The sequence below is a fragment of the Cupressus sempervirens genome, chromosome 6 (assembly GCF_028749045.1).
Source record: "Cupressus sempervirens isolate cs-2001-9-10 chromosome 6, ASM2874904v1, whole genome shotgun sequence".
Lineage (NCBI taxonomy): Eukaryota > Viridiplantae > Streptophyta > Pinopsida > Cupressales > Cupressaceae > Cupressus > Cupressus sempervirens.
The window spans coordinates 7341480-7413568 of NC_143123.1; the positions used below are offsets into that span (position 1 = coordinate 7341480).

The following is a 72089-nucleotide window of genomic DNA, read 5'->3' on the forward strand; positions in this document are numbered from 1 at the left end:
TTATTCCTGCAATTGGGGGTCTACTCAAGAAATCTACTACCTTATTAGCGCTTCCCTTCTTATGGAAAATGTTGAGATGAAATTGCTAAAGATACACTGACCACCTTTGATGTCTATCATTCTACAAATTTACTTGTGTTTGCAAAAAATGAAGGGGTTTGTGATCTATATGGATGCCACTTTCTTTGCCTAGAATATAATGCTTCCATTGTTTGCAAGTTAGAACAATGAAATATAATTCCTTATCATAGGTAGGATATCTATAGACAGTATCAAAGAATGTTTCACTATGGTAGGCAATTAGATGTACCTCTATTTGACATTTCCAACACCTCTATTTTATGAGTTTTCAGCTAAGCCAAATATAGGTTTCAATATTACATTTTAAGGCAACTCCAACTCATAATTATTTCAGCATTCAAATTTAAGACTCTTATTTGCTGTTAGAGTGTTATATCAATTGAACTATTGATCCTTCTTGATTATATGTATTAGGGGAAGGTTCTAACAACCCACAGATCTGAATGGTCTATTTAAAAAATTGCCAATAATTAACAAAGATTTCATTTATAGTTCTAAAATTGTCAATACTCATACACAAAGGCTGAATACTTATTATCAAAAATACCAACTAAAAATAAAATTTCAATTATCATTTTTCTCTTTCTTTAATACCCATAATAAAAAATGTACCCTAAAATAACTCATTCTCTTCCTCACGCCATAAAAGAAAGAATCATAGAAAATTAAATTAAATCTTCACTAATTGTTGGGTTGATTTTTTTGTATAGGGAGCATGATATAGAGAAATACATATTAATAGACTTTTAGTTATTATTTTTTAGCTTGACTAATTGTTGGATGGATTGTTTTGAATAGGAATCATAATCATACCCAAGAGAGGATTAGAGGATTTTTTATGTGTGATTGGGCATTTAGAGTAGTGCAAAGATTTGTATAACAATGTAAGCTCTTAAGATTTTTTAGTCATGGAGGCTGGTTATAGATTATTTACAGATATCTTAGCCATGGCTTCAACCTTAGCTTAGGAAAACAAGTTGGTTATCAAGAATAGAGTCAATCAGCATTGGAAGGTATTTTATTTTATGTTACTTCTTTTAGTATCAGACCAACACATTGTTGAAATATCTCATGTGTTTTGGTTGCCTCTTGAGCCAAACACCCACCTACCACCCTCATAACTAGTAGAATGGTCAAAAAATTTAATGCTCGGTAGGTGAGTTGTTTCAAATTTGGAAAAGAGGGAGAAACATTTTTGGAAAGAAGACAAAAGGAATGCTTATTGATTCATTCAGTTGAGTTGAAGAGTTTAGCAGATCAGAAGTTGTAGAGAAAAGAAGAGAAGGAAGAAGAAAAGGAAGTAGATCAACATATCAAGTTTAAGTGTAGAGACAAAAGGAAGTTTGTTTCGTGCCTGCAGTTTCATGTTTTTCTTCTCTTGTCATTCTATAAGTTTTTTTTTTTATTGGATTTGTCCTGTGAAGTAGTGATTGCTCGAGGCATTGTTGTATGTAGCCATTATAGCTATAAGTTTAAAGTTTGAAGTTTGATGTTTTACCTATTTGGAGTTTTTAGGGTTATTTTAGGGTTTTTTGGTTGAAGATGAATGCTCCTAGATTTTGTAATAGTTTACCATATTTGAATAGCAAGTAGGCATACTTGAATCCATTGTTCTTCCTCTATTTATTGCATTTAAGAAGTTTATTGTTAAAAGCTTCATACTTCAGCTCTCTGGTTTTAATGGTGGAAAAATTCACATTGTAAGTTTGGTCACTTGGTCTAGTCTTTTCCCAGGTTATAACATTGTAGTTTAAACTGAGCTCACTTAGCATCCACTTCTATTGAGCACCACTTTGTAGTGGCTACTGGTAGCTCACTCGATATTGCTTGCTATCGAGCTCACTCAACATTTATTTGTGCCGAGTTCACTTGGCTTCCTCTTGTGCCAAGCTCACTTGGCACCCTCCTATCACTCGACATCCATTGGTGCCGAGCAAAGCTGTTACTTGACACCTTCATGTGTAGAGAAAAACTAGCACTCGACACCTTCATGTGCCGAGAAAAATTCTTAGGTTTGTGACTTTAATTTTTCACATGGTATCAAAGCTTTGAGGCCCCACATTCATAGTGAGTTAGGGAATTTATTTTTTTGGGATATTTGACATGGTAGGACATGCAGGAAAGATATGGAAGCAACTAGCATCATTTAATGGACAAAATTATGATACATGGGCAAAGAGGATGAAAACCATACTGGTTGCAAATGATTTGTGGGAGTTTGTGATTATTGGGTTCAATGATATGATAGAACCAACTTAGTATTCTGCCCTCTCAAATCCACAAAAGACTTAGTTGAAAGAGTCAAGGAGAAAGGATGCTAAGGCATTAAGTCTGATTGAAGCAATAATGACAGAGACAATTTTTTCAAATAATACAACAGAAAATTACACAGAGGAAGCATTGGATATCCTTGAGAAAGAATTCAAAGAGATTGATAAGGTTACAGTATTGAAACTCCAAATGATTAGAAGAGAGTTTAAAAACCTTCAGATTAGGGACAATGAACCTATTTCAGAGTTCAACTCATGAATCTCCACTTTGATAAACTAGCTCAAATCAAATGGAGAAGAGTAAGATGAGTAGAGAATTGTAGAGAAGATACTGAGGTGTTTACCTTAGAAATATGAAAATCTTGTCATGACCATAGAGGAAGCAAAGGACCTCACCACATCGACCATGGATGAGTTGATGGGAACTCTTCAAACTCATGAGCATCGGATAAACAAGCTAGCAACTACTTCCCAAGAGTAGTCTTTTAAGGCTCAAGAGAATTCAAGAGGTGGGGGGAGAGGTAGAAATGGCTTCAATTGAGGCTCAAGAAGTAGAGGTCATGGAAGTTATGGTCAAAGGAATGTTGGTGCAGAAAGCTCAAGAAGAGAAACCAACCAAGAGGGAGCAACCACCTCTCAAAATAGCTCTCGAGGAGGTAAGAAAAATAACAACTCCAATAAAAAGTAATATTGAATGCTATTATTGTCATAAGTATGGACATTATGCAAGTGAATGCTAGAAGAAATAGGGTGATCAATCAAAAAATGCTAATGCGGCTGATGTGAACATGGGAAATGCAAACAATCCCATTGCCTTCATCATGTGTAACATTGCTGAAGAAGGAAGCCCTGAGGTATGGTACCTGGAAAGCAAATGTAGCGACCACATGAGTGGTAATGAAAGTTTATTTTCTTTCATTGATAAGAATTTTAAGTTTGAAATTAAAATGGGAAATAATGGAACCATTCCCATAGTGGGAAAATGATCTATCATGGTCCGCACCAAGCAAGGTGAGAAGAAGGAGATAAAAAATGTGTATTTTGCCCCCAGTATGAAGCACAACTTGATGATTGTTGGACAACTCATTTAAAATGGATACAAGGTGCTAATGGAAAATGACAAGTATGTCAGGCATGAGATGGATGGGAGTAATAGATTACTTGCAATAGTCCAAATGACAAAGAACTAGATGTTCCTGTTGAGAATAGAGACATGTTTCTCTTCTCAAGTCAATGCTGCACCTCCCAAGCATGCATGTACATCAATACACCAAAAATTAGCTCTTAGGAGCATGATTTAAGATCCCTCCAAGCTTTGGCATCTTAGGTATCAACATCTTGGCTTTGCCGGTTTAAATTTTTTGTCTAAGAAAAGAATGGTAGATGGTTTGCCAAGCATTGTAAATTCATATGACAAGTGTGAGGCTTGCATATTGGGTAAGCAACATAGGGTTCCCTTTAATTATAGAAATTCTAGAAGGGCTAGAGCACCATTAGAATTGGTGCATTCTGATTTGGTAGGCCCTATGCAAATTACTTCTATTGGGGGGAGTACTTATTTTATGACATTCATAGATGATTTCAGTCAGAGGACATAGGTGTATTTCTTAAAGAATAAATTTGAAGCGTTTGACAAATTTGTAGAATTTAAAACCCTGAATAAAAAAGAATGTGGACACTATGTTAAGGTCCTTATATCAGATAGAGGAGGGGAGTATACCTCTAATGTGTTTGTAAATTTTTCTAAGAAAAATGGCATAAGAAAAGAGCTTGCAACCAGTTATACTCCGCAGCAAAATGAAGTGGCTAAGAGAAAGAATAGGACCATTTTTGAAATGGCAAGAAGTATGATGAAAAAAAAAGGACTCCCAACTAAATATTGGGGAGAAGCTATAGCAACAACAATATACTTGATCAATAGGTGTCCTACAAAATTAGTTTGTGATAAGATTCCTCTTGAGGCTTGGTCAAGGGGCAGATGGATAGTTGAGCACTTGAGAGTGTTCAAATTGTAGCATATGCATATGTGCCTAAAGAAAAAAGGAAAAAGCTGCATGAAAAAGGTGTGCAGTGTATCTTCACATGGTACAACTCAGAATCAAAGGCCTATAGGCTATACAATCCAATTTCTAAGAAGATCACCATTTCAAGAGATGTGGAGTTTCTTGAAAATTAGTCATGGGATGGCTCAGCAGATGAATCCTCAACCACTTCAAGTAAAGTGCCTACTATTGAAGAGGAAGAAGATGACATTGTAATCAGCAAGAAGATGGAGCAGCAAACATAGATTGCAAAAAAAGTAAAAAAGGGAAGCAACCCTTAACATGCCAAACAATAGCTCCAAGCACTTCAAGACAACCCTGAGCTAGTATGCAAAATAGTAGCAGCAACAATACTAAAAATTTAGATCCCACTCTTACCTCCCTATTTCCAAGAAAGACCAAGAGTCTAAAGGAGATATACCAAGAAGAAAGGTATGAGGAAGATTATGATGAGAGTGTAAATTTCACACTATTTTCTCATAGTGACCCAATTTATTTTGAGAAAGCTATGAATGAGAAGAAATGGTGTAATGCCATGGATGAAGAAATAGATGCTATTGAAAGAAATGAGACATGGGAGTTCACTACTTTGCCTCCTAAGAAGCATGTAATTAGAGTGAAATGGGTTTATAAGACCAAGTGCAATGTTGAAGGAAAAATAGATAGGCATAAGGCATGTTTAGTGGTCAAGGGGTATAACCAATACTATGGTAGAGATTATGATGAGACATATGCCCCAGTTGCAAGAATGGAAATCGTGTGTGCTGTCATAGCAATTGCAACCTAGTACAAATGGAAGGTATATCAAATTGATGTGAAGTCTGCCTTCCTAAATGGTGTATTGAAGGAAGAAGTTTATGTGGATCTGCCACCTGGTTATGAAGTTGCAGGTGAAGAACACAAAGTGTATAGACTAAAAAGAGCTCTTTATGGGCTCAAGCAAGCTCCAAGGGCATGGTACAATAGAATTGAATCATATTTGATGATCAATGGCTTTAGTAAAAGTGATGGTGAGCCTACACTGTAAATCAAGGCAACAAATGGTAATGTGTTGATTGTTGTTTTGTATGGAGATGATTTAATTTTTATTGGAAATGATAATTTCCTAATTGGTGAGTTCAAAGAGGCCATTTGAAATGATAGACCTAGGTCTCTTGAAGTATTTTCTAGGCATAGAAGTAAAAAAAATGCATGATGGCATCTTTATCTCTCAAGAAAAATATGCAAGGCAGATTTTGGAGAGATTAAAAATGTAGAACAGTAAGGCAGCCTCAACAACAACAGTAGTAGGTTTGAAGTTGAGCAAAGAATATTGTAGCAAAAGTGTGAATCCAACACTATATGTAAGAGTATGGTTGGAAGTTTGATGTATTTGACTGCAACTCGGCCATACAAAATGCATGTAGTAAGTTTGATTTCTAGATTTATGGGAACACCAAAGGATTCCCATTGGCAAGTGGGAAAGAGGATCCTAAGGTATGTGAATGGTACCAAGGGATTTGAAATTTTGTATACTGCAAAAAATGATTTCAAGTTGGTTGGTTACACAGATAGTGATGGGGCTGGAAGTTTAGATGATAGGAAGAGCACTTCCAGATACATGTCCCATATGGGATAGGGTGCAATTTCATGGGCATTCAAGAAGAAACCTATTATTGATAAATCTATAACAGAGGTTAAATACATAGTGGAAAATGCAGTAGCATGCCAAGCTATTTGGTTAAAGAGGATCTTGATAGATTTGAATGAAAGGCAAGAGGATGGAACCACAATTTATTGTGACAAGATCTCATCAATTGCATTGTCCAAGAATCTAGACTTCCATGGGAGAAGTAAGCATATAGATATTAGAGATCACTTCATTAGAGAGTTGGTGGAGAATGCGGATATCAGAATGGAATTTTGCAAGTTGAGTAGTAGCTAGTAGACATATTTACTAAACCTTTAGGTATTGGAACTTTTGTACACCTAAGAGAGTGTCTTGGTGTAGTTGATTTGGATCAGTAGTGATCCTTGTTTTTTTGGCTCAGGACAAAGGGGGACTGTTGAAATATTTCATGCATTTTGGTTGCCCCTTGAGCCAAATACCCACCTACCACCCTGACGACCAGAAGAATGGTCAAAAAATTTAATGCTTGGTAGATGAGTTGTTTTAAATTTGGAAAAGAGCGAGAAACATTTTTGGAAAGAAGACAAAAGGAATGTTTATTGATTCATTCATTCGAGTGAAGAGTTCACCAAATCAAAAGTTACCGAATAGATCAGAGAAAGAAGAAGAAAAGGAAGTCGATCAGTAGATCAAGTTTAAGTGTAGAGATAGAAGGAAGTTTTTTTCATGCCTGTAGTTGCACGTGTTTCTTCTCTTGTCATTTTGTAAGTTTTTTATTTATTGGATTTATCCTATGAAGTAGTGATTGCTCCAAGCATTTTTTTATGCAACCATTAGAGCTGTAAGTTTAAAGTTTTTAGGGTTATTTTAGGGTTTTCTGGTTGAAGCTGAATGCTTCCAAATTTTATAATAGCTTACCATATTTGAATAGCAAGAAGGCATACTTGAATCCATTATTCTTCCTCTATTGATTAAATTTGAGAAGTTTATTGTTAAAAGCTTCATACTTTGGCTGTCTGGTTTTAATGGTTGAAAAATTCACGTTGTAATTTTGGTCACTCGGTCTGGTCTTTGTCTAGGTTATAACTTTGTAGTTTAAACTAAGCTCACTTGGCATCCACTTCTATCAAGCACCACTCTATAGTGGCTACTGAGCTTACTCAACATTGCTTGCTGCCAAGCTCACTTGACATTTATTTGTGCCAAGTTGCCCATTGAGGGAAAAACTGCCACTCAACACCTTCATGTGTAGAGAAAAACTGGCACTCGACACCTTCATGTGCAAAGTGAAATTCTTAGGTTTGTGAACTTAAATTTTCACACACATGACTAAAATTATTTAAAATTTTCTTATTGAACCAAAAAAAACCCAATCTTGTAGATGCATTTTATGGAGTTCTTTGACTTCTGGGATGGTATGAAATCTATGGAACTTGTACTTACACATTTTCAATCTTGATTGATAAGATAAATTGATATAAATTTAAGACCTTATAAAATTTATATGTTTTATTTTTCAATATTATTGAATAAAATTTTAGGGTATTCTTAAATATAGTTAGATTCAATCTTGAAATAATAAATTCGTTCTTATATAGATGAAAGAAAAATGATAATTGGATCATTTAACAAAATGATGTTTCAAAAATAGAACAAATCTATGGCCAATTCAAAATAAATCTTGTCTATATGCACATTATTTATAGAAGATATTAAATTTATAGTCTTTTTCATACATGTTTGAATGTTCATTTAGCTTAGTATGTTTTCTCAATGTCTTTGTTGTTATTTTTTTATTAACATGGGAAAATAACTTGTGTCAATCTTTCATGTCTTTAGTATAGGTAATAGATTTATATTCATTCTAGAATGGGAATACAAATATGTTGATATGGGTAATATACAGATCACTTGCAAAAGAAATTAACACAAGCATTTGTACTATGTGACAAAGAAATCGATGCCAAATTAATAGTGGTGGCTTTTAGAGGAACATAACCATTTGAGGCAGGTGATTACATAACAGATTTGGGTTTCTCTTGATATGAGTATATCCCGAAATAGGAAAGCTTCATTTAGGATTTTTAGAGGCTTTGGGACTAGAAACCTGTTCAATTGATAAGAAATGCTCACAACAAATTGGAACACAAGACATCAAAAAACCTCTAGCTTATCTTGTGCTATGTCAAAAGTTGAAAAACATTTTACACATCCATAAAAATGCAAAGTTCATTGTTATGGGGCATAGTCTAGGAGGGGCTTTAGCTGTACTATTTTTTTGATGAATAGTCCCTTCCTTATATTAAAAAAAGTACAATAAATTTATATATTCACAAAAAAGGGGTGGGGGGATACATGATCACCCCATGAGTTCATACGACCATTGGCCGAAAATTAACTATTCATCAAAAAACTTTAGAAAACAAAGAAATTCTCATGCTACTAGCGCAACGCTAGCCAAGGAAGGAGGATCCTTATCATTAGAGCCCCACCTAAAAGTGGGGAGATTAGATGGCTCAAGGGGAGTCAAACCATCATTTGCAATAGCAGCATTATGTTTGTCTTTCTCTCCCTTAGGTTTGGGAGGAGAAATGGCTAAATCTAGCTGGGGGAACACCTACTTGGGGTCCGAGTGAGTAGAGGACCAACTAGTAGTAGGAGCAATAGGAGGAGCCATTGGGGACCACCCCAAACCAGACCTTCGGGGAGGTGAGGCCAAGCAGTGCCGATGTGATGCTAACCAAAAGCATCACTGCTAGGAGAGCGATGTTGTTGAGAGAGAGGTGTGTGTGAGTGGTGAGTAGAACTTCTACATCCTCAATGATGACTGTGATGAGGGGTACAGTTGTTGGAGGCCAAATCTGATAGAACATGAGCAACCATATAGAGGGCATTTCCCCAATGAGCCAAAAGCTTTTGTAAGTGTGCCACCACCAAAGCCACTTTATCCATTTGTACTTGAATCTACAACATGACATTGTTATAAATACAATCTTTAGAGTATATAGCCACATTATTGTCAAGTGTGCTTTGAGCATAAATGACTGCATTGTGATCTTTTCAAATGGTAAATAAGATCTCCAATTTGAAAGCATGCCATATTTGGGTGTATTTGAAGGGAATAAGGGTATTATCACCTAGAAGAACCATATGCCAAGAAAGAGGTTCTGGGCAGAAGGGGCGAAAGAGATCATGGATCCATCGCCAGTAATATTGAGCCCATCTATAGAACCAAAAAATGTGCAAGAAGGACTGTGGTTGACCACAAATAGGACACGCCATTACTAAACCAAAAATTGCACATTTAGCTTTACTATTTTCAGCAATGCTATTTTTGAACAAGGAGGATGAGTTGTTAGATAAGCTACTAGCTATCTATTGGACAACCTAGAGTTGGTGATAAAGCATTTGGAGATTTCATGAATAGTAAAGTAAATCAACCCAAACCTACATATTTTTGAGTTGTTTATTCTAATGACCTTATTCAGAGTTTTCCTTTCAATGATGACATATTTATGCATAAGCACTTTGGAGTATGTGTTTACTACAACTGCTTTTACTATCAAAAGGTATTGATTACTATTTAGTTTTATGATATTCATTTTAATTTTTACAATTAGTGATATGCACTAAATTTTAGTAAGTCTTTCTTTATGGATTTAATATATCTTGTGGTTCAAAATTGTTATGGTAGAATCTAGTGGAAGCCCCCAATAGAGATCTTCAACTGATTTTTTTCATATCCATACGAATAACTGCCATATGGAAGGTGTTACAATCCTTAATATTACACTACATAAAGGGAGAGAGCTTCAAGGAAACCAAAGTTTTTGTTATCTCCAAAATATTGGGAATTTTGGTTCTAGGGATTTCAGCACATAGTCCAGTAAATTACATTAATGCAATAGGATTGGATCCTCCTAGGTTGAATCCAACTTTGAGTATTAAAAAATGATAATATATCTCCTTCAAGAGACACATTCTTACTAATATAAATGGTTGAATACAAATATTTCTTTTCATATTAAAACAAACACATTCACTTTGATCCTTTTATTTCAATGTGGTTCTAATTATTTAGAAAATATTATAATATAATTAATATAAATTCAATTACATTCCATAATGAAAATAATTTGAATAAAAACTGACAAAATTTTAAAACTTGTCAATTGTTTTGTTTTTATATATGTTATTTTATAAATGATTATGTAAATGGATGTTTATCAATTGTTGGCTATAAATAATTAAAATAAATAAAAGGTATATTATTGCTAATGTATCTAATAAAAGGTAGAAGAAGTTGGAGCTAAAACTTGACATGGTAGAGAAACATACCAGTAAAGTTTAAAAAAAGAAAGATTATATTTGAATAATCATTAATAATATTAAAAGGAGCAATAACTTCATGTTAAGTATGGCTCAAATAAGAATTCATGTTTGCAAATATAAGATATTCTTGAATTTCGAAATTCTATTAGATCTCATTTAGTAAAGGTAATGACAATAGCATAATTGGCAAAAAAAAGTTTAGTTAAATGTTGTTGCTTTCATATTTTGACTAGAGGGCATCGTATGAAAAATTTCCTAGAACATAATACTTTATTATGCTTTCTAGGAATTCCTAGCTTTCTTAATAATCGTTGGTCAATAAATCTTGGATGTGAATGAGAAAGTTGTCTCATTAAGGTTGAATAACAAGATTAAAGGAAAAGCTGAGAGTCAAACTTTATTGCATTTTCCTTAAAAAAAAGTTACAAAAAAAGATAATATGTCTTAGAGATATGTATGCATGTCTATATATTGCACAAAAATGTTCTCCAACCTCTACAATATTTTTCTAAAATAAAGGAGAGTGTAATATTGACAACTATGTTTCATCTACTTAAAAAATATTTAAGTGAATATAGAAGTATGGATAAGTTGAAAATTACAAAAAAGTTAGTATATGTAGGAGTGAGTGGAGCTTCAATAATGTAAGGTCATGGGAAAATCCTATGCAAACTTAGTATAATAAATTGAACCAATAAAATAGAATCGAACATCGATCTCAAAATGAATAGGTTTATTCACATTTATCATTATGAAAACTTATAGAATTAAATATTACAAGATAGATCATGGAAATAATTGTTTCCCCTCTAATTATGATTGCCACTATTAGCCTCCTCCTTCTTTTGATTATAGTTTCAGCTTCCATAAGACCATTTACCAGATCTTCCACCACAACTTCTTGCACTATTTTTGTTATCAAACTTTTTGTTCATCATTTCCTCAAGTCTTAGGGAAAATTGGTATGTCTTCTCAGCAATGTTCATGTACACCAGACTCAGCTCCTCCTGAATGCTTGGCCTCAACCCATTAAGATAACACCTGACTTTATCCTTATCTGCTTCATCATGGCGAGTTCTATTGAGAACTTGATAGAACTCTTTGGTATACTTTTGAACCTAGATCTTCTCTCTTCTTAAAACCTTACATTTTCTCCAGCAGATCAAGCTCATAATCAATGGAAATAAAATTTTTTCTTCAACTTTTCTATCGTTCGATCGCATATTGTGATTTTTTCTTTATGTCTCCTATTTTTCTCCAATTGAATCTTTTGCCACCAGATCTTTGTGTGACCATCAGTTTGTCCTTCTCAAATTTGACTCGATTTGGATCTTCAATACCCTCATACTATAAGTATTATTTTAATTCATTGATCTAATCAATCAATTCCTCTAGGCTAAGATTTTCCAAAAAATGTACGAACCTCAAAATTAGGTCTTTTTTTATGCTTTTAAATTTCCCTAAAAAGCTTTTCTTCTTCTAGATTTAAAACTTCTTCTTCTCCTTGATCAATATGTTCTTCTCCTATTCTTTCATCCTCACCCTCATCTCTTATGATGAGATTCATCCCTTTGGGCATATGTACTAGCAATTGTTGTGATTTCCATTAGAGGGATCCATCCTTAGGTCTAACACCTCTAACACCATGCTCTCATTGTGGAGATATTTTCACACTTGCACTAAAACCCCAATACAAAATGCCTCATAATTGGTGATCTCTCCACATGCTTAGCCCAAATAATGACCTAGGTGGAAGCTACCCCCTAGTCAATGATATGTTTAGACACTTAAAAACTCCTGCACTAATACCATTTGATGAAGGATGCTCCCCTTAATACCATAATATACAATAGAAATAGAGAAAAAAAACAAATAGAGAGAATAAACTATGGGCTTCTTATTATCACTGCAAATGTGGAATTATAGAATTACAACATACAAACCCACAAGGGCACCTTCCTTACAACAGTCAGCAAGATAGAGTTGTAACTATCACCCATAACTACTATAGATAACCCAAGAGTCTTCCTTATATAGGAATTTCTCATTACCTGAGAAGGTTCTAGACACTAAGCCCTAACCCTTGAGACTGATCAGCCTCATATTACACTATTTTATTACACTTTAGTACATAAGATCACTCACAAAAAATTACAAACTACATTTCAAATGGGTCCGCTTTTGGAGACCATAACTAGCAAACCATTGACTTCATGGGCTATTATACCTCATTTCAAAATCCTTGACTAAAGATCTATAGTGAAGAATAATGCAAGCATTGATTACTTGAGGTTTTGCCTCATTTTGGAGCCATTTAGGCCTTCAACACTAGACCTAAAGTTTGTATAGCCAAAATTTCATACCAAAATCCACAACAAAAACTCATTTGGTAGGCTGATATGTCGAAGATGAATGCCCACATATGAGATTAGAAAAATCTAAGAACATAATACCAACTTACTAAAATTAGCAATCTCCCACAAATAACAACTTTGTAGAGGAATAACCCTTATTGGAAAAATAAAATTGGAAGACTAGAAGTATAAATATTTTTGGGTGATGCAAGATTTCCCTTACACCGATGATGCTTTTGTGTCATAATTCAAAATTTTATAAATAGTACAATGAAGAGAATATTTAACTAATTTTGAGAAAAAGATCAAAAGAATTTTTTAGTTCTATTGACAATCATATTTGTATGGTTTTAAACCCATGAATCTATGGGATAGATATTGTTATCTTTTGTCACCCGCCAAAAATTCAAAATTCAAACATTCAACTCATTAAATGGCTAACTCCCAAGGTTAATATTATTTTAATACCAAGCTTCGAACCTTATAAACATATGTTTTGCGGCCCGCAAGTTCCGTGGCCGTAGGATCAACTCAGATCAACAGATGACACCATCGCACTGTGGAAAAATTGTGCGAGATTTATGTTCGTGACATGGTGCCCTTTTGACGCATTTTTGATGGGTCTAACGGCAGGCAGGTCACGGTATCGAGAAAACTGGCAACAGGCGGTTATTTCGTAACAGGCCAAAAAGTTAAAAAAAGCGGCAAGGTTCCATGTCGCCATCGAAAAACTCACGATTTTTTCGATAGCGACATAGCGCTCGGCCGGCTAGAAGTTATTATACGGCAAGTCCCAGTGTCAACAACAAGGTTCGCGGCAACAAAAGAAATCAATGGCGAAGAACTTCAAGCAAATAGGTTGGGTCCCATTCCATACTTCGATTGCCCAATTGGAAGGGTCCTTGATCCACGCTAGCAAATCAGAACATGCCATGTTTATGAGGAGGGGCCACTCAATGAGTCAAGGTAGTACCAATTGCCAAGATGATGCTATGCAAACTAGTGTGGGGACGCCACATGTATTATGGGGCCAGGGTTTCTAATGTGACCATCGGATCAGGGCGAGTCTTCCGTGGCCATAGGATTAGCTCAGATCAAGGGTAGGCGCCATCGCGCTATGAGAAACTGCTTGAAAGATAACATTGGCGACATAGCACCCGAATGCCATGTGTCCCAGTGGAACCATATTTTCATGAGGCCAGCACAGTAAAGAGGGGCAAGTCTTCACGATCGTCGGATTAAGTTACATTGATGGCAGGCACCATCTCGCTATGGTGAAATTGCATGACGGATACCATGGCGACATAGCATCTTGCCGACATGTGTCTCACTAGCAGACCAGAGTAAACAGTTGGCGGCTGGCAGTTATGGTGAATAATAACAGTCTGAAGGATGGTACAGTTAGTCTAGTAAAGGTGGTCAACCGCGGAAGGACTCCCCAGGTGGCAGAATAAAGAGAGATGATTGGCCCAGCTAGTTTACATAGCCTGGTTGACTTTTTGATTTGGATGGATTCATGAACTAGGAAGCGAAGATGATTGATGTTATCTTGCGATCTAATCTTCATGATCAATTCCAACCTACCAAAAATGAATGCGAAACACAGGGAAACACTCCACCATCTCAGTCAATCTATCTATTGTGTTAGGATCATTCATTGGCGCCGCTTTTGTCTACTCGAGGCATTTCTTAGAGGAATATCAAATTTTTACTCAAAACCACCAGATCTTTGATCAGATTTTTTCAGGGCGAGAAGTTATTACCAGTAGTTGAGGAGTTAATGCAGAGCCAATGTCCTTAGTTATGCCTGAACTATAAAGGCAATTTTGTAATCTTTTCCAAGGGTTGACTCCTTCTGATTTCTTTGATATTGCTTTGCAACTCTCAGTGTAACATTCCCTGTGCCTCTGAACTGAATGATTCTCTGTTTTATCTCCTTTAGCCATTAATGTGTATGTGCATCCCTTTTGTCTCTCATTGGTGTATTGTCAAGATCTATAGCCTGCATACTATATCTATTTTTGCCCACTGGATAATATATAAGTGAGATTCTTCTTTCCTTGTGTTATTCAGTTTGGTTTCCTGATCTGTATGAGGTTATTAGATCAAAACAAGTCTGTATGTGTATATCCTTAGTTTCATTCTGGTTTAGTAGTGCATATATGGGCAGAAATGGGTCTGAACACTCTATTTTGGTGCATCACCTTTGTAGTTTAGGTAGGGTAGAGTTATTTTCTGCATCTCCTTCTTCCCCTCTTCCTTCTGAGAGTAGTTAGGTGCACCTTGATAGTAAGAGGAAGCCGGCCTTCTCCGGAGACTCAACCTCATAGTTCAAGTCCCACAGCTTGGAGGTTGTTTCCATGTTTCACTAGGTTGTCCTTGCACATAGGCCTCAGACAAGGGTGTAAACCTAAGTGACAACAGTTTTTGGCATGCCTGGTGGGACTACAACAACAAGATCAAACAAAATTTAAGTCTACTGGTGTCAAAGAAGAAAGAGTTTCAGAGATTAATGCTGGAGAGGTAGTGCTGGCTTTAGTATTCAAGCCTTCAATAGGCTAATTCTTAAAGTACTTGGCGACTCTGAACATCAACAAATCTAGTTCCAAGCCAAAGTTGCAAAAATTCATGCCCAGAGCTGAAAGAAGGGCATCTTCTAGAGGTAAATTTCAATATCAAGAGCTTTGTTTTTCAAATCCCAGAGGAAGGAGGACTAGAACTTCATTATCACCAGTTAGGGGTGTAATAATAGTTAATATACCTGTAAGGTCTGTCTCTACTCCTCCTACTGCTCAAACTCAGCCTAGATTGCCATCAACACTCACCAATAGGACACTTGTCTACATGGCATAGCCAAGGGTTCATGCCTTTGCCACCTTTAATGGTGGGAGTCCTCTATTGTTAGCCCAAAGGCATGATATACCAGTATCTACACTAAAAAGTATACCTGATTTTATTGGTGAAACTTCCATCTCCCCTTTAGAGCATATCCAAGAAGTAGCAAATGTCTATAATATTCATGGTATTATAGAGGATGATGTTGCTGTCAGACTTCTAGCCTCATCTTTAAAAGGAAAAGAATTACAATGGTATAGAGACTTAGTTCATGTTTCTATAACTAATTGGGATGAACTAGGAGCAGGATTATACAAACATTTTGAGGATAGAAGTGACCATCTGTCACTATTAGAACAGTTGACTATAATAAAAAGAGCCCCCCATGAATGTATGACTGATTTTAACTATAGATTCCAAAAGACATGGGATAGAATACCTACTGCAGTGAAACCTACCCTTGGTAATGCCTTCTTGCATTACCTTAGAGCTTTTAACAGTGATATTGCCACTACAATCCAAACTATGGGAGGAGATACATTGCCTAATGCTTATGAGATAGCCATAAAAGCCAAGAACATCCTGATACAAGGAGGAAAGTTGGCTCTAAGGCCCCCTATGCCTTTCTTTCCTGATGTTCCCAACCACCAACTAGAAATAGCCCCTCTTCCTACAACTTCTACATCACAAGCCCTTACTCCAATTCCCCAAGCTTCCACATCCTCAAATGGGATAAATGAACTCAAAGAAATGCTCCAAGGTCTAGTGTTGAATATAGATAAAAGAGAGAAGACCTTGGATAAAAAATTGCAAGAGCAGGGGAGGGAGTTAAAGGACCAAGGGAAGAGATTAGAGGATAGTTTTTCTCTAATATAGAAAATGAGTAACAAGGTGGTGGCCTTAGAAAGGTAGCAAGCTCAAAGTGGCAAGCCTCCCCAACTGCAATATCAAGCTCCAAGTGGTGGCAGGCTTCCTAATCAGTGGAGTAGCTCTTTTGATCAGGGTAGACAAAATAGTCATGCATTTGCTTCAAGCTCAAATCAGAACAGAGCTATAGTCCCTCAGAATAACTTGGCCCAAGATTAAGATTTCTGTCCTTCCTGCAACTATTCTTATACCTATTGCATGTGCCAGAAGGCAGAATATTATATGGCCCTAACTGAGCCTGTAGCAAAGCAATCATACAAGGGGGATCATCCCAAGGAGGTCTCATATATTCAAGGACGTGATGATTGCTCTTTCATGAATCATCAGGTTGGGGAGCATTGTAATGTAAACCAAGATTCCGTTGCTCATAACACAAGAAGCAAGAAGAGAGCTATCGAACATGCTGCTCCTCCTTCTCCTAAGCAAGCCTCAACTTCAAGTGCTACACCTCATGCACATGCAAAAAGTGAACAAATAAGTGCTTCAGAGTAGCAAAAGCAAGATTCTAGAAGGAAAGATGAAAGTGATCCTTTTGTCACTCCATCTCAACCTCTTATAAATGCAGCTCCCAAAGTTTCTACCAAAGTTCCTAATACACCATTCAGTGTGGTAGAGAAAATGAAGAAGACCAATATGAATATTTCTATGTGGGATGTTGTTGCTACCATACCAATATAGAAGAAGATGTTGCAGCAAGAATTAGAGAAGATTGAACCCAAGGATCAGCCATCTACCATGGAGAGTGCCACAAGTCTAGTACAACCAACAGGAGATGTGGAGACAAATAAAAAGGTTAGACCTCCTCCATTCTATGTTTCTCTGATTATCAGAGGCAAATTAGTCCACAATTGCATGATAGATTCAGGGGCTAGTAGCTCAGTAATGCCTAGGTGGGTTGCTAATTCTTTAGGAATGAAATATGAGCCCATTGTTAGGGATGTGTTACAATTAGATGGTAGTACTATCAAAACTATAGGTATCCTTAGGAATGTGGAGATGGCCCTACATGCATGCCCTGGCTGCACTGTGATTCAAGACATATCTGTTGCTGAAGTCAAACCCTATTTTGCTATCTGTCTTTCCAAGGATTTCATTGCTCAAATTGGTGGATTCATATCTTCTGATTGGTCATATATGTCATTTAAGACCAGATATGGAGCCAATGCCTCAATTAGAGCAGAACCTCAAGCCCTTCATCACACTAAATCTTACACCCCCAATTCCATCAACATGAATTGCCCTATTCTAGAGATGGATGAAAATGACATAGTAAATGAGCCTGTCACTTCCATAGCAGAGATTCTTGATTTCTTCTTGGATGAGTGGGAAAATGCATATCAGTTTGAGCCTATGTCAGAGACTCTTGAGATAGGCCTTAGTACATATTGCATAATAGAGAAAGATTCCCAAGTTCCTGATCTTGTTGGGACTAATGATGATATAAATGGAATATGGAGTATGTATTTTGATGGCTCAAGGAATAGAAATGGAGCAGGGGCTGGTGTTATGTTGGTCTCTCCTACACAAATAAGATACTACTTCTCTTTTAGGCTCCAATTCAGTTGCACCAATAATGTGGCCGAGTATGAATCCTTGATTCAAGGTCTCTTACTTGTCCAAAAGAGAAGAATTCAAGCCTTGAAAGTATATGGAGATAGTGAGTTGGTAGTCAACCAAGTGAGAAACCAGAATATCACCAAAAATGGCCCGCTCAAGTCTTACAAACACAGAGTCTGGGATTTGCTTGAGGGCTTCAATGCATTAAATATTTAGAGTATTCCTAGGAAAGGGAACAAACATGTTGATAGACTTGTAGTAGTGGGTGCATCTTATGATGTACCAGGGAATCTTGAGGAGGAAAGGAAGCAAAAAATTAGGGTGCTAGTGAGGCCTGCCATCCCTGAAAATAACACTCATTGGCAAGTGTTTGATTCTGATGAGCAAATTGTGAGTTTCTTGCAGAATGAGGCAGAATTCTTAGGTAGAAATCAATCAAGGCTACAAGATCAGTATGGTGATTAGATCATTCATCTCAGTTCTAACAAGTTTCCCAAGCATCTCATTACCTTGGAGAGTGTCTTTAATCCTAATGATCAAACAAGAGGTAAAGGAATGAATCTAGCTATAGAAAAGGATGATTATGCCCCAGTTACAATCGCTGATGGAAAATATCTAAATATGGGGAAGGTATGTTTTGAAACTGAGCAAGAAAACTTCATTCATTTATGTCAAGAATTTAATGATGTATTTGCTTGGACATATGATGACTTAAAAGGTTTTGACCCTAGTTTGTTTCATCATACCATAGATTTAATTGATAAGGCCAAACTAGTAAGGCAAAAACAGAGACCAGTGGATCCTAAGATTGAGCCCCTAATGAGAAAAGAATTATCCAAGTTGATAGAGGCCAATATAATATTTCCTATCAAAAACTCATCATGGGTAGCTAACCTTGACCATGTAAGGAAGAAGAATGGAGAAATCAGATTGTGTGTGGACTTTAGGGATCTTAATCAGGCTTCTCTTAAAGATCACCATCCTCTCCCTTCCATGGAGAAAATTTTATCCAAGGTCAGTGGGTCAAGGAAATTCTCTTTTCTTGATAGATTCTCTGGTTACAACCAAGTGCTGGTTAAAGAATCTGATAGACATAAAACAACATTTACTACTAAATGGGGCACCTATGCTTATTGCAAGATGCCATTTGGACTAACAAATGTAGGTGCCACATTTCAGAAGGCAATGGAGATGGCCTTCAAAAAATTAATTGATAAGTTTGTCTTAGTATACCTTGATGATATAACTGTATACTCAAAAAATGTAGAAGACCATTTTGATCACTTAAGGCAGGTACTTCTAAGATGTAGAGAGTTTGGGGTTTCCCTCAACCCATCCAAGTGTGTCTTTGCTACAAGCCAAGGAAAGTTATTAGGAAACATTGTATCCGAGGATGGGCTGACCATTGATCTAGAAAGAAGAAATGCAATATTTTCCCTTCCTCTTCCTAAACACAAGAAGGGGCTGCAAACTTTCCTTGGTAGAATAAACTTTGTGAGAAGGTTTATCCCTAATCTTGCTACCATGGTGAAACCTCTTACAACTATGCTTAAGAAAGGTATGGTCTTCTCATGGACCAAGGAAGGGAAGGAGAGTTTTGAAGAGATCAAGGCAACCATAGCCTTAGCCCCTACTCTCATGAACCCAAATTTTGAGAAAGATTTCATCCTCTACACTTTAGGTGGTGAGTCAAATATCTTTGCTATCTTGACTCAAAAAAATGGCAAGGATTAGGAGCAGCCCATAGCCTTCTTCAGTGAAGGGCTTAAGGAATATGAAGATAAGTATAGCTTTGTTGAGAAGAAAGCTCTTGCAGTCATCAGAGCCTTGAAGAAATTCAGACACCTCTTATCCCACAATAGGATCCATTTGTTGGTGCCCCATGCCAGTGTAAAAGATTTTCTGTTAAGAAAGGATATCAGTGAAAAGAGAGCTGGATGGATCACTAGGGTAATGGAATATGATGTTGATATTTAGATTACCAAGCTGGTAAGAGGGAGAGGATTGTCCAAAGAAATGTTATCAGGTCAGGATTTTGATGAAGAGGCTGCTATGGTATTAACAGAGCAATAGGAAGTAAGAAATATTGATGGTCCAAAGAGTTGGATAAATGATATGAAGAGCTTCTTATTAGGGGATGGATACCCTCAGGGATTGGACAGAGCTAAAAGAAGACAATATAGACCGTAGTCAATTCCCTATGTTGTAATTGATGGTATCCTATTTAGGAGGGATTTTAATGGGACCCTATTGAGATGCATTGAAGAGGATCAGGTTGAAAGGATGATTAAAGAACTTCATGATGGCCATGATGGCGGCCATTTCTCTACAAGAACAACTGCCATGAAGATCATGAGGGCTGGTTATTATTGGCCATATTTTTTCCATGATTGTTATAGGTATGTGAGAAAATGTGAGAAATGTGTTTTCTTTTCAGGCAAACAAAGGCTTGCAGCTCTCCCCCGTCATCCTATTTAGGTGGATCAACCCTTTACCCAATGGGGGTTGGATTTTATAGGCCCCATTAATCCTCCATCTAGTGCAAGTCATAAATGGATTGTGGCTATTACTGATTATTTCACTAGATGGACAGAGGCAGTTGCCTTGAAGGATGCCACAGAACCATCAGTGGTTGAGTTCCTTGATGGGATCGTATCTAGGTTTGGTGCTCCTTCTACTATTATCTCAGACAATGCTAGATCTTTTGTTGGAACCCAGATTTGTGCATGGGCAATGAATCACAATATCTACTTGAGCAGATCATCAAATTATTATCCCCAGGGTAATGGTTTGGCTGAGTATTCCAACAAGAATCTGATCAGAATCATGAAGAGGACAATAGAAGACAATCAGAGGGTCTGGCATAAGAAACTAAGCACTGCTTTGTGGGCTAATAGGATAACACCCAAGAGATCTTTTGGGAATTCACCTTTTGTGCTGGTATATGGTAGGGAGGATAGACTCCCAATTTCATTGGAATTCCCATCCTTGGAGTTGGCTCATCAGCTAAAATTAATTGAAGATAATGCCATGTCAATAAGAATGGCAGAGTTGATTGAACTGGAAGAAAAGAGAAAGAAGGCCATGCAAACCCTGGAAATGCATCAGTAGTAGGTGAAAAGGAGTTTTGATAAGAAGGCAAGGGTCAGAACTTTCAGAGAGGGAGATTTAGTCCTCAAGTGGGATTCAGACAGAGCAAAACCAGGAAGACATTCTAAGTTTGACCCACTATGGAGTGGCCCCTATCTGATTTCCAGTTGCAAAAAGGCCAATGCATTCCAGCTGAGCAGACCCAATGGAGAGATTTTTCCCATTCCAGTCAATGGGGTCTATCTTAAGGCTTGTTTCTAAAATTGTTGAGTTCCTGTACATAGCTAGTCTAGTTTCTTTTCTGTTATTTCCTGCTTTTCAAGAAGTGCGCGTGCACAGGTTTCTCTTTTGAGTTGCCAGCTTTCGAAGTTTTGATAGTCTTAGGCTGCAAAGGAAGTTCTATTTTTATTTATTTTTGTTTCCAGTTGCAGTTGCAGGGCTATGGTTTTCAATCTCTCACAGGACGGGTTAGGGTTTGCAGTTCTCAGATTCACACTTTTTGACCCTATAGCCCAATGGAGTTTTTACAGGCACTGGTCTTATGCATCGAGCAAGCTCATGCCCCCTGTGAGTCGCCAGAAATGTTATCTTTTGTCACCTGCCAAAAATTCAAAATTCAAACATTTGACTCATTCAACGGCTAACTCCCAAGGTTAATATTATTTTAATGCCAAGCTTTGAACCTTATAAACGTATGTTTTGTAGCCCACAAGTTATGTGGCCATAGGATCAGCTCAGATCAACAGATGGCCCCATCGCGCTATGGTGAAATTGTGCAAGATTTATGTTTGCGACTTGGCACCCTTTTGACGTGTGTCCGGTGGGTCTGATGGCAGGCAGGTCATGGTACCGAGAAAATTGGCAACAGGCGGTTAGTTCGTGACAGGTTGAAAAGTTCAAAAAAGCGGCAAGGCACCATGTCGCCATCGAAAAACTCATGAGTTTTTTGATAGCGACATAGCGCTTGATCGGCCAAAAGTTATTCTACGGCAAGTCCCAGTGTCAATAGCAAGGTTTGCGGCAACAAAAGAAATCAACTGCAAAGAACTTCAAGCAAATAGGTTGGGTCCCATTCCATACTCTGATTGCCTAGTTGGAAGGGTCCTTGATCCATGCTAGCAAATTAGAACATGCCACATCTGCGAGGAGGGGCCACTCAATGAGTCAAGGCAGTACAAGTCGCCAGGATGATGCTACGCGGACTAGTGCGGGGATGTCACATGTATTATGGGGCCAGGGTTTCTAATGTGATCGTCAAATTAGGGCAAGTCTTCCGTGGCCGTAGGATCAGCTCAGATCAAGGGCAAGCGCCATCGCGCTATGAGAAACTACTCGGAAGATAACATTGGCGACATAGTGCCTAGATGCCACGTGTCTCGATGGAACCATATTTTCATGAGGCCAGCGTAGTAAAGAGGGACGAGTCTTCACGATCATCTAATTAAGTTAGATCGATAGCAGGCACCATCTAACTATGGTGAAATTGCACGACGGATACCATGGCGACATAGCATCTTGCTGACACGTGTCTCACTGGCGGACCAGAGTAAACAGTTGGCGGTTATGGTGAATAATAATAGTCTGAAGGATGGTGTAGTTAGTCTGATAAAGGTGGTCAATCGCGGAAGGACTCCCCAGGTGGTAGAATAAAGAGAGATGATTGGCCCAGCTGGTTTACATAGCCTGGTTGACTTTTTGACTTTGACGGATTCATGAACTAGGAAGCGAAGATGATTGATGTTATCTTGTGATTTGATCTTTACGATCAATTCTGACCTACCAGAAATGAATGAAAAACATATGGAAATACTCCACCGTCTCAGTTGATCCATCTATTGTGTTAGGATCATTCATTGGCACCGCTTCTGTCTACTCGAGGCATTTCTCAGAGGAATATCAGATTTTTACTCAAAACCACCAGATCTTTGATCAGATTTTTTCAGGGCGAGAAGTTATTACCAGTAGTTGAGTAGTTATTTGCAAAGCCAATGTCCTCAATTATGCCTGAACTATAAAGGAAATTTTGTAATCTTTTCCAAGGGTCGACTCCTTCTGATTTCTCTGATATTGCTCTGCAACTCTCAGTGTAACATTCCCTGTGCCTCTGAATTGAATGATTCTCTGTTTTATCTCCTTCAGCCATTAATGTGTATGTGCATCCCTTTTGCCTCTCATTGGTGTATTGTCAAGATCTGTAGCTTGCATACTGTATCTATTTTTGCCCACTGGATAATATATAAGTGAGATTCTTCTTTCCTTGTGTTATTCAATTTGGTTTCCTGATCTGTATGAGGTTATTAGATCAAAACAAGTCTGTATGTGTATATCCTTAATTTCATTCTGGTTCAGTAGTGCATATATGGGCAGAAATGGGTCTGAACACTCTATTTTGGTGCATCACCTTTGTAGTTTAGGTAGGGTAGAGTTTTTTTCTGCATCTCCTTCTTCCCCTCTTCCTTTTGAGAGTAGTTAGGTGCACCCTGACAGTAAGAGGAAGCCAGCCTTTTCCAAAGACTCAACCTCACAGTTCAAGTCCCACAGCTTGGAGGTTGTTTCCATGTTTCACTAGGTTTTCCTCGCGCATAGGCCTCGGACAAGGGTGCAAACCTAAGTGACAACATATATTTTTATGATATTCTAGTAATGGATTCAACCATAGTGTATGAAAATGAGTTGGTCAATTCATATAAAAGAAAAAGTACTATTCAGTACATGCAAAATGTGAATATTGTTGTAACTACTTTGCATAACATTATAGAAATTGATCTATGTCATTATGAGGTACATTGCCATGGAAGATAATGTTAAGGTGTGTTACTATCACTCTTGTCACTTCTTCAACCACTTAGGGATATGGAATGTATCTCCTTTCCTTACTTGTTATTGCATTCTATGGAAGACTATATATGTGGGCAATACATAAGAAGAGAAAAGAGGGTACAAGTTGCATTGTTTACCACCAAGCCTTGATGTTTCAACTATAAAAAGGCCTCTACCCACAAATTCCTATCCCAATCCCTTCTCCTCTCAAAATCACTAAGGTTTCCCAAATATTTTCCTCTTCTACGAAAACCCAAGTTGATAAGGAGCCCTTTGCTACTGCTAGAAAGGTCAAAATGAAGAAATTTGAGATCTTAGATGTTGAAAGCATTGCAACCATTGTTAAAAAGGGAACCAATAGGTCAAGTAAGAGATTGGGAGAGAAAAATCCTTTGGTCACCCATGGTAAGGATAAACCTATTAGTTCTAAGTCCACTGATGGGAAAAAAGGAAGCCCTAAACCCTAAAAGAAAGCCACTAGGAGAAATTATGGTGAAAAGGAGGAGGAAGAGACATGCAGTCAAGGGAGGAATGTGAAGGACATTGGTGGTAGGCCTATTCCTTCTTGTGGGGTTTGATACTTTAAAATTGAAGCTAATACCCCAGAGTCTAGAAAAGAAAGGGATGTGGGTGAGCTAGGAACAACTTCTTCCCTTGTTAGAATCCTTAATATAGATGATTAGAAAAAAGGGGTGGAACTTGTGGGGTATCATAAATAGAAATAAGGGAATATGGTGGGGGTGACATTTAGAAGGAGGAGAGAACAATGGGGTAGGCTACTACTGTCAAAGAACACTATGCTATTTTAGATTTTACCAAACTAGAGGAATCCATCACCAGTGTGATAAAGAGAAATGATGACCTAGAGGAAATATTCAACAATGTTGCCAAATTTTCTCTCTATGTGTGGTACAATCCATTGTTACCACCCTTCACCTTTTGTAAGTTGGGAAGGATGAGAGTGTAGATGCCAAAGACATGGAAAAAACCCATTCACTGTATGAATTTTTGGTGGATGATTAGTTGTGTCTATTACTGAAGAACCTAATGAATAGAATAAGGAGAGTTAGCTCCTTCTCTTTTGCTTTATTTTTTCCTATGCTTTCTAGTTTCTACTTGACCCAAGGGGAATTTTTTGTTCTTAAGTACTAGAATTGTTTTTATGCCTAGAGATTTTTATTGGGCTAGTTTTATATATAATTTTGACAATATCTTAGTAATTAGTTATACTAGGTTTATTATAGAAACATGTTAGTTTGAGGTTTTTTGATTTTAAGGAAGGGGGTTGGTTAATTGTATGGGAATAACCATGAGCTGACCTTCAACCTTATTTTTGTATTTTGGGTCAACCCCCATTTCAGATTCTTTTTAGTATTGAAAATATTATAGAAATTGATGTATAATTATATGAAATTAGAACCTACAATTTTCTATAAATACTATGTTATATTGTAAAGGCAACCATAAGATTGATCTTCCAAATGAAGATGATTTTGCACCTATAAGAAACTCTTCATGTATTTTATTATTTATGTATATGGTTTTATAGATTATAAGTTTCAAAATGTGGATGTACTTGCTAAAAGATGAACCGATATAAATTCACATGTTTTAATTTCTCATATTGTCTAAATTTGATTTGTAGTTCTCACGATTACTCTAATATATATATTTTTTAATTTCTTCAATTAATATCAAAGTTCAGGTTGAGCTAGTTGAAAATTGGTGAAGAACTTCTAAAAGAATGGAGGATGTTAAAATGGAGAAATTTGCAAGGCTGAATTTTGATATTTGGAAAGTTCAAATGAAGTCATTGATATTTAATTTTGATCTTTGGAAAGTACAAATGAAGTCATTGTTATTTAAACAAGATCTTTCTCTTATACTGGAAGGAAAGACAAAGAAACTAGCTTTAATGACATATGAAGATTGAGAAACTCTAGACAAGAAGGTAGAGGAATAAAATTTTCTTTCGCTATCAAATAGTTGTTCCCTCTTTAATGTTTTAGAGGAGTCAAAAGAAAAGGCCATATGGGACAAACTTATGGCTGCACATGCAATGACATCAATTTAAAAAAATGTTTTCATCATGAAGAGATTATATATAAACTCAACAATAAGGAAGGTTTGAATATTTTTAATCACTGAGCAACCAGTCTAACAATCTTGCCAACCAAGAAAATTTGGTTGACATGACAAAAGATAATGAAAAAAAGTCATTACGACGATGATTAGTACTTTAGTTTGGAGAAAAAATCAATTGGTCTTCAATGAATGTTGTAAAAGATGCTAATTATTTTATTAATATCCTTAATAATAGGATAAAAGTGGCATGTAAGACATAATACATCATCAATAATATGATAGGTCATCTCACCACAGTGGTCTCTCATTTCTACCAACACATTCTAAGAGAAGGCAATCATGCTACTCACAACTCACAAGATGGTGATAGAGAGTCATTTTATTAAAAAAAACCAAAAATTTGGGAAGAGTATTACTTTATCTCTATGACATCTTTTACAGAGATGGATAAGTATGTGGAAAAATGGTGGGTCATTTATCACCTTGGCTTGTCTAAGAAGTTTATAGATTTGTGGGAAGATGGCAAGGTTTGTATTGGTGGTGTGGCCTTCATAATGATGACTAAAATTATTTCAATGGTAACAAAGATTATGCTTAATTAGAAACCCTTGAGGTATAGATTAAAAAGATGACCTTAGTTACTTCCTTGACCTAGAAGAAAAGATTCAAAGATTGCATAGTGGGTTCAACAGAGAGAAGGGGATTCAAAGGTGATTGTGACAATGCTTATCAAGTTTGTGACTCTAAAAGGAAAGTAAAAACCACTTTGTAGGGTTAGTATGTTATGTTTACTCTACTAGATTTTCTCTTCTTTGTCTCATTCGGTGGGTAAAGCTAAAGTTAAAGGGGGTCACCTTTACAAGAAGGTTTAATTTTTAGGCTATACAATTTCTATTTGATTCTTACCCTAAGTCTATTCCTTATTCTATTTATTGAGTTGTCTACTCCTATTTTCACTCCCATTTCATCAAGTTCTAGGGCTCAAGTTGTGTCCATTTCTATTATCTAGGTCATTTGCATTGCATAGACTCTACTAGAGTCAATCTGATTGGGAAGGACAAAAAATATCATTATTAAGTATCCATTGAGCTATTAAAAGACTTGACTTCCTTCTGGGCCACAAAATCTTGGTGACAAAAAAAATCATTATTAAGTATCAATTGAGCCATTAAAAGACTTGACTTCCTTCTGGGCCACAAAATCGTGGTGACCCCTAAGGATATTGTTCCTAACTCTATTCAAAATTTTCATTATCCTATTTTCTCCAAAAATAAGACCCCAAGGTCTTCCTCCTCTATTTTCCTTCCTAATACTAGTCATGGGATGGATAAGGATGCTTTGGTTGGAAAAGTGGAAGAACTATGTATTTGGTGCAACATGCTAAAATCTATCACTTAGTGGCTCCTATACTATCTTGATATTGCTAGAAGGAGAATCAACAAGTTAGGGGTGACCATGAAAGTTGAAAGGAGAAAAAAGGATTGGTCTAAGGGGAGAGAGAATGATATCCTATGGCATCTGGGAGAATATTTTGTTCAAAAATTACACAATTAAGAGTTTTTGGAGTAACAAATTGTGGAGTTGAAAAGCTAGGTGTCCTTAGAAGAGGATAAGATAGAGATCCTAAATTCCTTAGACATTAGGAAGGAGTCCTAGCCCCGACTAGGAGAGAAGATGTTCAAGTTGTCTTCTAGAGAAGACAAAAATGACAATCAATGATATATATGCAGAGTTTTAGGAGAGAAGGTTAGATTCCCCCAAGTAAACCTGGAAATAATAGTTTAGTAGAAGTTCTAGCTCCACCATGATAGAGCAAGCCTTTGCTACTAAATCCTTTTAGAAGGATAAATGAAAGTCTCAGTAGTATTCTAGCAAAAGTCTTCTACTCCTTCTTCAAAAGGCTCCTAGAATAAGAACATTCAATGCAACTATTGCCACAAGTTTGGTCACATGAAGCTTTAATATCAGAAATGATTAATTTCCCAATCTAAGCAATCAGGTTCACTGCCCAAAGCAATAATGCAAAGCACACTAAGCCGAGGTATTTCTTCTTGTATAGGTTCAAGGAGTTATACAAATACCATTGTTGCTAAGTTTTATTTTTAGGCTATATCTTGGGTTGTGTGTGCTAGTTGTGGGTTTGATGATGTGTTCATAGTGGCTTTTGGAGTTGAGTTTAGCATCCTTTTTAGTTTTTATTTATTTTTAATTTTTTCTAGTTTGCTGGTAGTAGTTGTTAGTTGTTGGAATTCACTTGTTGGACTTGATGATTTTTACTATTAAAGGTTTGAACCCTATATGATGTAAAAACATAGAAGATTTAGAGAAAAGCCTCATATGGGCATACAAGTAGCTCTCTCCAACCCTTACCTTATAGTAAGAGTCATAGAGAAACTCATATACTTTGTGTTTCTTTTCCTTTCATTTTTTTTCTAAGTCTTTTGGCATTTCAATGATCAAACTTCTAAGGACATGTCTTTCAAATTCCAACCTAAGAATAGTTCATGATTTTGTGCCATTTTCTATTTATTATGGATCCTCAAATTATTCTTAGATGAAATATAAGAATCATGAGGGTGCTATTTAAGAGGGTGAAAAAATTTAGAAGCAGATAATTAAGCTAACAAAAAAACTATTCCAAGATTCTTAGTTTTTTTTTTTCAATTCTAGTTAATATATTTTAAGATTATATTGATTGAGGTTTTGTATGAAAAATGTAACAGAAAACCTATACTTTTGTATACCTGGTGTACTTAGACTACATTTGACTTTGATTAAGTGTCTCTCAACTTCTTGTGGTTATGGGTGATTTGTTAGCCAACTAAATAGTCTTTAAATTGTTTTGGTCTTTTAAAATTTATCTTTTCAAACTCAATAAACAAATATATAAATCTATTGTTGCAATATTAGTAGGCTCATATTGGGGGTGATCTCCTCACTGAGTTCAAGAGTTCAGAGTAAAATTATTCAGCTTATATTATTTATTCATATGCATATTTGGATTGTAATTTACAAGTGCATTTAAGAAAATTTAGTTTTATATCTTATATGTTTTATGTAAATTTCATATTTGGTGCCTATTAAATATAGATATATCTATAATTTCTCACCCATTCATTCATCTTAAAAACTAGATATCATTTTCAATCATTTTATTCTTCCCAACTTTTATGTATAAGCACATGATTAAGACTTGTTTATCAATATTTTTAACACTTTTGCAAGCAAATATTTTTTTCACTATAAAAAAATATAATCTCCATTTTTATAAGGAAATCATGTGATATCATATTGGCTAACACCTCACAGAAATCCTAATGGCATTTGTACACCTCAATAAAAGATAGTAATATTGAAACCAAATCCATTACAATCCATATTAAACAACAATTTTGTAATAAAAATTATTTTTTATTTTTTATCTTTGGGGCAACTCCTATTTCTAATCTACTGCTTTTTAATATAAAAAGCTATACACTAACTCCTAAAATGAAATTGTGTTGGGATCCAACCATTTCCAGTGATTGTGGGAGTTAATTTCCTATTACATACAAATTAGGGTTACGTATTTTACGACCCAGTCATATGGCATGTATATAATACAGCAGGCTATGACCTGAAAGCCCCTGAATTAAAAGATCCAGACTCAAAACTCCAAGCATTTTGTAGAAAATAAAAACTTTAGTTTCTTTGAATTCCTTTCCTTTTCTATAATGTAGAACCGAACACTGTAAAAATTCCCATAAAGAAATTAACTTAATGGGTATGAAGATCACAGGTGATAAATTTCTGTTCGCCACAACATAAAACAATATATTAAATCTATGTCCAAATGATGTACCTAAACAATATCACTAATCCAAACAATAATAAGTACCATCTGAGAGTAGAAACTATTGTAGTAAATGATCTAAAGAAGCTTGAACAATATCAATAATTAATAGTAATACGTTCTCAGAGTAGAAATTGTTGTAGTAAATACAAGCTCCAAAGTCCATGTACTTGAATATATCATCCTCAAATAGTAGTCTTGGAATAATGTCATTGGAATAAATAATTCTGAAATATCTGGGTTTATGTGAGTCTGTCCTTGTAAAACCAATGTCACACCAACAATTTCTATAAAGTGTGAAAAAATCAAAACAAGTCAAAGTTTCAGGAATCTTGACTAGTCAACAGTAGTTGATTAACTATCATTAACTTTAACATAAATGATACATATACATATATGCTCAATCTAAAAGAAAATATAATTTCATTACTAGAATACCATGATGTATTGATTATGTCGACCATTTCGGTAGTCCTAAGAACATAAGGGAAACAATATTGTAGGAGTGTCTTACCAGCCTACCATGAAGCTATTAAGCTTCCCTGAAATCTTTCTTAAAATGAAAGATACCCAGCCCAGCATCAAGGCAGACTAAACAATTAAAACCAAGAAAGTAATGGAATTGTGAAACACATTCTCTACAATTCAACCAAACAAGTAACACATCTTTGCAATACAAGTAACACAAATTTTTGTAGCCAAATGCAAGATGATATATTTCAATCAGTTACATAGGAAAATTAATTAAGATCAATAGGTTTCTTCTCATATATCCATCAGGAAGGCATATCACACTTTAAGGAAAACTCTTTCCAAAAATTAGAACTTCACCTCATAATAGTAAGGTAGTACAATCCCTCTCTTAATGACTCATAGCTCATTTCAATTAAATCATGTCACAATTAATCTAAATATTGACCATTATCAATACTTAGTTATCTCTGTGTGCGATATTTCTAGATATCTAATCCAATATAGACAATCCTCTTAATCCAATTATTTATTCCACATGAAACAAGTCAACTACCTAATATAATTGTGCATCCATAATGCTGAAGGTGCATCTATTATATAATATTTTCAGTCACATAAGATCACATTTGTCCTACATGTTTTCTCCTAAATAAAAGGTCTACTCGTTGGCCAAAATCATGTTATAAGGAAAGGTATTATTCATGATTAGTCATTACGATGATTTAAACATAATAATAATTACATCAAAAAACTTCTTCCATAGTAATGAAATAAACAAGAATTTAGGTCAACTCATGAACCATACTTGCCATCTAGGTAGACTTTTGACCATGCATATAAAATAGATATGTAAAAACAACTTAGCCCAAAGTAGCTTAATGACCACATTACTGGCAGGTAAAGAAATACATCAACCAACGGGTTATTCCATCCTAACTTCTCCTACAATAATATCATAGTTGATCACACATCATCAAGGATAACTATTGCAAGATAATATAAACTTCCACATATTACATTGTCATGGAAAGCATATCATGACAAAATCACATTGTATTAAGAAGACAGTACAAAGACATTCTTCTTACACATACTCAGATAATTTTAATATTCTTTTAAGTTTACCAATACCATTTCACTATTGTAAGGAAATACTCAAATATCTCACTGAAATGTCTCTAATTTCAATTTTATAGCTCTTGGTTTAAAAAGAAAATGTCATTAGTGCACATTCTTCTAGCATAAGCTATGTGTTTTCTATGCAAAACAAAATCTAACCAATGTACAAAATCTGAAGGGCACTAGTAGTCAGGGAAGAACTGTAGGTTAGCAAGAGTTACAAAGCTATTCTATACTACATGCAGGCATATTCAATCCACTTCCCTGTGCACTATAGTACAAACATTCATTCATCACATACATTCTCGTGCAATTCAAAAAGATAGTGCAAGGTGTTAGATTAGTTTTGGTAGTAAATTATACAACTAAAGCCACATTTGAGAAGCTGAGTTTCGTAGTTAAGGAAGAGGCTTAACCCTAGTCATATCAACTCTTGATGGTTCTCCAAATGAAAAACTTTGTTAGCCTAGCTCAGATTACACAATTTTCTTCCTAATCACATTAACAATCATGAACTTGTTTGACAGGAAGAGTGTTATTTTAAGGTAGTTGTCTTGGAGAGTTATTGATTGATAAATGGTTTTCCTACATAATTTTTTTGTTACAACTAGATACAACACAACTTTCATAGTATGCACATCTTAACATCTTACCATCTTACACTTAGTACATAAGGTAAAATCAGTTTATGGATGTATGTAAAAATAACAAGCTCACTCTAATTCCGGTCACCATATGTTTATTTCCATTTCTTTTAAGTTTCAATGAAAACATTGCATTTGAAACTTATATAAGTAAGAGAAAGGATGAAGAACCTGGACTTCTATTGTTAACCCAATTCCTTACCAAAATCGCAGCTCAATCTTCTTCCTCTAGCCTCAGCCATCCAAGTTTCCTTACTAGAAAGCTCTGCAGGGCAAGCCATCAGTAAGCTTTCTTGACATCCTTTTTTGTTGGCATTAGGTCTGAATCTAAGAAATTTATACTCCTGTCTGAGCTTCCCACAACTAACAGACACCATCACCCTCACATTTCCTTTGGGTGACAATTTTCTCTCTTCCCCATCTTTCCTCCAAAACATGGCATTCAAGTTTCCATTGACGCCCACAAACTTTCCAAGCTATGCCAGCCATAACCAATTCCAAACCCAATTACCAAAACAAAAGGCTAAATCTCCCAAATTTTATACCCATCCACAAAATTCCTCCAAAGTGCAGGCTGAAGAATTGGAGCGTCTCTAGAAGGAGGAAGAACAACTATGCACTGGTCAAGATCATGTGGATTAAGAAGATTGCAGATGGAAAGGAACGTGAGAGTGAGGGTTTGATTGATAGGAAAGCCTAGAAAATCGTCAGTAGAAACGAGCTCACAAAGGCACGGCAACAGAATCACGATGGGGTCAATGCAGTCTACATTTCCGTCTATCTGCTGTGCCACCACTCATCTTCCTGCTGCCGCCATTAGCACCAGGATTTCTAACGCTCTCAAAAAGGCTGCCATTGTTGTTACGGTAGACGTCCAAGGTTCGAATCTCGCTGTAGCTTCAGATTGATTTTTTTTTTTTTCCCCATTAGCTGCCAATTATAAGTCTAAAGAGAAATGCCTTTTCCCCCATTAATGACATGTTTGTAGAGATTTTATAGCAATCACAATAATGAACGGTAAATGCTATTTAGAGCTGGTAGTTACGTAGGAATATTTGTTTATTTTTTTTTGGTGACTGAACCCGCAAGAATGATAATTAGGCATGTCTAACACAAGTATTCTTATACAAGATATAATCAGCCTAGAAGATACAACCCAGATCTCAGATTCTCCGAGATGCCAAATAAATGATTTTTTCAATGAAGATATTATAAATTCGCATGAGGATATGATGAGGAGATAACAAGAACAAAGCCTATAATAGGCTCAATATTGGGTGGAAAGAAGAAATTAAAAAAAATTACAAGGAAACACCAAATATGAACAACACCTTACAGGTTACATGTGTTCATTCATGGCAAGCACATAGTGATGCTGCCTTACCAAACACACGTTTCTTCAAACTGTAGTCGATTCCTGCAAATGGCCATAAAGAAAGTAATGTACATTCCTCCCACCCGCTCTCCACCACACTTAGGCCACTTCACCACACTCGGGCCACTTCACCACACTCAGGCCACTTCACATGGTGATTATGCGAGCAAGAGGTATTACTGCCCAATTTAATTTCCAGAGATTCTAGTGAGTCTGGCTTCCTGCAACGATAACTTCTAAAAAAAGAAAATAATGCTGCTACTACTATTTTATTCAGAAAACAACAGATATGATATGCATCCCTAATCAATTTGCAGTGTGAATAAAATAAAACCAAAACCAAGTAGCAAGAAAGCACTACAAATATTATTTAATTCATTTGTTCAGGCTGGATAATAATCTTCTCAATATCTCAATCCTTCTTCACAAAAAAAATAAAATCTCAAATCATACTCTCCCAAAAGATTTTAGAGAGAATTTATAAACAAAGCCAAACAGTTAAGAATTGGTTTTGGCAACCACCAGACCCATAAAGGTTTTGTTTAACCTTTACTAAAGTTATAACAAAATATTAAATTAATCCCTAAAATTAAACACCACCTCGAATGCAATGCAAACCCTAAAATTTAATAATAACAAAAAACATCTAAACACCATCACAATTGTAAACCAAAAATTTATTCCTGTGCCCAGCACTTGCTCCTGCAGCAGGATACAAAGGGGTTGGAACAACTAAATGCGGTTGAGGTTATATTAGCATTCGCCCCTCTTTTACTAATCTAAAATGCCAAATTAAATTTTAGTAGAAAATTTAGATTACTTTGCTACTAAACAAGATTTAGAAGTCTGCTTTCATGAAGAAGATGATTTATGTACACTAGTCAAGATTTTCACTGAACTAAGGAGCTAATAGAATGAGTGGGAACAGAGGTAAATCTTGGCATAGATAGATAATTTGACTATACTCATATTTGTCTCCTAAAGAAATAGCTGTATTTATTTTGACACCAAAAAAGATGCCTAAAGTTAGGGGCAAAAAGCCAAGAAGTGTGAAATCTAGAGAAGAGGTGGAAGTAGGCATTCAATCCACTCTTATGGAAAGTTTGCAACCTTAACACATTTGATAATGAGAGAAAAAGGCTCTTCTTGTTAGTCATGAAGATTATTTTGTGAATGTTAGAGGAATTAATACCTCTGACAAGAGATGCATAATCAAGCAACAATTTGATTCTTCAAAGGTAGAAGTCATTTTGTTACAAGAAACCATGTTATGTCAAGGAAATTATGAAAAGAAAATTTTAAAATGGAAGGGTTAGTGCTCAGTTCATGAGCAGGTAATGGGTGCTTTAGGAGGACTAGGCATTTTGTGGACTCCTAAGATGGTGCAAGCCCAACTGATTACACAAAGAGGAAATTGGCATGTTTATGGCTCATCCGCTACAAATGGTAAGAAAAGGTTGTGGGAAATTTTAACAGGAAGAGAATCTAGGACCTCAATGTTATCATGGGTGGTGCTTTTAATTCTATTCTAAATGTAGATGAAAAGATTGGGGCTATTTGCCCTCTCACTTGAACCATGCAAGATTTGTCAAAATTTCTCTTCAATCCTAGTGGATAATAATTTACTAGATGTGATTCCTAATTTAGGTGGCTATACCTAGACTAATAAAAGGATGGTTTTCTTTTAGATAGTTGAGAGACTAGATAAATCTTAGATATCCTAGTTACAAAGAATACAAAACTATGTTGTTTCATTAGATATTATGGCCTTCTCAAGCTTTGATAATTTTCCAATTGATTTGATACTAAATTTGTCTCCTTCTTTAGCTACCCACAAACATAGGTCATGTTTTAAGTTTGAAATGATGTGGTTCAAACATAATTTTTTTTCCATTTTTATTGAGGCAATGGTGGTTTAATGCACCACCTATTAGGGTCACCAAGATGTATCAGTTTTGGTCAAAATTCAAACATATGAAGACTTATATTAACAATCATGTCATTCATCATGGCTTGGATAGTGACACTTTTTTGAAACATAAAAAATTATAGGAAGACTAGGAAGAAATGTGTTAATGGAAACATGGTTACATGAGGGGACAAAATTATCAAAAAAATTTATGCTTTTGCAAAATAGAATCATGCTGCCAGTGCTATTCTTTTTATCAAAGATTCACACTCAAGGACTTCTATTCTTGATTTTGAAGGTATTTAGTGGGAAAGTGTAAACTTTTTAAAGAATTTTATCTACCCTTAGGAGGTTAATATACCCTAGCAAAAAAAACAAGATGAGTTATTAAATAATATCCCAACTTTAGTTTTAGCTTAGGATAATATCATGTTGATGACACCATTCACTATAGTGGAAGTTTATAAAGTTGTGTTTTTTATATCTCCTAATAAATTCCCCAGGCCTGATGGATTCAGAAGGCTCTTTTTTCAAAATGTTGAGATTTTATTTGTTGGGACCTATTGGAAGCATTGGAGGAATTGAGGAAAAGAAAGGTCATATTTCCAAAATTTAATACTACTAATATTGTTCTTTTTCCTAAGGTCAAAGACCCTAAGACGTTTGCAGATTTCAAACCCATTTCATTGTGCAATATGATTTATTAAATCTTTATTAAATCTATATACCTCAAACTGAACAAATGAGTACCAATAATAATTTCATTAGAACAAGGGGGTTTTGTGCTAGGAAGGGAAACAATGGAAGATACCTTGGTAGCACATGAAGCTTTACATTCCATTAATTCACATCAAACTTCAAATTATTTTATTAGGTTAGATATGATGAAAGCTTATGATAGACATGTATATTTGGTGCATCATTCTCAATCATTATGAATGGTACTCCAACTGGTATTTTCTCATCTTTATAAGGGATCAGATAAGGTGATCCACTATGTCTAATTCTTTTTATCTTGATGGTAGAAACATTGAGTAGATCAATAAAGTCTCAATAGGTGCAAGGGCTATAGATTGGTTCATTAATTGAGGGTAATTCTACTACATAGGAGTAGGCATTGCAAACCTACATCTCAGTTACTCCTAAGAAACTTGCACCTGACAAACATGCTTTTTGTGAGAAAATGCTAACGCTAGCTAACATGTAAGAGGAAGTCTTCTATATAGTGAATGAAAAAGCTCCTGGGTGTGATGACTTTCCTTTTGAATTCTATAAGACTTTCTAGGATGCCATTGGCCTTGACCTCTACAAAGTCTATCTTGAAGCCTTTTAATAAAAATCTTTAGGGAGCATAATAAACAAGGGCAATATTAAATTCATATCTAAATTTGGTGACCCTGAGGATATCTACAATTAGCGGCCTAACATTAATTAAACTTATGTGTTATGGGGTTTTGAAAATTTACATTAATCAAGATTATAAGGATGTATTGTTGGAGTACTTAGAGAGATGATGTTCTATGCAGTAGGATAAACTTTGACTTAGAGGAATGATCCGAACACTATAGGATCATACATATCCTATTGGAGTACTCAAACAGAAGATGTTATGTGTGAAAGGATGGTCTTTGGCTAGAGGGAAGGATTCCAATACTATAGGAATGTACAATGACACTCACCTAGATGTAGTTGAACCCATCACTCTACATTTTCCTTTAGTTGTCCATTTGCTTTTAGTTTTCATTTTGGGCATTATGCTTTTGTATGGCCTTATGTTACCTTTGTACTTGATTTTTGATATAAGAAAGTTAGACTACCTAGGTAGATCATGGTTTTGTCTCCTAGCTTGGGGGAGTGGTTTCTTATGGTTTTATGTGATTGGGTGGAAAATTTTTTGAGGCTTTTACATTGTCCAACATAGGATTTTTATGGTGGTTATGAAGATTATTATGAAGATGTTTATGTAGATGCTAATGATGATATTTTGAAGATTTCTCCAAATTGTGATGTACTTAGTGTATTTGAATTAATGTAAAATACAAATCCTAAAAGGGAACTTGTTGTTGTATTTTAAAGAAAGTGACATGAAAGGGTTGGGTAGATAGGAAAGATGGACTTTAATGAGAACTATTGATATGTAAAGATATGGTTGTTATCTCCCTATCTTAAAATCTTATTAATGAAAAATTTGGAGTTATTCTTTTAGAAAATTTGAAAAGTGTTATGTATCAAGAATTTCTTAAGAAATATGTTCCACTTTTGTATTACATGTTGGGTGATGCGACGCGCTCCCCTGCCCATAGGTGGTTAATTATGTGGTGTTCCATGTTCACTAATAGTCATGGCTTTTGGTGCAATGGCAAATGGTCACAACAAGTGGTATTAGAGCCTAGTTGTTTTTTAGTTATCCTCTGCAGGAAAGTCTCACGATTAAGTGGGAGTCTCACGGTTGAGTGGAGCAATGGCAGATGATGGTAAGCTGAGGGTTGATAGGTTTAATGGGCAGAACTTCCAGTTATGGAAGATGCAAATGGAAGACTATTTATATCAGAAGGATTTATGGAAGCCGTTGGAAGGAAAAGCCAAGAATCAGGGAACTATGTCAGAGGCTGAATGGGATCTTTTGGACAGAAAGGCACTCGGAAGCATTCGGTTATGCTTGGCACCATCGGTGGCATTTAATATTACAAAAGCAAAGACGACAGAAGATTTGATAAAAACCCTAGCGACACTGTATGAAAAGCCCTCTACTTCAAACAAGGTATTTCTCATGAAGCGTTTATTTAATATGAAAATGGTAGAAGGTGGATCTGTTGCAGATCATTTAAATGAGTTTAATACTATTACTAGTCAATTATCTTCTGTGGGTATCAATTTTGATGAAGAAATTAGGGCTCTCTTGATTTTGTGTTCTTTGCCTGAAAGCTGGAATGGCTTGGTAATGGCAGTGAGTAATTCTGTTCCTGGATCAAGTACCCTAAAATATGATGATGTGATCGGTGTTATTTTAAGTGAGGAAACTCGTAGAAAATCCTCAGGTGGATCTACATCAAGAAGTGCTTTAAATGCACAAAGCAGGGGCAGAACGACTGAAAGAGGAAGTAACTCTGGAAATCGTGGGAAATCAAGAGGAAAGTCAAAGGGGAGGAGGTCTCAATCGAGAGGACCAAATGATTGCTGGTACTGTGGGAAACTAGGGCACAAAAAGAAAGATTGCTAGACTCGAAAGAAAAATGAAGGAGATAAATCAGATGGAGACAAAGAGGCAAATGTGGTAAGTAACAAATCCGAAGAGGATGCTTTGCTTCTATCTTTAGAGAGTGTTGATGATTCATGGGTTTTAGATTCTGGTGCTTCTTTTCATGCTACACCTCATAGAGGTTATTTCATTGATTATGTCCAAGGGGATTTTGGGCTTGTTTATTTGGGGGATAATGAACCCTGTCAGATTGTTGGAAAGGGAAAAATTAAGATTAAGTTGCAGAATGGGAATCATTGGCTACTACATGAGGTAAGACATGTTCCAAAACTAAGTAGGAATTTAATTTCAGCAGGGCAACTCGGTGATGAGGGTTGTGTAGTTACTTTTAATGATAAAAATTGGAAGGTTTCAAAAGGTTCCCTTGTAGTAGCAAAAGGTGTGAAAGTAGGCACCTTATATCTTTGTACATATCATATTGTTCCTTCTACTTTGATTGTTTCAGAGAAAAATGAATATTCAGGAACAATTACTGTAGTTGAGCAGGGAGAACAAATATCTGCTGTAGATTCTGATACAACGCTGTGGCACAATAGACTTGGGCACATGAGTGAGAAAGGTATGAAAGTACTTCATTCAAGGAAAGTTTTACCAGGTCTAAAATGTGTGAATATGGATTTCTGTGAAAGTTGTGTGTATGGAAAACAAAAGAGAGTGAGTTTTGTAAAGACAGGGAAGGAAAACAAAAAGGAGAAATTAGAGCTTGTGCATATAGATGTATGGGGACCGGCTCAGGTATCTTCCCTTGGTGGCTCTCATTATTATGTTACATTTATTGATGATGCAACTAGAAAAGTATGGGTTTATTTCCTTAGACAGAAATCTGATGTATTTCAAACTTTTAAGAAATGGAAATGCTTGGTTGAAAATGAGACTGGTAAGAAATTAAAATGTCTCAAATCTGATAATGGTGGTGAGTATTGCAGTCATGAATTTGAAGATTATTGCTCCACTAATGGTATTCGTAGACAAAAAACTGTTCCGAGGACTCCATAGGAAAATGGAGTGGCTGAACGCATGAACAGGACTATAATGGACCGCGCAAGGAGCATGAGGTTGCATGCTGGGTTTCCCTTACACATGTGGGCGGAGGCTGTCAATACTGTAGTATATTTGATTAATAGAGGTCCCTCTACTCCTTTGGGCTGTGGTATTCCAGAGGAAGCATGGACTGGTAAGAAGGTGAGTTATTCTTTTCTCAAGACCTTCGGTTGTGAAGTTTTTTCTCATATAGACTCTGAAAATAGAACCAAGCTAGAAGCTAAATCAAAGAAATGTGTCTTTGTTGGATATGGCATTAATGAATTTGGCTATAGGCTTTGAGATTTTGAAAATCATAAAATTATAAGAGGCCGGGATGTCATATTCAATGAAAAAGTGTTGTACAAAGATCTGTTGCAGCAACATGAGAAGAAAGAAGATGATTATGTAGTGCTGGATGATACTCCAAAAGCTGATGTTCCAGCCATTCCTCATGATGTGCAACAACTGCAACAACAAATACCACACACACCAGTGAATTTTAGATGGTCAACAAGGCCAATTAGACCTCCACAAAGGTTTTCTCCCTCTTTGTATTCTATTTTACTTACTGATGATGGTGAACCTGAAAGTTATGATGAAGCTGTGCAGGTGGATACTAAGATTCAGTGGGAGTCTGCAATGAAAGATGAAATGGACTCTTTGCTGAAAAATAAGACATGGGATTTGTGCAAGTTGCCTGCAAGTAAAAAGGCTTTACAGAATAAATGGGTTTACAGGTTGAAAGAAGAGGAAGGAGGTAAGAAAAGATTTAAGGCTAGGTTAGTTGTAAAAGGATTTGCACAGAAAAAGGGAATTGATTTTGATGAGATATTTTCTCCTGTTGTTAAAATGACTTCTATTCGTACTGTTTTAAGTCTTGTGGCTACTGAAGATTTGCATTTAGAGCAGATGGATGTTAAAACAGCCTTTCTTCATGGTGATTTGGATGAAGAAATATATATGGCTCAGCCACAGGGTTTTGAGGTCAAAGGTAAGGAGAACTTAGTGTGCAAATTGAAGAAAAGTTTATATGGCCTGAAGCAAGCACCTCGGCAATGGTATCTGAAATTTGACAGTTTTATGCATGAGCATGGATATAACAGGTGTCATTCAGAATCCTGTGTTTATTTTAAGAGGTTGGATGATGATAGCTACATTATTTTATGTCTATATGTTGATGATATGCTTATAACTGGGTCTAACATGCATCATATTAAGGGGCTAAAATGCCAGTTAGCACATGCATTTGCTATGAAGGATTTGGGGGCAGCAAAAAAAATCCTTGGTATGAAGATTTGTAGAGATAGGAAGAACAGAACATTGACGCTATCTCAAGCTGATTATGTTGAGAAGGTGTTGCAACGTTTCTCTATGGAGAATGCTAAAGCTGTCAGCACACCTTTACCTGGTCATTTGAAATTGACTAAGGAGATGTGTCCCAAGACACAGGAAGAGGAGGATAAGATGTCCAAGGTACCCTATGCTTCAGCTGTAGGAAGTTTGATGTATGCTATGGTATGCACTAGGCCAGATATTGCACATGTAGTGGGAGTCGTTAGCAGGTATATGAGTCATCCAGGTTTTGAGCATTGGAATGCTGTCAAGTGGATTCTCAGATATTTGAGAGGAACATCCAATAAGTGTTTACACTTTGGGGGCTCTACTACTGATTTACAGGGCTATGTTGACTCAGATTTGGCTGGGGATATTGATACCAGGCGGAGTACTACAGGTTATGTCTTTACTGTTGGTGGGGCAGCTGTGAGCTGGGTTTCTAGGCTACAGAAGATTAATTCTCTCTCCACTACAGAGGCAGAGTATGTTGCTACTACAGAGGCAGCCAAAGAGATGATATGGCTTCAGTTCTTCTTGGAAGAATTGGGACATCCTCAGAAGGATAATTTTTTGTTCACAGATAGTCAGAGTGCCATTCATCTTGCTGAGAATTCAGCTCTGCATTCTAAGACCAAACACATACAGTTGCGGTACCATTTCATTCGGTCAGTTTTGGAGGATCAGCAGATATGTTGACAAAGGTTGTCACAAGGGAGAAGCTGAACTCCTCTTCAGCTTTAGTTGGTCTTTTAGACTAAATGTGAATAAAAGAACAGTAGAGTCCAGGGTGGTTTGATCCAGTGGGAGCCCCATGCGGTAGTTGTATTGCTACAGGATCAGTCTCCAAGTGGGAGATTGTTGTTTAGTGTGGAGCCTAATCAGTCCCCAAGTGGGAGATTGTTAGATTGTGGTGACTGATCAGGAAAGTACTGTACATACTTCATAAATAGTGGGGTTCGGGGCATCGACCCGAAATTTTTTTTTTTGGAAGTAGCCGACATGGTAGCCGACATATAATGGCCGACATATGGCCGACATGTTATAACCCTAAAGCGGTTTAATACTTGTATAAAAAGGGCTTAGGGTTGGGTATTTTTCATATGTGGTGATACGAAATTGGTTCTTGCGGCGGTATTGAGCTGTAAGGGATTACGAATTGTAATCAGGTTGTAATCACTGGATTGTAATAAGATCAGACTTTCTATTTGGTGGACGTAGCCCAGGGATTGGGTGAACCACGTTAAATCTTGGTGCCTTGTGTTCATTTCTGTGTGTTCTATTATTTTTTGTTATTGGTTATATTTGCATGTAGTTTTTATTTCTGTCCATGGTTTATCCTAACAAGTGGTATCAGAGCCTGGTTTTGGCCTGGTCATGGGTTCAAATCTCTCCGGTGCCTTCCCGACCCGCGTAAGCACCTGGTATGCGCATCAAGGGGGAGATTTTTGGGTGATGCGACGCGCTCCCCTGCCCACAGGTGGTTAATTATGTGGTGTTCCATGTTCACTAATAGTCATCGCTTTTGGTGCAACGACAAATGGGCCCAACATTACAATCTTTTCTTTTCAAGTGTGATTTGTTATGTAATTATGTCTTAGAGGTAGGACATGCTTAGATTAATTAATCATAAATACTTTAAGGAAATGAATTCAGGAACTTATTTGTTAGGGAACTTGTTAGGACAATTACATATAAGATACAGTAAGAGAAAAAATTACAAAAAAAAAATATAAATTATTCACCAAACTTAGTAACATTTAGAGTTCCCATTATTTTGCCCAAACTTGATTTCACTTAGGAGGAGAATGGGGAGTTTTCCACCTCCAATTGGGACTACACTCTTTGAGGATATTCATTTGGGTTGCCAAATTGCCAAAGGGAGAGATCATTTATCTCAAAGATATGATTGTTTTTGAAATAAAAGCAGCCAAAACAAGGGGGTTGGCCCATTACAGACAAGTTGGAGGACTATCGGTAGATAACCATCAGAACAGAACTAATCCCTAAAGCTTTAAAAAAAAAAAATAGAAGTTTATGCTATAATTATTACAGTAACTATAGGCTTTAAACAAAATGCATGTTAACAAAAAACATAAGTAAATACTAATGTCATAAAGATATCTACAGGCTATAAACAAAATGCCTATTAACCAAGAGAAGTCACTTAACAAAAATAAAGACATGACATCCTTAAAACCAAAAATGTCTGTAAACCAGCGGATTAAAAACATGTAGGAAAAAGAAGGGGGAGGAGCCCTTAAGACTTCTTGACCTCCTTCTTCCCCAAGAGCACATTCACCCAGTCTTCCACCAGGAAGTCATAAAGTAGCTTGGAGTCCTCCCTGGGTAGGTCCCCTTCAGCTTCCCTCAACAGGCATAGAGTGGTGGCCATCACATAAGTGACTTTGACTGTAAACTTGGGTAATAGTCCCATTCTTTCCTCTAGTGCTTGAATTCTCTTCCATGCTCATTACCAGCCTTATCTGAAGCACCCGAATGACCATCTTTACCAACCTGCATATCTTGCACAATAAGGGGGTTAGTGGCTTTTTTAGATCCTACCTTAATAGGGGAGGAGATTGTAATGCGGGAAGGCATCCTGTCCACTATTTTAGGGAATTGACCTTTAGTTAGGTTCACACACCCAGGCACAACCGTCACCAAGACATGCGACACCTCCTTATTCTCCTTGCCATTACCCAAGATTGAACTAGAGGAATCAAAAATCTCTTCTTCAACCCCCTCCATATCTCCCTTACCAAAGTTAATAGTCTTCTCCTTCAATCTTATTTTGTGGCAGCCCAAATCCTTAGAATCCAATTCCTCCTCCTGCAAGGCTCCCTCCCTTAACTTCCTCTTAGCCTGAGACTTAGCCAACCTCCCTGACCTCCTTCTTCCCCCTCTCTCCTCATCCTCCAACTCCATTTGCATTTTCTCCTTACCTTTTCCTTTTTTTCCCTTGGGGGAGGGATTAATTGGGGACCCACTAGGAGAGGGCTAAGTGGTGGGGGCTTTAGGACTAGTAATCCTAAGGGGGGCCATTTGGGGCCTAGGGTTCAGGTGAGTAGGAATATCAACTTCCATAATCCTAGGGGGGACCAAGGCAAGGTGGAATTGGAACAACCTAAAAATAAGACCTTGATGCAAAATAGTAAAATTAACCCCCCTTCTCATTTTATCTTTCATATCCACAATAGAATCTTTCAAATCATGCAGCAAGAAGAAGGGAATTGAAATAAAATCACAGTGTTTGAAATGATTATGAAGAGGAAAATGGTAGTAGTAGAAAACTCTGTACCTTCCTTCTAGGGTAAGATATTTCATCAGAATCAGACAAACCTCATTCCATGGGTTAGGCAGTTTCTCCCTCATAAAACCCCCTTTGTGCCAAACCGGTTCCTCACCATCCTTGAATAAATGTTGTAGACTAGTTTCATCAGTCACCTGTGTCACCTTCTGCCATTTTCTTCCCCTCATCACCATGCCTATCACCATAGCAATCACCTCCTCTAAAACATGAAATGAGATACCATTATTGGTCACCTTGTGATTTTCTCATGAGTTAACAAATTGCATAGAGCAATTCTCAACATGACCATTGAGGGTCTCCATGAATGGGACAAAACTACAATCTCTCAGAATGTACTAGACCAAGGGCTTCCTTACACCATCATCGATCATGGCCGGTTCAATGTGCAATAGGTCACCTCCTATCTCTATAATTTTTTCCTCTCCACTCTCTTTATTCAAAACCTAGGCTTTAAAAAATACTTCACTCTTAGAAAGATAAACCCATAAATGGAGATTATAAATACATTTAATAGTAATAATGAAACCTGCCAAAATTGTGAGAAAGATCATGAGTTGGCCACCATGATCTTTTCCCCAATCGTTTCCATCATTCTCAACATGCAACAAATCTATAAAATATAAATCTTTTTTCTACATGACATATGATGATCCATAAAGGGAAGTGAATAAAAAATCCCCCATTTCAAACTTCTAATTTTTCAGGGCATGACTAATAATTATTGCCCATACTCAAGCCTTTTCTCCTTACCACATAAGCATCAAGTACATTTTGACCCTGCTAGCTCATCAATATTATATAAAGTAACTAGCTAGGATTCATCATTATTTATTTCCTTATTCACTAACTCCCTCACCAAATTTTGTAAGGTGTTCAAATTCCTCCAACCTCTTAGCTCTTCCAATTTTAAGCCAACTGCTGCCATGTCATCAGTCACGCTATTTCCCTCCTAAAAAATGTGATTCAAATCAAATCTATTGAGGGTGGCTAATTGGTACTTGATATCATTAATAATATTTTTGATAGCCCATCCCTCCCACAATTTTCCTTTATATGTCTCAATAATGACTTTAGAATTGCCTACAACTTGTACATCTCACCATCCCACACTCAAGACAAATTTTAAACCCTAATATAGAGCCATCACTTCTGCAACATTATTTGTAACTTTCCCTAACAGATCAGCATAAGCTAGCAACATCCTTCCCTTATATTCCTTAACAATCCCTCCCTCGCTGATCCCTCCTTTCTAGCAGCACCATCGAAATTAAGTTTCACCTAGTTATTTGGCAGGGGTTTCCATCTAGTTCTCTTTCTAGCCATAAGATTATAGTTGTCAATCTCCATAATCCAATCCATCAATGACCAGCACTTTGCAATTCTTATCTCCATGGTAGAAGGGGGGAATGCTAGCTTTCTCCAATTGCTACATTTAATGTTATCAACTATCAATTTGGAGGCAATATCAACCACAACCTACACCTCCCTCTTCTCATTTATGAACACCCTATTATTTTTCTCCTTCCAAATACTCCAACACACCTAGGGGAAAATAATCTTCTACAAATTGATAAGCAGGGGGTGGGTGAAGGGGCCTGCTAGTTCACCAAATGCCCCACCTCTGCATTGAACACCCAATTTACCTCAAACTTCTGGAGGATTTTCCCCCACACCTTAGAAATAAAACTATAGTGTAGGAATAGGTGGTTGATGCTCTCTTCCTCCCTCTTACACATACACCCCTCTTCCTCAAGTTGTCAATAGTGAGAATTTTCCCATAGATAGTGGTCCACTAAAAAATGTTGATTTTTAGGATTAAATGGTTAAACCAAACATTTTCCTATTCATTAGGTTCAAGATATTTATCAAACATTAGCTTGTAGGTAGATTTAACCGAGAAATACCTAGCCGAGATGACCCTCCAAATGAACTCATCAATCCTATCTCTTCCCAGGATCCTGTACTCTTCAAGCAAAGAATTTAGCTCATTAGCCAGGGCCTTTCCTATCAATTCATTCCCTTGTAACCTCATCTTCTTCCATTTTCTTCCTGCACCAATATAATTTGCCACCATTCTACCCCCCATATCATGGATGTTATATTGAATGGATCCAAACTTTGTTCTTGACAAAGGTTTATCTATAAGCCATGGATCCTCCCAAAAATTGATCTTGTTACCATTCCCCACAAGCCAGCTTACACCCTCCCTTAGAAGGGTTCTATTTCTCATGATGTTACCCCAGATATTAGAGCCCATAGGAAGATCATTTCTCTAGGTACAGTGAGAGAAATTAAGATTACCAAGGTAGTTAGCTCTCATTATATTACACTAAATAGAGTCTCCCTTCATCAAATTCCACCCCACCTTTGTGAGAAGCACATTATTCAAATCTATCATCTTCCTCACTCCCAATCCTTCCCTATGCTTAGGTTTATAGACTGTATCCCAACTGACCAAGTTTAATCTTATCTTCTTGCTCCCCCCAGACCATAGGAAGTTATGTTGAAGTTTTTCTAATTTATTGGCCATACATTAAGTAATTTTGAATATGGATAGGAAGTACACTAGTAATCCTTGGAGAGAGGAGATCAGAAGTTGTAGTTTACTTGCACTACTCAGAGTTTTTCCTTTCCATCCAATCATCTTCTTCTCCATCCTTTCCAAATTGCTATAATTTCAGAAGTTAACACTAACCTCTTTCACAGTTAAAGGAAGACCCAAATAAATATCTGGCAACTCAGCAACATTACACGCAAGAATATTAACAATCCTTTGTTGAAGGTTCTAGAGGGATATTAAAGAAGAATAATTTACTTTTGTCAAAGTTGATCTTCTATCCTATATTCATAGCATATATCTCCAACACTGACTTCCAAGCTCTAGCTTCACCCAATGAAGATTTCCCACTAAGGAAGGTGTTATCTAAAAAATGTTGGATCACTTCAAGAGGTAAGGTGGATGCAAGTTTAATCCCTTTGATTAGGCCCCCCTCCCACTTCCTCATGAACGTTCTCCCTAGAACTTTAGCCACCATAATGAACAGGTAGGGAGAGATAGGGTCACCCTACCTAAGTCCTCTCCACCCCCCAAAGTTTCCCCATGATGTCTAATTAACCATCATAGAATAGTTAACAATTTCCACCATTGATTTTACCATTCTAATAACCTTTTGACTTAGACCAATCCTCTTCATAACTTTATACATAAAAGTCCAATTGACCCTATCGTAAGCTTTAGAGATGTCTAATTTTAGGGCCATACCAAGAGTACCACTTTTCTCCATAGAGTGCAAAACTTCATGCATTGTTATTGTAACATCTAGTATTTTTAATCCTGGGACAAACCCATTCTAGGTTTTTCAGTAAACTTACGTAGAAGTGGTTTCAACCTATTCACCAAAATTTTAGAGAAAATCTTGTATGTGGTGTTACAAAGGCTGATTGGTCTAAAATTAGATAGAACCTCTGGGTCTTTAACCTTGGGAATTACAGCAATGAAGGTTTTATTGAGCTATTTGAGGAGCTTCCTAGTCCTAAAGAAGTCACGATCTGCTAGAAGGAGATCTAACTTGATTAACTCCCAAAAGTGCTGAAAGAATGCTAGTGGGAAACCATCAGGGCCCAGGGATTCATAGGCTTTCATGGAAAACACCACTCTGTGGACTTCCTCCTTTGTCACCATCTGCACAAGTTGTTCATTCTCTTTAGCTAAGATCATCGAGTGCATAGACTCAATTAACCACTTTCGATCCTCCTCTCTGAAGTCCCTCTACTCTTCCTTAAAGAAGTTCCTGAAGTAAGCTATCACCCAGTTCTCAATCTCTTTAGGTTCATTCAGCTTCACATTATTGTCATCTCTAATGCTATCAATAGTGTTTCTCGTTCTATGGAGTCAAGTTGAACTACGAAAAAATGCAATGTTCCTATCCCCCTCTTTAAGCCATAACTCCCTTGATCTTTGTTTCTAGTAAATCTCCTCTCTACTCAAATTTTCCTTCTAAACTTTCCTATAGTTCCCCTCTTCCTAGATCATGTTATTTGTAGGTATTCCTTCCCCCATAGCTTTCTGGAGTTACACTAACTTCCCTTCCACCTTTGCCTTGGTCTTAAAGATGTTCCCAAAAAACCCTTTTTTCCAGGGCACGACATTTCTCCTTACATTGTCAAGTTTAACAAAGATTCGATACATTGCTATCCCTTCTATTCTTATCCCTCACTACTTAGCCACTCTAGAGCTAAAGTCAAGATGGGATTGCCACATAATTTCATATCTAAAAGGTCTTCGACCCCTAAAGGAATCTTCTTTCCAATTAAAAAGGATTGGGGCATGATCTGAAATTGTCCTAGGTAGTCCCATAAGAGAGGAGGAAGATAATCCTTCCCATTATGCTAAGACCAAAAGTCTATCCAATTTGACTTGGATCAAATCAACCCCTTTTCTACTATTTGACCATGTAAACTTCACTCCATGCATATCCATATCCAAAAGATCATTATCATTTATAAAGTTAGCTAGATTCTTCATACTACAGTAAAATCAATCATTCCTCCAATTTTCTCCAAAGGGTACAGAGGAGAGTTGAAATCTCCCATACAAAAGGTATTCTTGTTTTGAGAAATAAAAACTAATAGCTCCTCCCATAAGCTATATCTACCATTTCTCATACTAGGGGCATAAACATTAATAATATTCCATTTCCTATCATGTATCCTATACTAAGTAATAAGAAAGAACTTTGAGCTATAGATAAGACTACCATTATCAGCATCTGGATTCCAGAAGGTTGCCACCCACTAATACATTTGGCATCGATTTGTGATGGCCAAGTGTCAGAATTGTGACGCAAATGTGTCGCCACTACGACGGCAGCAGACGTCGTTGTTTTTTAGTCACAAATTACGATGTCTATTCTTGGACGTCGCAATTGCGACGCCTATCCGTTGCAAGCTCAACATTCTATCCCATCATTGCTCCCGTCGCAACAGATGTGGTTCCCGTCGCAATTTCGACGTCTTTACAACGCATTGCAATGAGGTGGCGTCGGCATCTGCCCATGGGTTCGCTAAGGCGGGAGCCTTTACAGTTCATCCATGGGCGTCACACTTGCGACGTCCATGAAAACTTGCGACGGTGCTGTCAACGTTGCTGGCCGTCACAATGTTTGCAAATGTGTCGCAATTGCGACGCAAAATAATCAATTGCAACGACGTCTCTATGCACACGACGCTTATTTCGTCGCAATGCACGTGCGTACGTCGCAATTGCGACGTCCGTGGTTAGCAATATGGCGGGGCCGCTGTGGCAGCGATGCCAACTGCCATCGCTGCCACAGCGGCCCCGCCACAAGCTCCCTGATTCCAATTGTATGGTGATTGGATGCTGTGAAATAAATTTAGATGTGGCATGAAGAGGGAGGGTAGATACCAACACTCCACTAGGTAGGCCGCCTCTTGCTTGATGTCCTATGTGCTTGCTAGTTGGGGCCAAGAGGGCGAGGGTCTGCGCTTGGTCTTAGTGCGAGGATTGTTTCAGGCCAATCTATCATGCTCCCTTCTTCAAATTTGAACTCTAATAAAAAGATGGGTTTAATGAACTATACTTCAAATATTTTTCTAGAAGGGTTGCGCGGGATCTCAACCAGATTTATCTTGATAAAGTCTTTTTATGTAACCTGCAATAGTTATATATTCTACAAGAAAAGTGTGCAAGATATAGTGCAATAATTATATGTTTACTACATTGAAATGTTTGTAAATAATGGGAAAAAAATTGTCATGTATGAAATTTATGATGGTGTTACGATGATATTTTTTTTGGAGGATGGGTGTGTTTTCACAAAAAAATATCAAACATGTATTTATGATATGCAGTATTTCAAAATTATGCATAAGGGCAAAGAAATACATTGCATTAGCTCAGAACTAGAATGTATTTAACTTCTAAGTCAAACCCTCAAAATCAATCAAAAACTACAAAAGGTAAATGCCAAGCAACAAAGAAACACTTGTCAGATGAGCCAGTAAGGGTGGCTTCTATGATGTACGATCCATGAGGGGGTTGTAGTTCTTAATGAAAAAGTCTAGCTTTGTTTTAACTCCTAATTTGGTTCAGTTGTTCCACATCAAATACATCAGCCATTATAAAGACTCTCAATTAATTAATTTAGCATTAATTGGTACCATAGAATTATGAGACTGCTAATGTCCCAAAAAATTTCAACCAATTTGTTTTTAGTACAATTTTCCCTATAAAAGCCGTGGGACCAGCTGATTTATGAGTCTCCTGAACTTCTTAGCAGTTTAAGTGGCTCCCCTCTCTTCATGGGACTATACCCTAAGTAGTTGTGATTTCTGTATAGGGGTATAAAAACTTGTTTTTGTTTGTTTTTTACTGTATTCACTAAGATGATTTGCCTACAAATGACACAGGAAGCTACAAAAATGATGTTACTTCTATTTTTAAAAAGAAAATTGTGTGTGAAAGATCTGCATAGCTTTTTGACAATTTGTGTTAATTTTGATCATATATTTGAGTACCTCAAGGAGGCACAAAATGCTCATTAGGCTTCACAAGTTTTTTTTACCATCTTTTACGATTCAGAAGAACCAGTGTTGTGCAATTTGAAAGCTAAATTCATAATAAAGTGCTCTCGATTGATCCATTTCTACTCAGCTTATATAGGCAATGGTGATGTAATAGCAATCACAAACAGTGACATGGAAAGGAGAAATGTTGTGCTTATTGTGACGGGCCAAACAAAATGAATTGCTAGTGATGTATTTGCGTTTGAAAAGAATCACTGTGTTTTTAGATGAAGAGCTTGTGGAGTTCTCGTCAGATTTGGAGGCAAGAAGTCAACAAGTTTGACTTTCCTCCTTACTAGCTAATGCTAAGGGGAAAAAAATTATTGACAAAATGTGGGCCAAAATTCTGGAAAAAATTGGGAAAATCCTAATCAACCTTTTTTTGGGAAAATATCTTGATCAAGACAGCAAATCAGAGACAGCAAATTAGAGATCTAGTATCACAACAGATCATTTCCCAAGAATAATAGAATCACATGCCTGAAATAATGATAGAGAACTTCTGAACCACTGGAATAACTATATCTCTGACGCTCACCATATGATATTTCTGCTCTAATATTTTTTCTCCTCATTATTTCCACCACTTTCTGACAGTACGGTACCTGTTGAATTCCTATATTAATCAGTCAACCTGAAACCCTTTGTAGGAAAAACAAAATATGAACATGCAATCAATCTTCAGACCTGGGTGTCTGTTACAGGTAAAAGACGGGCTTTTACTAGAGATAGCCACAAGGGAAAATCACCAGTGTAATTCTCTATTAATATGCCAAAGAAGCGTTCAAGAGATCCTAGGATAGCTTTGTGAATCATTATTGGCCTGTGTTTCTCTGAGTTTGAATCAACATAGAATAAATCAAATCGCTCAGGCAAATTAAAATCCACCTACATACAGATGTCCACAGTATTATTTCGATTAGAAAAATCAAAGTCAACTCCCCAAGATTATACTAATTAAAATTCATGAGTATATGCCAAATATGTTTACCTGAATTGTTGAGCATTGCCACTTTCTTCCAAGGGCATCTTCAATCTTAAGATCAATCTTTGGACCATAAAATGCACCTCCTCCTTCATCAACAGAATAATCCCAACCCTTGTCTTGAACAGTGTCTTTCAAAGCAGAAGTCGCTTTCTCCCAAATATCATCACTACCCACTGCTTTCTCAGGCTTTGTTGATAAGTTGACTTCATAGCTCTTAAAACCAAATTGAGACAATATTACTTCTGTAAGATCTAGAATAGATCTTATTTCTTCCTTGATTTGACTAGGCAAACAGAAGATATGTGCATCATCCTGTGACAAACAATGAAACTCTTAAGCAATATAAAAGAGATAGACTGACTTGTAAATTTCAAACAAATCTTGAAACTGCAGCCCCTGACACCTACTAGATTGAAGATAGATTCATTTTATCAGTTTTAAATTGGTGTTCATGTAGATGTATAACAGAACAAGTCTTGTCTCCTTGTAGAAATGATTAAAACTGATACTAAAAGAGAAAATGAAGAAAGGCCAAAATAAAGTGGGGTCAAATTCAAAATAATGATTTAGTGTCTAATATTCTCTATTCTCACCTGTGAAAAATGCTCTGAATGCCTCTTAAGATATTTCTAAATGATTAGCTTAAAATCTATAGTAAACATGGTTTCTCTTGCTTGTTAAAGATTAATTTAGGGAGCAGTACCAACTCTTTTTCAACGTCTTTGAATATTAAATACTTCATGCCTTGAAAATGGGGCAGAATAAGTTATCAAGCATGTGTTCCTCAATATAGTATTATAGACAATTATTTTTAAAATGGTCATAAAAACTGTAGATTTCTGCATATAAAGTATAACTGCCATGACAGATCTGTGTGACATAGGATTTTTTATTCTATTACCAATACTGTTCTTTGGCTCTTTATTAAATATGGGTTATTTGATTAAAATTAAATCTATTGCAGGAAAAATGAATTCATATATGAAGCTTTGCAGAAGAGACAATTCATCATGCCCATCAAACATAATAATTGTCGAACGAGTTGCCAGACATCACAAAAGCATTCAATTTACTAATAGTGAAATATTTTTTATTTTCTAAAACATGTGATTTGAATCTCAAACTCAATAGGAGATTCTTTATCAATTCTGTATAATCAGTGACAATGATATGTTGTTTCTGAAATAGTCAATTCTTCAAGAGCTTTACTTAATATCCATTTTCCAATTTAAGTATTATATACTTCTTGTGACCATGGCACCTTTGCCCCATATTGATACATTATTTGAAACAGATTAATCATCGGGTGGGTATGACATGAAATCCTTACATACAATCTTGTATTGATTTCTCATCTATCATGAAGTTTCTTGTATGCCAATGCCTTTTTACATATTTATGAATCTCTGGAAGTGCATCAAGAACCACAAAATTCTACCAATGGAACAATCTTCCCAACATATAACCATGACATCAAGTACCCCACAGAAGAAAGAGTTGTCATCCAAAAGACAACCTTAATGCAATGTTCCATGGGAATGCATATTGCATTACCTGGGGAGTGGAAGATGTTCCTGATGTTCCAGACATCCTCAAGACTCAGAGACTCGGAAAGGATGCCATCTTTCTCAGAACTAGACAGCCTACATCATTTTCTGCATAATGTTCTAAGAAAAGCTAATTTGTTAAAGAAAAACTTTTAAAAGTTAAAGCCTCTAGAAGGTAGAGGTGGGAAGATGGTCATTGCAAATTCAGTACATTGTATTTACTTTTTGAAATTTCAGCTTCTCCTAGTTTCTTGAAGTTACTTTAGTAGCCATAACCTTTTGGAAAAAAAATGCCGTCCTCAAAACTATTTCCCTACATCCCTCAGTCCCAGAAGCTTAGAGAAACACTGCCTAAGAGTTAAAAGAAGACATTAGGGAAACTGAAACTATCACTTACCATATTTGCTAAATCACTTTGTTAAAAGAACAATTATGAGCATCATAAGCCTTTCACTAAGATGCATCTCCAAGGTTGGCAACATTAAAATTTGTATTAGTCCTTAGCTGTAAGATTTACTAATGGCTCCACCCTATGTCATTACCCCTCAACTTCCTATGAATGTAATGGAAGTTTGAAGCTCTTTTGTAAGAATATGCCGGTTCAGCATTATGATAACATTCTTTGAAGGATGAGGATAGTTTTCCATGAGTATCTTGGGGATGTTTCTCTTATCTAGCAATTTAGGATAATTTATTAGATCCTCAAACAAATGAGTAATGGAAATACATGCACTTCCATTTTTATTCTTTCAATCATATTCTAATCAAATCTTTCAAAACCACTCTTGAAAAATAACATCCTCTTTTCTTTATTCACCATAATAACATTAAATTCCCTATAATAGATTTTGTCATCTCAAAATTGACAATTGCAGAAGCTTCAACTTAAAATTTGGTTGTCTCCCCTCTTAAGCTAAAAAAAATTTTGTAACATAAAATTTAGTCCATTGCATCATCATGCACCAGTGTTCCTAGCATAATACCAGGCGTATGCTATGAAACACCATACTTATCAAACATAGATCCCTTATGAAGCATTGGATCACATAAGTAAATTGAGCTATCTCAACCAAGTATTGGCTTATGGCTTTGGAAAATCAATGTAGGTTCTTTGGCCTACATATTGAAGGCTTGGATGAAGATTGAATGGACAATTTTATTTGGCTTTTTTAAGGAAATGGTATTTGAACTCATAAGAAATTAGAGTGGTGATCTCTTATGAAGCGTTGGAGTTTATGAGTGTATCACAACCTATATGGAGAATTAACACACATTCGTGTGTTTTGGGGTAGGGTGGTTATTTGAGTATATATCTTATGTTTCTTTTCTCGTCTTGTTTTCTCTTATGTCAACACTCTTCTTAATTTTTATAGATTTGGTTTTGTTGCATTATTATCTTCAATGGTCTAAGGAGGAGTTCATTATATTTTCTTCTAGCATCAATAAAGTAAATATCAAATGTCTTACATGAGGAAGTACAAACAACTTTGATAAGTATTACTTTCAACTAGCCAAAAACTATTGTTATTGACACAAAATTTTCTTGTGCATTAACAAGTTATAAGTTTTTTTAATGTTGTGATGTTGCTATCAGGATTCAATTGTGTAGTTTTCGGTCAAACTCATTGGTCTATGTTTATGAGTAGTGTTTCACAATAACTTCTTTCTCATTAGAATGAATAGAACAGTAAATACTCATTGCATCTAGGTTTGCTCACGGAGGTGAAGCATTGGGCTTTCTTGAGATATTACCCACCCAAGCACCACTCCAACCCAAATTTTCTTAACCATGGAGTTTTTTAAAGGTTAATGTCATGCTCAAAAATCAAGGCTAAAGCACACAATTTTTTAAAAAAAAGGTAATAACAAGTATCTTATTGAGCTTCACTTTGTTTCGAGAATAGTTTAATATTCTCTACTAAACAGGGCCAACCACGTGAAGGTGGAAGCTCATTTGGCCCCACCCCCCTCCCCCTAACATCACTCTACATTCCCCGTTAACATCTAACATTCATTCATTCTTTCAACCATTAATAAAATGTAACATTCAATCAATATCACATGATAACATTCATTAACACATTAGATTCGTTAACATGCAACATTCATCAATATTCTGCATTAACACATAATTCATGAACATTCATTAGCACATAATTAAATTCATTGAGACATAAAATACAGTCATTATCAATTAAGGTATGTAGTGACAATCATTTCTTTTTTTTCTTTCTATTTCTTTTTTCTATGTAAGCTCTAAGAGGAGCATCAGTGTCATCATCAATTCCCCCCTCATTAGTTGTTCTGTTATCTGTTCTTGATAATCTCAAATTCCTATGCTGTTGCAAAGGGGGGTCCTCTGCAATAACAAATAAAAGAGTTAAATTAAAAATAATTTATTATAATTGTTACAAGTATTTAATTATTTTAAATAACATGACTGTGTCTCTTTACCTGATCTGACCACATCATTTTGTCTAGACTCAACGTCAACACGATCATGAACATCGACCCCTCGATCCTCTATAGCTGCTATACAAAATGTTACGTTAATCCAAACACCAATTGCAATTACATATAAAAAATTTAATAGCAAATGTATACCTCCACCGCATGACTCAGCCCCAAAACATGTTTCTATCCATAGCATGGTCAAATTTCATAATAAAGGAACCCATTTCTATAAGGAAAATATGGACACTACCAATAATGATAGACTCCCAATGTTTGAAAATCCAATTGGAAAACTAGGCCAAAAAACCCTTAAATAGGCAGATCACATCATGAGTAAACATAATAGAAGCAATATGAGCAATTTATGTTAGTGTCTCAGGGCCACCCAAACATCACACACTAAAGGAAAAATTAAGCTTGGGAAAGAAAGTCAACTTTGACTATTTAACATTTTTTATCTATAAATTAAGCTTAGTGTGTGATTTTTGTAGATGTCAGTATCACAAAAGATGCCTCCCAACTCCACAAGGATGACCTCCAATACAAGATGGAGAAGGCTTCATGGTAGCGAGCCATCAACACGATCAGCTCGTAAAAAGCATATGAGTATAATCCAGACCATTGATATTTAACATGCCTAAGAAATGCACATCATGCGAACCTTCGACATCCACAGATTGTGTAGAAGGATTGTCAGGCTGCATTCCAACATCCTACGCATTGTTATCATTGCTTGCTTAAAATAGATATACTCACTTTATATTGGAACTTAACATCAAATAGACTAATTGGTAAAGTATTCAATTTGAAATAAATTTCATTTAGCTTATTTACCTGTGGCTGAGATGCATCAGTATTAGAACCTTCCACACTAATTTCAGCTCGTAGCCGTTCAACCACGGCTCTATAGCCTTGTTGGAAGCCAATTCTCTTATCGTCTTCTGTGAGGCATCTCTTGAACTCTGAGCCCTGCATTTTTGCGTGGTATGGTGAATTTTACTTGCATTGTTTCATCAACGCCAATGGAGGGTAGTTAAAATATCAACAACAAATCATCTATATCCATCACAATATAATAGGAGAAAAATTGAGAAATTTTGAATGAGCAATCTACTATATAAATGTTGCGTGTTTGTATGCTTTGCTTGTACCAACATATTTTCTCCAAATTCTTATGTTGGGTAAGAGTTAGTTCAGCTCTTTGGAAATAAAAATGGCTGCAAGTGCTGCTGCATTCCCTCATTCTTTCAATCACTGCCTTTATTCTCAACTATTGGAGGAAAATTCAGTCAAGGGTGAGATTTTAAATAATGTCATATTAGTGAATCACAAGTTTTCTTCACTAATCTAGATTGCAGAGTCTTGACTTCAATTGTTGAATTGTTTATATTGAATATGAAAATCCACTACTGTTATCATATTCTATTGACCTATTTATAATTGATGAGCTAAATAAGGGAGTCCTAGCATTTCCCTTCACATTATATAAAAAATTTGATACAATTTTTCATTTACTAATACTTACAACTCTTGCTTGAAGTTTCGAAAAACCACCAGAGCTGAGCTTGTGTGTCCCGTGCTTTTCTAGTCTTGCCTTTGTTGCCTTTGATGTGTCAGGCAATCTATGAAAAGTTTGAAATATTTTAGATAGTATAAATATGGAGGTTAATTAGTACATAATTAGATTCTCAACAGTATCACATACCTTGCTGTACTCTCCACTGGTGTAATATTATTTTTCTTGTTAGCTTTATACTTTCCATCCAAAATCAGAGCCTGCCACTCAGCCTCAGGAACATAGGGCGGATGCTCATACTTGGGGTTATCCCGTAAATTTTTTCTGTACTGGTCCCTAATATACTTCAAACATAAACTATCTTTTTCAAGGAGCTTGTTTCTCTCGAATGCACGAGGTCCAAAGAGTTGGGTCATGCTCTCTATAAGATCATCCTTCAACGGTTTGCGTTGGTGATTCCACCTTTTAAGTAAAAAAAAACATGTTAGACTCATAAATGAAGTGAAGCTACCTTTAATATAGTTCAAGAAATGGACGAAAAGGAAAACTATTATAGCAATGATATGAAATCAAAATAGTGGTTTGGGGTTTTAGTTAGGATATGATGTTCCACCAGGTATGCATGGTGGGCCCAAATATTCGCAAACACTCATCACCAAGTTTTCTCCAAAAAAGATCATTCCCTACAAAACAATCATGGGATCATTAGTCGATGAAGAGTGATCAAAAACTAAATTACTATTATATCACTATAGAATAATAATAACTTTAAAGTACCTAGAACTTTGGCTACTTTTAATGGAATGCCTTCATCGTTGCTGACGATCAATGTGACATCCTTCACCATTCCTGTACTAGGAACATAGGAACATCCAGGAAATGATGTTGCAGGTACTATTGCAAAAAGTTTCATAAGTTTCATAAGTCTTTGTCACAATCGAAGTATAAAAGAACAAATGATAATTGATGTTATAAAGTTGTAAAAAAGAAACTGTTTGTTGCTGTCATAAGAGAGAAAAAGAGGGATTTGTGTACCAGCAGATGGTGCAACAGTCGATACATGTAAGATGCGTGTTGCTGACTCAGAAGTTAGAAAGAGATTTGTGGTTGTCCTGGATGGAGGTGGCGTCATCGTAGGATTCAATTGATGTGAAGCTAAAGAATAAAATTGTTAGAGCATGCATAAATATAGAACGCATGGACTAGCATGGACAAGATTGTTAGAGCATTAAAAAAAGGATTGTTCGAACATGTATTGTCAATGATTATGATCATTCCTATATATATTCAGTGGAAAACAGAAGTGGGGAATGGAACATGCGATCTACCTGAACCACCTGCAGCACCCTCATCATGGGAACGGGGCTCGAAATCAAGCAAAAAACTCTGTAAAGACAACGCATCCATATTTTAATTAATGCCATAAAAGAGCATAACATAAAAACCATTATTGAACTCTTGTTATAATTAAAAATTTCATTAATACTTACTTTTAAGGACTCAGAGGTGTGCAACAATTCAGATGCCCTATCCTTTATTTGTTGAGTCATAGGCTTTATGGTTGCCAAACGTAGAATTTCTTTGCTAATTTTCTTTAAATTAATTTTAATCGAACCGATCAGGTCATTGGTCTCTACTAAATTGATATAGAAAGGGTCCTCCTCAGGGGGGGCCTGCTGAGGGACTACAAGTTCCTTTCCCTCCCTCCGACCACTAGCCCTCTATGAAAACAATAGTATTAGTATTATCAAAATTACTCCAAAACAATAAAGAAAACAACATTAAAAAAATAACATTTTGCTTCTATCTAGTTTGCACAATTACAAATGAGTTTTACCTACTCATGTGTAGATGAGCCAGGAGCATCGTCAACATCCCCTTCGGGCGGTTGCTCCATATTGTGCCCCTGTGTCAAAGATGAAGTATAAAAATGTTAGCCAAAAATTTATTGACTAAATGGTATGTTGGAGTCATTGATTAGAAGTTGGTTTAATAGCATGTACCACCCCCATGATAGTAGCCTCATTTGTATCTATGCGGTTCAAATTGTAATCAATAAGAAGCTCTTCCCCTGCATGTATTAATTTTATCGCACAGATGAATACACGATTTCCCTCACGCGCCTCAAATATGCAATTGGGTTGCTTTATAGTTGACCCAGGTTGTGTACTATTTATAAAACCCGCAATATTCCCTGTTGCTTTTGGCCTTCCATCAATGTATATAGCCACACTTTTACTTTGATTATTGTCTTGCTATTGTATATAATTTGCAGAGAGGGCATACCTACGCATACTTTTTTTATATTTAACAATATGCATCCAACTTTTGTAATCGTAACATGGTCCAACATACTCCATCAATTCAGAAACTTTGTTGTAAGACACCTTTATGCCGTCCATAGAAAATAGGCCCAAACCATGTAGTGATGATGGTGCTATGCGATATATCATCTCGTTAACACAAAAATCAGTGTTTATTGGAGGAAGTTCCTTGGGTACCCAATGTTTCTGTAGATGTTGGTACCTCAAGGGCACCTCGATGTCGCCTTCCGTCTCATCATCATAAGAACATGACCCCCCTTGAGAAAGGAAAAATTTCATGCGTTTATTGAATTTCCTTCTATTCCTTTGACCTCTAGTTAATCTCCCTATTCTAGATAAACTGCATGTCTCACTTTCCTCTTCTATTCCTATATTTCCCTCACTCGAGGAAGACACTTCTGACAAATACCTATTTGCCGGTACCTGCAAATGGGAGAGATCTTAGAAGACATCAATCTTACTATTGATGTGTGTATTAAATAGACTGTCTATAAGGAGTATTGACTTATACCTGTCAATCCATGAGACTATGCGGGATGCTCCTGAAAGGGGTTCAATTTCCTGCAAATGTAATTCAATTATCGTGAGCATAATCACATCATAATCATAATCACATCCATCATTAGCATCACATAAAAATTAAAAAAATTAAAAGGTACACAATAAAACACTTAAATCAGGCTCACATTATAAGCCTACTAGGGAAGTAGGCCTAGTGAAGGGCTAAAACTGGGTTTTTGTATCAGCTGATGAGTTGAGGGCTTAGTCACCTTGGGGACATGATATTTGAAGTTGTTTGATGTGTGTGGAGGTGGAGGAAACACCTAGACTAAATCCACTTGCATAACATTTTGAAATTTAGTTAGATATTTTATATTAATTAAGATAACTATAATTTCTTCCAAAACCCATTATAATAATTTTAAAATGGATTACTGGTTTCTTTTTACTTACCATGTAAATCCCATAGATCCAAATACATGTACTGAAATAAGTTTTCTAGTTTTAGTTTGTAAATCAACATACTGATACAATGTTATTCCTATTCTAAAATGAAATGTTAGAGATACTTGAATTATTAACCAACAAATTGGGTAAGCACTTATATTATGTTTTCCCTATGAATTTTATTCTAGGTATAACTCCCTTTTATAGATATTTAATGAATTCCCTTTTCTAAAATAAACACTTACAAATGCTTTTGACCTAAAAGAAAATAAGGCTCAATACATTCACGCATCAATATCTATTTTAAATAGTTTTATTTAATTAATTTAGATTAGTAGTATTCTATTTGTAGTTGAAACTTGTAGCTTTTAAATAGATAATGAATAAACTATGTAACCATATATATAAGACAAATATATTTCTATCAAGAAATGAATATTAAATAGATTAAGGATTGATGGCATACCTGTAAATTCCATCATCATCATCCTCATTGTCATCATCATCATCATCATCATCGTCCTCGTCATCATCATTGTCGTCATTATCATCATCCTCCTTGCCATCATTGTTGTCGTCGTCGTCATCATCAACATCTTCATCAACATCAACATCATCTTCATCATCATCATCAATAGTAGCATCATCTTCATCATCTTCTTCTTCTTCTTCATGAAAATTTGTGTCAGGAACATAATCCAATAACTGTCGATCGTGATCACCATCTACATCATCTTCTACTTCTTCGGTATCTTCTTCTTCCATCGCATTATACTTTATTGGCCTTCCTCTCGATTCATGTCTAACAACAAATGACCAACCCGGTTTATGTGGAACCTCTGAGTAAAATACTTGCTCACATTGGCTTGGAAGAACATAAGGCTCATCCCCAACTGGCTCAAACGACCTTGTATTAACCATTGTAAATCCATTATCATGTTCAATAACAGTTCTATCAGGATCATTTGGATTAAGTCGTAGCCTGTACCATTTGACAACGAAGAGTACTAATTTGAAGGAACTAAAGTCACACTCAATTATCTCATCCAAAATGCCATAGTCTCAATTTTCAGACTCTTGAGGATGTAAGTCGTTTCTAGATGAAATATTAGTCACTTGAAAGACTGCAGTTATTCCTGAATCACAAGTTTTCTTCGTGTCATCCAACACTTTGACGCAAATTTTTTGACCATTACAGAACATAGCCTTGTGGTGTTTAACCTGCAATAATATGTGAAACATATCAAAATTATTGTATCGTGAGTTGATAAACATATGGGTGATTAATAAATTTGTACGTACCTGGAAATCTCTTGAACCACGTGCTAAATCTATTTCCCTTTGCGTAACATTGGAATCTCCATTACGATGAGCTTCTTTAACCAATGAAGATACACCTTCCCATGTTAATGTGTGACCAGAATGTTGACATTGTTCAATCCATACCGTCATCCAATCAAGATTGTTTGCAATATACAAATGTAGTGCATCCCACTCTCGAGCACCTATACAAAAAAAAAAGACAACTTACAACCGATTTATTTTGAAGATTAAGAGATAATTTATTACAATAACATCTTATAATTTATTACCTCTCACTTTCCTCAATGTACCTTTCCCCATCAAGTACTCCCCTTCTAATTTTTTAAAAGGCTCGAGATCCCAAATGCGATCTACATGGATATTTGATGCAAACTTAGGAAGATATTCAGTAATGTACACCATAGTCTGGTATACCATATATCCCTCTACCATAGAACCCTCAGGATGTGCTCTTTGTCGAACCAAAGCCTTCAAAGATTTCAAATGCCTCTCAACCATCCACATTGACCTAGTGTGTACAGGTCCACACAATTCAATCTCCTCAACTAGGTGTATGAGGTAGTGTTCCTGTGCATTGAAAAAAGTTGGAGGTAGACATTTTTGCATTTCACACAGTAAATGAGGAATTCTTCTCTTCCAATAGTTTATATCTTCTTTATGGATTTCTTTAGATGACAACCACCTACATTAAGAGATTCAAGTCACAAAATATATATAGATATGAGACTTTACAAAATAATATACAATAGATTACATAGCAAGAAAAATAAATCACGAATATAATAAATATATACAACAAATTGAACAGATATTACTGCTTACCTCATATATTTTCCAAGATTGTATATCACTTGTTTGATGTTATTGTTGAAGTGCTCTGGGAGAGATAGAGGAAGCACTTACTGCAGTAATTATAAACCAATCATTTCATTGTTTTCTAACATAACATAATGAAAAATTCACGTAGTTTATGAATATATTGTAAATACATAACATAACTTACCTTGATGAAAGTATGCCAATCATGCATTTTGAGCCCTGGCCCAAATTCACTTTTTTTTGATATGAGATTGTTTATGTTCGCAGCAAATCCTGTGGGAAATTGAATTTTTCGTATGACTTCTTTTATGGCATCACTTTGCTGCTCCGTTAATAACCATGGAAGGGCACTTATATAATATGATCTCTGTTGCTATTTGAGTGAATGAAATTTTTCAATGCATGATTGGATTCATGTATGTCATTACAAATTTTGACAATTTTTTCTTTGTCACGCCTTCCATCCAATATTTTCCACAATGTCTCTGTTATATTCTTTCCAATATGCATAGTATCAAACAAATGCACAATTTTTAAGTGCTCGTAGTAGGGCAACCTACTAAATTGTCTGGGACAGCTTTTTAGTCCCTTTGGAAGGTTGTCAGTATTGCCTTGACGACCTTCACGATCATCAATTACACAATTAGTCAACAAAAATCATAATAGAAATATATAAATTACAAACATAAACCATTAGGTGGAATGACATTACCTCGACGATTAATTCTATTATATTCCAACTTCCATAGGCGAGGTGTCATTCTTCGTGGCTTTGATGTAGTCTCTTCTTTCCCATTGAAAAGATGTTTTTTCGTACTTCGATACTTATGATTCCTGTGGAGGAACTGTCTACACTCATCAAACACCTGCTTTCCTAAACTTTTTGAATGACGAGATTTCATCTTTGGACCACAAACTTGACATGCAAATTTTCCCTTTGTTTGAAGACCTACAAGATAATGATGTAATTGGATTATTAAATATGTTGATTTTTATAATTAGAATTATTGTGTGCAACTTGAATTCACTATAACATACCACAAAAATGTGTTAGCCCTAGGGCATCATGTATTGTCCATGCAAGTATTGCATGGAATTGAAATTTTCTTTGTCGTATTGGTCTAGACACGTCATACATAGTGACACCATTCCATAACTCCACCAACTCGTCGATAAGAGGCTCAATATATACATTCATATCTTTTACTTGATATTTACCTACTTGAATGAACAGTAACATTACATAGTTATTGTGACCGTTTTACTGCAAGATTTGTAAGTACGTGTAAATTAATAACTATCAAATGATAAGATACCTGGAACAATCATTGCCAACATAATATGCTCCCTCTTTATTGACATCCATGGAGGAATGTTATTATTGATAACAAAAATAGGCCACACTGAGTAAACAGATCTCATCTCTCCAAATGGATTGACACCGTCTGCTGCCAATGAAAGCCTGAGATTACGAGGTTCTTCTTTGAAGTGTTGCCACTTTTCCTCTATGGGCTAATGCCGAACCATTCGCAGGGATTCGAATAATGTCATCTCGACTTCTATTGCGTGCATGATAATCCATCAATTGAGCCAAGCTACTACACCTGAATAATTGTCCCATCCGTGGAATAATGGGGATGTAACGAAGAACCTTTTGAGGCACCTTTTTTGTTAGTCAATCTGTTCGTTATCTACTCGTATGACATACAGGGCATTGTGTTGCAAATTCATGTTCTTTATAATATATAATATGATCATTGGGACAAGCATGTATTGCTTCATACTCCATTCCAATATCTTTCATAACAGCAGTTAATTCTTGATATGAGCGAGGTAGAATATTTGATGATGGTAACAGAAACTCACCTATCAATCTACAAAAAAAATTATAAGTTGTTAATATAAACAATATTAGTGGTACAATATTCACCCTTTGTTAACTATAAAGACATAAATGACATACCTTAACATACGTGACATTGTTATGTTGGATAAACCATTCATAACCTTCAAGTTCAACAACAACAATACAGCAGAGAGAAGAGTTGTTTGGGAGTCTTTCTATAGGGGCTCGTATGCCTTCTGAAGTAGAGGTACATCGAGGCTATCATCATCATCATGATCAGATACACTTGGACTAGATGTGTCATGGATCAATGTATTTATACCATCCTCTTCAATTGTGTTTTCTGGCGCATGATCGTCATCTTCTATGGGATCATTATCTTCACCTTGGATATTTGCACCTCCATGTTCCTCCACTTTGAAAACCATATTCTTTGGATTGTTGTGGTTCATATCATGTACTTCCCTGGGAAGACCAACCTATATAAAATTGATTAACATAAATAAACCATGATCATCAACTCATCATCAAGTGATTTCATATGTATATAAATTGTTAAAATGATATAATGAACGTCTTACCAGTGGATGATAGTCATGCCCCCCTTCAATGTGACCATTCTCCCTACAATGTCTCTTAACTATTTTGATTAGCAGTCTTCTACGGTTTAAGCCCTTACAAATATTGCAAGGACAATAACATTTTCGATCACCTTTTCTTTTCAAGTTAGACCACAATCTAGCGATTGTCTCCCTGTTTTATTCTTCACTTATATTATCTGACATGATCGTTCTTTGTAGGAAGCAAAAATTGGGCTATGAAAACTTCGGTCTACAACTTTCACAAACTAAGAAAAACTATTGAAAGTACACAAATCTTCTTAGACCTAGCTAAATACTTTAATATTTTAAAAATACTTTCTTTGACTTTATTCCTAAGATTATTTGTAAAACTTTGACCAACCGCCTGAAGGTCTTATTTCAAGAGACCTTACAACATTAAGCCATTAAAAGAAATTTCAAAACATATAAGCTAAAAGTCTAGTTAAAATATACATTAGAATAAAAAAAAACAATTTTCATACCCGAGCGCGTGGCTATAACTAGTGCAACGGCCTTCTTGCTTAGCTGTAGAAGCTCTCCAACAATCAAATTATACAAACTACAAGGCCTAACAAAAATTTGAAAACATATAAGCTACAAGTCTAGTTAAAATATACATTAGATTAGATTCAACAATAGTAAGCAATGTTATTCAGAATTAGATTCAACAAACCTTAGCAGTGTAAATGGCCATCTCCTCTAAACTGGACTCCAGACACGAGGGGGCATTCACATACTCTTCCCCTAAAGGTATCCTGAAGAAAAAAAGCAACTATTCTTGAGTTTGTGAATTGCACCTTGAGATGAATGAAGCTTAAAGGGAATGAAAATTGTTTTCATACATTTAAATTAGGATGTAATATTTATTCATAAGTATATACCTTGCAAGCACTTAAAATTGTTGTTATATGTGTTGAGGGAAAAGAAGAAGTTTATACTTATGTGTATAGACGCACTTCCTGTATGCGATCCAAAGCTCGAATGTTATCAAGTGTGTCCAATGATGGGGAGAGACCTCTATGCAAGCAGAAGATCTGCAATGAAACAAAAGAAAAGAAAATTTTCTTATAGTAAGAACAAGTTTGTTGTGCTACACAGGGTACCAACAAAATAGTGTATAATATCTTTTTCTTTACCTGGCTTTCAATTCAGCATGAGAGCCTTTAATAGAAAAGTCAAGTTGATAACATATTTAACAAGAGCTGCAGGGCAACATAGTTCTTGCGTAAGTCCAAGAAAATGTGTGAGGATTCACATAGATTTGCGTAAGTCCAAGAAGATGTGTGAGCATTGACATAGATTTTGTGAACATTTTCTATGTAATGAAGATTTTACTGCAAATGGAATGAACCTAGGGGTCGATTGGTAAACTGATTATTTGTATCAAATGGTGTAAAATTGAAACTAAAACCATTTCAACTGGCGACGCCACTCATGGATTGTTCCTCTATATGTTATAATACTTTCATCATATATCACAAATATGAAATAGAATATGTAGCACACTGAAATAAAGCATTGAAAGATAGTATCTAAATGTAATTAAATATATGGAACTGGTTATAAGAATTTGTACAAATCAATCAGAATGGGTTGAAATCAGTGCATCTTACTTCAACATTTCATGTAACACAGCCAAATCAAAAAGAAATCTCGCAGACAAACTACCTGAGATTTATAACTTTTATCTTCCAATATCCAATGGCTCCTTATAGGTGTTAATACAAAGAAGCTAACTATCAAAAACTGTGGCAGTGATAAACATTTTGAAAAATAAAATTGTATTAGGTATAAATAAAAAACAGTGAAGAATGGTGTAGACTTGTAGCCAGAAGATAACACAATGAAAATTGATGAGCTCTTTGTTATCACCCACCTCAAAGAAACGTGCATATCAACTCCAAGTGTCAAATGTCAGCTGTAAGTGTAACAATGCAAGTTTTCATCTGTATAACTTGTTTTTCTGCTACAGTCAATGCTGATACATCCTGCTTTAACATAAATAGATTAGTCACCAAACAAATTATCAAGAGACCCTATGGTCATCGTCATGATTATTTCCTAAGCCAATTTCAACATCAAAGCCTCTAATATGAATATAGAGGATCATAACTAGATCCCATATGATTGTCATAGAGTGAGATCTGAAACATTGTGATTCAAAAAACATATACAATCTCTTCTAGAAACAACATCAAGTAAAATCTTGGATAGTAGAAAAATTGTTATGTATAGCAGAAAGTTGTTTTTAATTCACCAAATAGAAGGATGTTTACCAACGAATAGTTAATATATTTTTTTGCACTGACAAGTGTGGGCGGGAAATTCTTGGGCTGCTACTCCTAAAGTCGAATATGATGATGTTGAATGTCCTGCCTCATGGAAAGTAAAATCCTATTGTGCATGTCTCCAAAGGTACCATTGGAATACATCTAATGATGTTATGAGATCTTATCTCTTTTTATTGGGTACCATCTTTGAAATACTTGATCTCTTCTCATTCCTCAGTTGATCGAGACTGCAGCCACAGTACAAATAAGTAACCAACTATTTCTGAGTTTGATTTTGCTCTAAAGAAAAATGCCAGAACCACTTCTTTTTCTATTACTGAGTTTTTCTGCATGTAATCACTAGTTTGCCAAGTTGTTTGAAGTTTGAACCATGCTCCATATATGCCAAAGTAAAATAATCAAGTAGGATGCATGTGAGCGAGAGATAATTATGTAGAACCTAGATGTACAATATAATTATGTGCATTCTCTTGCATTGGTGTTTTCCTGTATCGTACATATTATTATTTTGAATTGTAATACTGATAGCATGTTCACCATGTCTTTTCTCTGAATTTGAATATTTCTTTTCATGTTTCATTTGCCGCTTCTTTTCATAGTACCTTTGAGTTGTACTTGTTTACTTAGCAGGTTTTTAGGGTACTTGCTATTTTTAAAGTGATAAAACGTTAAGAGAGATTATGTTTAAGTTTTAGTTTGTTGGATAGCCATTACCATCTTAATTACCCTTTCTCACTACTCTTATTAATTGTTCTCTTCTTAGAGTGATAGAGCATGAATAATCATTTTGCAAGTGTCATACCCTCAACTATGGGACAACTTTCTACAAAATTTCCATGTACCACTACCACTTTCAAGTTATCCTATTTTTAGAAATTGTTTGCTAGAAAAAGGTGTTTAGTATACTTGAATTTAGACATACCTAGTAATGGAGACCAATGAATGACTGGAGACATACCTTAGCTTGCACACTATCTTCTTGCAATGGAGTGCCTAGTGCTTTCTTTGAAATCAACTCACTGCATTACAAATTGGAAGAGCCAGACAAGTTTGAGATTCTTCATGCAGGCTGCACAAATTCATATTCTCACTACTAAATGGGAGATCTTAGGTTCAATTCCTATCTAGTCCATAAAAATATAACATAATGAATGTTGTCATGCCACACTTCTAGGTATATAAACAACTCAATGGTCCTTCTATTGCACAATTTGAATGTTACTTGATGTTAATATAAGAACAGATTAGAGCACTATATGGTTTTCATAAATGCAACTTTTGGTATTAATTTTTTAGCTAAGCTATCTATTGTAAAATAAAAAATTCAAGAGGAAGCTATATTCACATCAAGAGAAAGCTATTAAAAAACTATACTAAATAGTAGAAGCATATCTTTATACAATAATTACACTAAATTTGAATAGGTTAATAGTTGTTTAGTACATATAAGAAATATAAAATGCTTAATACATGTGGCAAAAGAAAAAATGCAGTTAATGCCTCTTAGCCATTTAGAATTGTAAAGTTTACAATTATTGAAAGGCATGTATTGAAGGAGGAATGCCAATTTTCTTACATAGAATAAATAATGGTAAGGTTCCAAAATGGAGAGGAAACTGAGGTTTGTGCTTCAACTCAAAGGAAGGGGGCCTAGATGATTAAGGTATAAGTCCATCATGAGTTAAATCTAGCTTTTATGGACAATATCATACCTGACCTAGAATATAAAAATCATACTAAAATCCATACAAAAATCTAAAAAATGGTTCTTTGTGATATATAAAATCTTGACATATTCTGCTTCAATATCACCAGTCTAATGGAGTTGTACCACTACCGATCTCCTTGTTACAATACCTACATTCTATAAAATAAATCTGTATGGAAGAGTATTCTATTATGATGCTATCTTTTCACTTGATTTACATTCAATTTGATGCCTATTGAAAGGATTTGCTGTGTATAATAAATATCTCTTTCTATGAATGTGAATCAGTTTTCTGTCACTTTCTTCAGTTTTTGCTGAAAATGAGTCGTTCTCTTACTCTTTGCTTGGTCTATTCGTTGTGTTAAATTCTATTTTTGTGGGAAATTATAGTGAAAGATCTCGTTCCCAGAAGGGCTTCTCTTCCTGTTCCAACAACCCCACTATCACCTTGCCAGTCCAATTCTGGTCCCAGGTACATATTTTGATGCAGATCCCAGGATCGAGTAGATTCAGATGCAGTAGATCTAGTTGCAAATCCAAATACAGAGTCAAAGGAAGTGCTGGTGGAGGGAGCAGGTCCAGTCGTAGAGCCAACATCCATGGAGGGCTCTTGTCCCAACCCCCACCCGTGAACCGACCCCCACCCCACCCCTTCTTAGAAGAGTAGGCAACCTCGGAACTACCTTGAGAAATGGAGGTGAAGGTAAAGGCCTTCTGCAGCAACAAGATTCTCCTTCTCAACAAGATATCAATAAACGTTTAGAAATATTTAAGCATATATGTAGGAGACGGTTATAGTTAGTAGTAATATTAAGGATTTCAGGAGAACTGAATAAGCCCTAATTCGAAGATAACTTGATAGAATGTCCATAGTTGTGTTGTTGAACCAGACAAAATCTTGTTATTAGTGATTCCTGTAAGGTGTTAGCTAATATAAATATCTATTTCAAATACAAAAATCTTGTTATTAGTGTACCTTCGACACTTCCAATGTTATGCGAAAGGCTATCCTGCAATGCGCACGCCTTTCCTTTCAGAAGAACCTTGTGTCGCACGATTTCATTCAAATGAGGGTTTTGGCTTTTTTTTTTCTCTTATATATCGCTGCCGTCGCAATTGCGATGCCTGACGTCGCAATTGCAACGACATCGGGCTAAAATTGGAAAAAAAAAGCTAAAACCACATTACATTTTCTTGCCGTCGCAAATTAACGTCACGAATTGACCCCTAATGTATTAGTGACCCCTCCTGAAGTTCCTTCTACTTCACTATAGCAAAGTTTTGCCCTAGGCCAAACAAAACTTGCCATATTGTCCAAGTTAACCATAGACATTTTAACCTCTTAGACAAGTAGGAAATCAATTTTCTGGTTTGCTAGCTGCTATTTGAGGGTAAACTACTTATGAAGGCTATTCAACCTCCTCATATTCCAAGAAAGAGAGATGATTTCCTACCTTTTGTTAAGGATTCCAAAGTGGCCTGCCTACCACTTGCCACCTCTCTAGCCATCTACTTGACTTTCTTAGTTCTTTTACTTGACTTCCCTACATCCAACTTCAATTCTATGATCACTTCTGGTTTCCTTAGAACTCTTGTCTATCTTCTTTGTGTTTGCCACTTCTCTTCTTTATCATCTCAACATGTTAAGATAAACTACATATCATTTTGAGTAATTTAATTTTTCCCAACTTTTATATATAAGTGCATGATTAAGACTTGTTTATCACTATTTTAAACACTTTTCCTAGTAAATATATTTTTACTATAAAAATGCATAATCTCAAATTTGTAAAGAAATCATGTGACATCATATTAGCTAACACCTCAAAGAAACCCTAATGAAATTTTTACAGCTCAATAAACATAGTAATATTGAAACCAAATCCAATTAATCTATATTAGACAAGTGCCATCTAATGACTAAGTACTTGTTGTATTAGTTATAGTGAAATAATAAATATAAAATATAAAACAAATTTTCAATTAATTAAAAACTTTGTTAAGTAAAATGTAAATTTTATAATTGATTTTAATATTTAAAAATAATATTGTATTAGAAATAAAAAATCATATTATGAATTTCAATTATTTATAATATCATTTTCTAAAATATTTTATTTTTTATTTTAAGCATTTTATTTTTAAATTATATACTACTAAATTGAATGATTAAAACTACAAACAAATTAAAATAATATGTGATATCAATCATAAATCAAATTAATACAAATTGAAAAATAAATAATAGAATATAGTAAATATTTTTAAAATATATAATAGTTATAGATGTAGTAGTTTTAAATACAACTTCATAAATTAATTTGAAATAAACATTTACTATATTGCATTATGATAGTTTAAACATATAGCTAAAAATATGGAAAAAAAATGTTAATATTGGAGAAATTGTTGCTATTATATCAATACAAATCTAAAAATGTGAGTTTTTTATATTCTAAAAATTGCCTTTTCTAACCATTCACACAATCAATAAATAAATTTCACAATTCATTCACTTAAAATGTGCATGTAAACAATAAAAAATATTAAATTTTATGCATATAGATTGGTTGGAAAAGAACAATTTAATAATTCAAAAGTGATTCAATAGTACTTAGCCTATTGACAAGTACTAATAACAATTTTATGATAAAAGTTATATTTTAGCCTTATTTCTGCTGTCTTTTAATATTTAGAACTATACACTAACTCCTTAAATGAAATTGTGTTGGGATCCAACCGTTTCCAGTGATTGCAGGAGTTAATTTTGTACTCTACCCAAATTAGGGTTAAGTATTTTAGGACCCAGTCGTACTGCATGTATATAATTTACTGGGCTGTGTGCTGAAATCCCTG

The 72089-nt window shown here is 35.8% G+C and overlaps 2 protein-coding genes and 1 pseudogene across 2 annotated transcripts in view; 1 reads left to right on the forward strand and 2 right to left on the reverse strand.

Moving 5' to 3' along the window:
- The first annotated feature begins 989 nt into the window (after positions 1–989).
- LOC149550733 (triacylglycerol lipase OBL1-like) lies at positions 990–32979 on the forward strand (annotated as a pseudogene).
- Positions 32980–49419: 16440 nt separating this feature from the next.
- On the reverse strand, positions 49420–69834 carry LOC149550734 (threonine--tRNA ligase, chloroplastic/mitochondrial 2-like). Its single transcript, XM_089789995.1, has 6 exons — positions 69681–69834; positions 69238–69242; positions 51859–52167; positions 51555–51755; positions 51406–51472; positions 49420–49634 (listed from the first exon to the last, which is right to left on the reverse strand). The coding sequence occupies exons 1-6, from the start codon at positions 69832–69834 to the stop codon at positions 49420–49422; spliced, it is 951 nt and encodes a 316-aa protein (XP_089646121.1).
- Positions 69835–71917: 2083 nt separating this feature from the next.
- The window catches only part of LOC149550735 (triacylglycerol lipase OBL1-like), a 1248-nt gene continuing 1076 nt past the window's right edge, over positions 71918–72089 (reverse strand). Inside the window, exon 2 of the mRNA XM_089789579.1 lies at positions 71918–72089. This exon is cut by the window's right edge and continues 184 nt beyond it. Coding sequence (XP_089645705.1) covers positions 71995–72089 — 95 coding nt within the window. The 3' untranslated portion in view covers positions 71918–71994.

Excerpts from the sequence above, each read along its gene's own strand:
- LOC149550734 (XM_089789995.1), bottom strand. The coding sequence starts at position 69,834 with ATGGATGTTGGCTCTACGACTGGACCTGCTCCCTCCACCAGCACTTCC. Across the intron at positions 51,756-51,858 it reads GGCAATGCTCAACAATTCAG|GTGGATTTTAATTTGCCTGA; the intron begins GTAAACATATTT and ends ATCTGTATGTAG. Across the intron at positions 51,473-51,554 it reads TACCTGTAACAGACACCCAG|GTACCGTACTGTCAGAAAGT; the intron begins GTCTGAAGATTG and ends GGAATTCAACAG.